At 49.9% G+C, this 71,223-nt stretch overlaps 1 protein-coding gene across 1 annotated transcript; it reads left to right on the top strand.

Moving 5' to 3' along the window:
- Nucleotides 1-21,054: 21,054 nt before the first annotated feature.
- Nucleotides 21,055-51,212, top strand: Hs1bp3 (HCLS1 binding protein 3). The gene is made up of 7 exons (XM_087907252.1): nt 21,055-21,124; nt 25,475-25,640; nt 29,413-29,620; nt 31,972-32,188; nt 43,228-43,382; nt 44,640-44,763; nt 49,059-51,212. The coding sequence occupies exons 1-7, from the start codon at nt 21,093-21,095 to the stop codon at nt 49,312-49,314; spliced, it is 1,158 nt and encodes a 385-aa protein (XP_087763378.1). The 5' UTR covers nt 21,055-21,092; the 3' UTR covers nt 49,315-51,212.
- The last annotated feature ends 20,011 nt before the right edge of the window (nt 51,213-71,223 follow it).

Genomic DNA, 71,223 nt, shown 5'->3' with positions numbered 1-71,223 from the left:
TTCTGTGCTGGTGCCAAATGAGTGTCTGGGTGAACGTGAGTATAAGTGTGCTTTCCAATCTGTAAGAGACTTGTATGGCATTCCCCGACTTCTCTGTTGTTCTGTAGAGGCTGTGTTCAATATCAGCAACCCTTCTTCCCTCTATGACAAAGCCTGAGATCTTTCTCTGGGAGGCTACTTAGCTCTTAGCCAGTGGCCCAGTGACAGCTCCAACAGAATACCAGGAGATCAACCAGGTTTGGAGCCTCTCTCTCTCTCTCTCTCTCTCTCTCTCTCTCTCTCTCTGTGTGTGTGTGTGTGTGTGTGTGTGTGTGTTTGTGAGTGTGTGTGTGTGTGTGTGTGTGTTATGCTGCTTTTATTATGATCTTAACATACTCTCTTAACATCTTCCAACCATACCAAGAACCGGGACAGGTGGTATAATATGGAGCATAGGGCAAGTGTGTGACAAAAACCAGTGCAGTGATGGGATGGTGGTCCCCACTTTATGGGTAGAGGTACAGAAGTGTGTCACTGCAGGGGAACCATCTTAGGGTCTGTAGGATGATGTTTTGGGCCCTTGTTCATCTTCAGACTGACTCATTGCTCTATCTATCTATCTATCCATCCATCCATCCATCTATCTCTCTATCTATTTATCTATTGAAAGAGCTGACCTTAAAACATGTGTTACATATAAATTTTCCCCCCAATATAATTGATAAGCCCAGGTCATATACCACCTCTGGACTAGCAACAGTTGTGGACACCATCAGACGCTGATGTCACGAATCAAACAGGAAGCCATTTCGTGCTACTTTTGGAATGAAAGTCTGAGTTGGATGAGTGTCCTTTGAGAATGGAGGGGAGAAAAGAGGTGGTAGGCAGGCAAGTCTCCTTTCCCCTGTGCACACCCACCCATGTGAGCCGTGCTGTGCAGCCTGGGTGACTCCTCTCCTTGGGCTCATGCAATTTCCACCTGAGAGGATCTCCTATCCATAAAGACATTTTGGTCTGTGGCTCTGCGTCCATCAACAGTGCCATCTCTGCAAAATGCTTGTCTTTGTTTGCTCATTGACTGGCTGGCTACAGGGTTCCATGCTCATACCTCACAATGTCTCCTTTAGTTTTAAGGATCAAGGCAGGCCAAGAACCACTGACGTATTTAATTTGCTGGTTGATCCTATCTCTTATGGTGGAAGAGAGGTGCTGTGTCCTTACTCTATCCACGAGAGAGAGGTGTGTGGGCCAGGGGACCACAATCTCAGGGGCTGATATTGCAGACCTGTTGGAAGATCATCAGAACTGATGCTGGTGTCCTCTGACAGCAGAAGAACGGGCTTGTCAAGAACACTCGGTGAGGTGAAATGCCTGGACCTGAAGTCTACACCCTCTTTCACTAGTGCTGTGAACTTTGCAAGGTTTCTTTGTTGTGGCTCCAGAATTTTAAAAAGAATGTAGTAAAATACATGAAATTTCTATTGTCATTTGAGGTGTACAGTTTAGTGGGTATGAGTTACATCATGGTGTGGTGGAGCACTGGCCAGGCACACGTAAGGTCCTACATTTGGTCCCCAACACCAAAGTAAAAAAAAAAAACCATAATATTCTTTGCCTAGAGAAGGGTAGAGACTCCAAATGGATACGACTAGAAATGGGATTAAGTTGCTTCAGGATGTTAGCTGGTGTGTGTGTGTGTGTGTGTGTGTGTGTGTGTGTGTGTGTGTGTGTACATGTGTGTGTGCATGTGTGTGTAGTTGCTATGTACATATGTTCACATGTGGGGGGGTGTGCATGCACACAGTGCCTGTATTTTCCTCTATTGCTCTCTGCCTTATCCCCTTCAAACAGGATCTCTCATGAACCTGAAGGTCAGCATCTTTGCTAGGTAGGCTGACTAGTGAGCTCCCGGGATCTGCCTGTCTCCTCCTTCCAATTCTGGGGTCACAATCACACAAGGCCATGCCTGGCTTTTTATGTGGGTGCTGAGGATTTGAACTCAGGTTCTCGTGTCTTACCCATTGAGCCAGCTCCCCAGTTGGGTATTAACTTTTATAGCCTTGAATTCTGGGCCATGTGAATAAATATTACAGACAACAAAAAAGGATTTGCCCATTCTAAACATTAAATGTAAGCAGAATCATGTGGTGTTTGTCACTTGGTGCTGGCTTTTTCCCTCGTGTGGCTGACCCACATTTCCATTGTATGTACAGTTCACGTTTGGTTTACTTGTTTTTCTATTGACGGACAGGTCTGTATATTTTGGCAACAGTGAGTAATGCCTGTAACATGAGGGCCGGCTTGTTGGGGTTTCTATCCCACCCGGTACCCCACAGCTGGCAAATCCCAAAGAAAATCACACACAGGACTCCATAAGATTATAAAGCTGATTGGCCCAGTAGGTCAGGCTTCTTATTAGTCCTTGTAACTTATATTAACCCATTATCATTATCTATGTTAGCCACATGGCTCAGTACCTTTTCCAGCGGGGCAGCTTACATCTTTCCTCTCCGGTGGTCTGGGCAGAACTGTGGAGGGAGCTTCCTGTGGCCCAGAATACTCCCAGTCTCTTTGCTCCACCCCTACTTCCTGTCTGGCTTTCCCACCTATACTGCCTGCCTGGCCAATCAGCATTTTATTAAAGTATGATTGACAGAATACAGACAATTCTCCCACACCAAATGCCACAACAAACCCTGGCATGCAAGTGTCATTGAGCAAGTTTCCCCGCTTCTCCATTGAGAACTATATGAAGCAGCACAAACTAAACCTCCAGTGTGGTGACAAGTGCAGGTGCAGGAAAGACCCAACAGATGTCGGCTGTTACTATCCCAGGAGCCACATGAGTCCTCCAGGGAGAGGATTTGATTTTAGTTCTTGTAATTTTTCAGTTCACTTGCCAATAAAACCAGAAAAACCTCTATTTCTGCCCTCTCTACACTAACGGTTTTCATAGATAAAACATGTTTTCTTCCTTTTTCCTCCCTTTTCTTTACCTCTTTCCTTTTCTGTTTGAAATGAAGTAGGTCTAATGTTTGGTTTCATCTCCCCCCCCATGATTAGTGTTCTGTGATAGGAAGGAGAGAGGCACCTCAGGAAACTGGAGCCATCCAGTGGGCATGGGATTGGGTGATGCAGTCAGCGGTGGCCACATGAAAACGAGTTTGTGCAGCGAAACCGACATGCTTATGGAATAAGCCATAGTTGCTGCTTTGGCCATGATGCCTGTCTTAGAGTTTCTGTTGCTATGAAGAGATATCATGACCACGGCAACTCTTACAGAGAAAACATTTCATTATAGTGGCTTATCCTTCGGAGGGCCAGTCATTTATCATCATGGTGAAACATGGCGGTGTGCAGGCAGGCATGGTGTTGGTTTCGTCTTACCCAGAAGGCAACAGAAAGTGGACTGTCTCACTGGGCGTGGGTTGAGCATATATGAGACCTCAAAGCCTGCCTTCACAGTGACACTTACTCCAACAAGACCACGCCTACTCCCACAAGGTCACATGTCCTAACAGTGCCACTGCCCTTGGATGCCATTTGCTTTCAAACCACCACACATACGATATACAATGAGGTATTGAGGGACTGAGATGTATCCTGCCAGTTTACTCACGAATGGTGTGTGAAAATAAGAACTCTGAATTTAATCTCCTTTGTTTAGCTTTTTCCTGACCATTATTTATAACAACTTGTAACCAACATTCTAAACAAAGAAAAACATCCATAATTTATTTTTGGGGAATGTGGGCATAGTTTTCCAGGCTACTTCCTGCTGATTGGAGGCACTGGTAATCTTATGGGGACCTAAAGAAAATTTAGAATTATGGAATATTCTGTGAGGCTTGACCGTGTCAGCCAGCAGTCTTGAGGCTGTTCTGGATGTAGGACTCAGACATCTGGGCCATCCACTCCTACAGGAGATTTCTCAGCGGGTCTTCCTTGACCAAACATGATTTTTCTTAACCCATATGAATGAATCCACAGCCTCTCATTTCCTGTGGAAACAAAAACAGAACTTCTTCTCCAAAGTAACATATCTTTTGACTTAAATTTTGAAGTCAAGGCATTTTCAAAATATATTTCAAGGATTGATCCAGCAGTATTTTTAATCAAAAGTCTTTTAGCAGCTGTTGCTCCTTCCTCAGCCATCAAACATTTCAAAGACAACACAATAAATAGCATGCAGTATCCAGACTTTCTGTGTATTTTCCATTTTTACATGGCTTTATTTTAAAAACTCTGTTTTTTTTCTTTTTCTTATTAATTTTTGTTGTTTTTTTTTTGATGCAGAGTTTCTTTGTGTATCTTTGGCTGTCTTGAAACACACTCTGTAGACCAGGATGTCCTTGAACTCAGAGAGTTCTGCCCGCCTACGCCTCCCGAGTGCTGGGATTAAAGGTGTGTGCCACCACACCCAACTCACACTCTCTCTCTCTCTCTCTCTCTCTCTCTCTCTCTCTCTCTTTCTCTCAACTTTATTCTTTCTTTTCTCTCCCAAGCCTACATATATTTTTAACACACTGTAAACTATTTAGAGCCTTTTTGTCTGAATCTATTTTTACTGTATATTTCTCTTTTTCAAACCACATGAGTCTTTAATTTGCTAACCAATATGGCTAGGATTAAAGCCATGGCTTTGACAGCTAGATCCACCCCATTTCTTAGCTTTCTGAGAGTCTAGCTTCATGGCAGAGGTACTGGCAGGAATCATGTTCATTACAAAAACTCTATGGAGTTTCAAGTTCCATGCCACCACCAAGAAGCATGCGGTCAGCTATTCATCTACACCATGTAAGTATTTTGTGGTGGGACCTCTTAAAGAGCTGCAAGGATTTTGAAGTTAAAGCTGAGTCAAGAAGTCTCTCTTAAATGAGACACGCTTGACTCTAGTAAACAGAGTCCACCTGAGAAATTGCTGCTACCAAGAAGCCATCCTTAATTCCGCTGTTTTGTGTCTAGAATTACTTCTCAAGTACTCTGGTTTTAAGTGAATGTAGTTGTCCACGTGGTGACATATGATGCCAAAAGTTACAAAATTCCCACACTAGTTCAGAATTACGTATAATAAAGGGTTATTTATTTAAGGGTAGATTCACAGATCACAGTCTTCTGCACAAACAGGGAACAGGAACCGAATCTAGCAGCACAAAGTGAGAGCTGGAAGCAAGAGAGAGCGAGTGCATTCTTTACAGCTGCATTTATAATAAGAGACCACGCCCATGTGAACTAGTATCTTAAAGGCTATGGGCTGAAGGAGCTCGCACATAAGATTTCACACACCCCCAGCCTCCTAACTTTGCACCAGTGAAGCTCAGATAATAATAGTATTTGTCTGGTCGGGTTTTCTTGTTGTTTGTTTGTTTGTTATGCTTGGTTGGGTTGCAGATGGGTTTTTTTTTATTATAAAGCAATGAGGTCATGCATGTAGGAGCCAATGTCTGTCTGGCTTATGGGCAGGCTGCTCTAACAGGCACCTAAAGGGAGACCCTCAGTCTCACCAGTGCAGTGGAGATGAGTATGCTGGTTCAGTCACCCAAGTTGTAAAGATACTTGTGGTCTCCAAGCTCCTGGACCTGGTTCATGTGTAGGAATGTCATGTTGGTCTAGTTCAGCTTTCTGGACTTGGGCCATTCAGACTCCACACACATAGCCTAGGATGCGCTCACATGGGCTTAGAGAAGGGACAGGAAACAGCATTTCTTGGAAAACATAAGATAGATGTTTCTGTTTCTGGTCTCCCACTGGGCTCCTCCACTGGCAGGTGTGTCCAAAGGAGAGGGAAAAGGCTATGCTCTGGAAACAAATACATTTCCGAGGATGTGATCAAAGCTCTCCTGATGAAATCAGAAGGGCATTTAAGTGTGTCCTTGCTGCTTTCTCACAGGTTATGACTCTTGTCTGTGTCCCATACATATGGAGGAGGTAAGTGATCACACTGGTCCAAGCAAGGAGCAGCTATGGACCATTAATAGTGTCTCCACCACCTCCAGACCAAGATTGGTATCAGTGAACATGACACTTGCTGAAGCCTTCGGGTGATACCCTGGCAGCACGGCAAGGGCCATAGAGAATATGGTGTTGCTATAGTTCTGTGGAGAGGGGGCTTCTAGGGAAAAAGGGGGGGCTTCCTTTACTAATAAAGAACAGGCAGAATTGAACCAGTTTGGCATAGAGAAGAACAGATCCAGGTAAAGTATCCCCTCAGCTGTCCCTGTCTCATGAACAGGCTTCTCAATCCATGGAGGCTCTGACTTACCCTGTGTTCAAACAACCTGGCTGCAAACACTCGTGCCTCACTGAAGATTTCATACCTGTTGGGGCTGGAAAGATGGAAAAACGCTCAGATCACTCTTAGGGGACTGTTCCAAGCACCCTTGTGGGTCTTCTCACAACCATCTACAACTCCAGCTCCAGGGAGATCTGATGCCTCGAGTCTCCATGGAAACCTGAACTCAGATGCGTGCACGCGCGCATGCACACACACACACACAATTAAAATAAGCTTTAAAAAATATTTCACAGCCAGCAGGTGACAGAAGCTGAAATCCTAGTTCAGGCCACTGCTCTAAAGAAAAGACTTTGTCCCCTTCTTTCTGCTACACCATGCTGCCTCCTGGAGGCCACAGTGGGCAAACCTAGTAAGGAAGGTTGGGAAAGAGAATAAAGTAAGAGACAATTGAGCCCCCCAACACACACACACATACACACACAAAGGCAGAAGTAAATGGAGGTGGTTCGTAAGTGAGGCACCTAAAAGACTGGAAACTGTAACTCATAATATTTTGGGAGGAGAAAACCAGACACACTGGTGTCTGTCAAGGATGCACTCTGCCAAGCCTTCTAGTCACCTGGTGTTCTATGCATAGCACAGAGTCTCTTCTGCATGTGTGCTCACTCTTAAGCCTTGAGAATAAGTTTCCATCATACCCAGCCTCTGAGACTTGTCCCAAAGTGCCAACTGCTTCTACCTCCTGAGCACCCATTTAACTCTCTCCTGCCAGCCCACCCAGGAGGGCTGGTCATGACTGTTGATCTCTGAACATCATTACTGCAGGGACAGCAGCTCTGCTGGCCAGTTCCTTCCAACCTCTACTATCCTCCCTCCTGTCCTTTAAAGGAGAGTTCCAGAAAGTGGGCTTGAGTTGTAATCATTCTATGCTTGCCCAAGATAAGGGCTGACACTAGACTTCAGTATAAACTACGAAGTCCCATTTGAGAGCCTCTGCATCCTTAAACTAAGCGTGCCAGTGAAAGTGTTAGACAGAGACATGTAAGCATTTCCTGAGCAGAGTAGATTCAAAGACAACTGTGCATTTCCTGACACCTAGCAACTACAAAAAAAGGCCACTACCCTTGTAGTCCATCTTGTCTGGTATGACAACAACGGTTACTTCTTTTCTATAATTAGAAAACCTTTGAGGCTGAGGCATTGGCAGCTACCAAATACGTGTCTTGTTAGTTTCTGAGCCCTAACCCTGCAGAGTACTCCAAATGGGAATTATAGCACAATACACAAGACAATGGCCAGGCCGAGTAGAGCATTCTTATTTTGTATTGCATTTCTCAAACATTCTGGCAAAGGTGCTTGTGCTTACCTCCCCACAGTGGGGTGGATTTCCTTCCTGGATATGTCTCTGGGAAAATTCCTCTTCTCTGGGATGGGAATGTGACCCACTGACTGGGCGTCCATTAGAGTCACAGGGTGTGGGCGCACCTGCAAGGTCTCACTCCCTCACAGAGGGGCTAGACTCCCACCTCTGCAAATCCACCCAGCTCAGGCTCTGCAGAACATCTGGGCCTCCTTGTACTGGCCATTGCTGTACACCTGCATGTGATTAGGACTCGGCAGACACCACAGCCCCACCAAAGTCAGCCCTGGTGACATATCCCTGTGGAAAAGACTCTCCCCAGATTGCTGAGTGCAGGTTCCAAGGATACGTGAGCACCACACATCTGTGATCGTAGCAGTCCCCATCCTCAGGGGAGCAGCAAGGACACCTTCACCCCAGCCTGCCTGGAAATCAACTGCACCAGGGCAGACTGTGCACAGCACAGCCAGGGAGGGAGCAGAAGTCCAGCTTGGCCTCCTCAATATCAGTCACTGAAGAGTCTTTTAAACCTGTTCACAACTGTGTTGGGGAAGTTGGATTCAATTTCAAATCCACAAATGCCCCTTCTCTTGTGAATGTGTAAGCCCCTGCACAGCCCGCTGGAATAGGCCTTGTGGACAATGAAAAACAGTGAAATTTAACCTAAGAATGTAATGAACAGTGCATGACAAGACTTTCCATGGAAGGGCCATAGAACTTCTACATTTATTGGACCTGCAGAACATTAGTTGAGAAGTAGATTTTCTCCCAAGAAAATTAATTTTTCATTTAATAATGAAGTTAAGAGCACAAAGAGAGTCTTGAGATTGACCTTTCGTAGGAGATAAACATGACCACAGAGACTTTCACTAACATACTACAGGAACGTTGCACCCAAACTGGGAAGGTGCTGCCATCCCTACCCGAAGGTGAGTCACACTATGGGGCTTCATATCCCTGAAGGTCGTATTGGTCACAGTCCTTTGGGAGGGCCAGGTCGCGTCACAACTGCATCTCTGTAGGAAGAAGTGAGTGGAGGAGAAGTGGGTGGAGGTTCTACATTCTGTCGGAAGAGGAGCTGAAACAGCCAAAGAGCTGCCTGGAGGACCAAGACAGAATGGCCTGGCATACTGGCTCTGAAATGTGTTGTTGGTCTCAAAGAAGACACTCAATTCTCTTCTTGCCTTGAGCCTTCAGAGGCCAAGCCCTGAGGCCTCCAGAGAAGGACCCAGCTTTCTGCAGTGGGATGGGTCCTCCTCAGCAGCCGCAAATTTAGCCCTCGCAACTACATTTTGAACAACTGTTCACTCCTTGCTTACTGACTCAAGAGACCAACTTCCAGTCTCACTGCAGCCTGGGATCTGGCCCTCCTAAGAACAGGGTTCCCAGCTAGTGGTGGCACAAGCCTCAAATCCCAGAACTCTGGAGACAAGGCAGTTGGATCTCTGTGGGTTCCAGCCCAGGCTAATCAGGATGTTTTTATGCAGAAGGTGTTTGGCCTGGTCACAAGGGGGGGGGGGGGACAACAAAACATTGGCTTCTTTCCAAAAGTAGTAAATTCCCTAACGTGTTCTCAAAATTAACAGACAACTGTAATTTTCATTAGCTTTTAAAAACTTTCTAGTACAACTGTTAGTGCCATTTTTATTCTCTACTGTGACATCAGAACAATCACTATTAAAATCATCATCTAAAACAGAGGAGAGAGGCTTCCTGTGCAGAATCCAGAGATCTGGACGGACGTCTCTGCCCAGTCACCATAGGAGGGTGAGACCCTATCGAGAGTAGCCGCCACTTGGCGATAAAAAAGAGAAAAAGGAAGGAAGGAAGGAAGGAAGGAAGGAAGGAAGGAAGGAAGGAAGGGATGAGGAAAGAAAGAAAGAAATGAAGGAAGGTAGGAGGAAAGAAAGAAAGAAAGAAAGAAAAGAAGGAAAGAAAGGAAGGAAGGAAGGAAGGAAGGAAGGAAGGAAGGAAGAAAAAGCTGAAATTGTTACCTTTTCTGGTTATAGCTATTCACAGCCGTACAAGTTCACATTGTAAAAGAAGAGAAGTCTTTGTCTTAAGAATAAATTACACATGAATTATTTTCTTGTTGGGAAGTTTTACAGAATGAAATGGACTCAGATAGGGTTCTTAAATAAATTAGCTGGGTCTAAATCTTCGTCTTTATTGTCTGTAGGGAGTGTAGTGGAAACACTAAGAAGGAAAATACCTATAAATCATCCTGGACCTTGGCATCCAGGACGAGGGCAGAACTAATGCCTCTCCTGTAGTGATATTTCAATACTATTTTAATAAATGTAGCTTGCCTGAAGATCTGAGAGTAAAACAGCCTCACTGGTCAGCCTTACAGACAAGGCAGGTAACACACACCTTTAATCCCAGTAGCCACACTAGTTGCCAGACAAACCGGACAATGCATACCTTTAATACCAGCCCTAGAGAGGATTATAAAACTGGAGGAAATGGCTCTCAATCTCAGTTTCATTCCAAGATTCCTAGAGGCTGGATCACCATTTTGGACTGAGGTCAAGGTAAGAGCCAGTGGCTGGCTGTTTTGCTTTTGGATCTTCAGGTTAAACCCTAGTATCTGTCTCCGAGGTTTTGTTGTTGTTTGTTTGTTTGTTTTGTTTTATTGATTTGTTGTTTGTTTGTTTGTTTTTTATTAACTGATCTTCACTCTCCCATAGCCTAAAGGAGAAAACGCAGCAGAAGTCAAAGTTGTCCTGGAAGCCCCCAGCAGGTGTAGCCCAGAGGATTTCTCTCTCCCAGTCACTGACAAGAGGTCCCAAAGGGTGGACAGGCAGCAAGAATTCAAACCAAACACTTCTGTAGAGCAGGGATTCTGGAGATGCGAGACAGGCTTGTACCCTGCTCATCCCACACAACTACCGGTCTAGGAGCAAGGATCAGGTCCAGGGTGTGGGTTTGGGTCTGAGAAAAGCATTTGTGTGTGGCTTCACTTCCCGTCGCTGTCACACTGCCAAAATGTAACAGCAACACGCACAGTGACAGGCACACTCAGGCCAGCACAGATTCCACAGCAAAGCATAAACACCCAGCGCCTCTTGGAGGGGCCTTTGCCTTCCTGGCCAAGGGGCTACAATCCCCTCAGAGCAGCCCCAGGACACTCAAGCCCTGACAGCCTCCTTTCTGCCTCTTAGGGCATCCCCTTGGCACACCTCAGCTGCCCCTGCTACCCAAGTGCAGCCATTGCCCAACTTCCTCCTGTACCACCCTCTAGATGCTTCTAAACCCGGCAAATCCTATCCTGCTCCGCACCCCTTGCCTCCATTTCACACACCGCCAAGAGGAAAATATTCTTTCTACTTCCCACATCATTCCTAATTGGAACTGATTTTTTTAAAGTCGGAATTAACATTTGCAGCACAGCACTTCTTTGGATAAAGTTTTCTTTTCAAAACCGAGACAGCACCACATCGGGATTGTTTAGGGGATGAGTGATTTTTCCCCCCCAGTGGTTCCTTACTTTTTTTAGATTCCCAGTGCACACCTCCAGAGAATCTGGGTACCACAGCCCTGCAGTGGTAGGGTAGAATTCAGACATCCTGTGGTGCCACACCTCCTCCAACTAAAAGAAGAATCCAATGCTAACCTTAACCCGTTTCTACTTGGATTTAGTGTCAATTACTGCAACATAAACACAGACTTCTTAAAGAGACAGCTGTTTGTATGGATGTTAGCAAATAAGCACGACTGTGACATCCAGTCGTTGCATTTGCACAAGACTTTTCGCACCTGCCCTCCCTAGCAAATGTGTGTGTGAGTGAAGGAGTGTGGAAATGTGAGTGTGAAGTGTGTGCTCCCCTCTGTTCTGGAGTAACCCATATGCACCATTCCTCTGGCCTGGTAGGGACTGCTCTTCCTCTGGGATCCTGAGTAGCAAGGTCCTCCCCAGAAGGCATGCTACCTACAGCGGCAGGCCTCCATCACCTTGTCCCTGTACTGCTTGAAGATCACTCCTAATGGTGCGAAGATCCAGACTCCCCAACCCAGTTCCTTAAGTCCACTTAAGGAACTTGGGGCTGCAGCGACTCCCACCCCATCCCCTCCACTACAGCTCTGAGCTCCCGGGATACACGCCAGCTCCTGAGTCCGCCGGGGTTGCTTCCCCAGCTCCTAGTCCCAGAGCCAGTGGCGGTTCTGCGGTAGCCTGGGGCGTGCGGACCTGGGCGCGGATCTCCCGGGGAACAGACTCTTTTTCTCTGTGAACGGGAAGAGCTCACCAGCAGCGCGCGCTCCTCGGCACCAGTGTCATCGCCGCTGCCATCCCTGGCCAGCCGGAAGTCCGGTCGTCTGCAGCTCCAGGCAGAATTTGCAGGAGGCGCACGGCTCCCGACGGTGGCTCTGCACCTTGTCTGTCACGTCCAACTCTTCCCAGCACGCGACTTCTAGGGGCTCGGTAGTCCGCGAGTGCAGTAGGTGAGATGTGCGGGCCACATCGGGGCACACGAATAGATGCAGCAGCGGAGGGAGAGTCGCACTGTCCGGGTCTGGCTCTGGAGACCTCCAGTGCAGCACGCGAAGCTCAGCATTCACTACCTCATAGGCGTCGAGGAGGCTGGATATATCGAATAGAAAGCTCTGGCCGTGCTCAACCGCCGATTCGATTCCTCTACTGGGAAGAACAGAAACAGAAAGAGCGGAGCAGAGTGTTCTCGGGTATCTGCAGCTATCGGTCAGCTTGGTTTGACTTTTCTGCCCTTGATACATAACATCTCAAGAAGGCCCACAGGAGCGGGCAGCAGTGGCTACATCTGGGCTCCAGAAGAAATGCTGTCAATCTGGTCCCGGGCAAAGGGATCATTCCTTGTCTCCTACACCTGATGTTTTGGTTCTTCAGCCGTCCACAGCAACCACAGATGCACACCTAATCGCTGAACCGTGGAGCCAGGAGCGAACCACCGCCCCCCAAAACCGAACCCTAAGGCCTCTTTAGTTCTGTTGCCTGCACCAGCGCCGTGTCTTTGCCTAAACGGTAAGTCAGACTTCTGGCCAAGTGGGCACAAGAAGGAGCGAGCTTTTCTAGGGTCTTGTTGTGTACGACAGTTGCCCCTTGCTCCTGGGCTGAGCGACCCTAGAGAGCTGTGAGCCTCTCTAACTGTGCGACTCTCATACCCGAAATACATTTTCCCCTTTAGTTTCTTCTTTTCTTCCAACCTACAAGACATCCTCACTGCCCACGGTTTCCCATGCCAATTGGACCCTGAGAATAGTCCAGAAACGAAACACAGCAGCACCGGGATACAGATCCCCTCCCCCCAGGTCACCCTGTCCCTTCAGCAGAAAGAAAATGAGGACCCAGATTAGCGATGGAGTCTCCCAAGTCCGCGCTGAGCTTTCGTTGTTGGTCGCCCTCTTCAACCTCATTCTTGGCTTCTCCTGGTGCTTACACAGCCACCAAAGGAAAAGGGAATGGCAATGGGATGCAACGAACCTGCATGGAAAGACTAGGGCGGTGATGGCTGCCACAGAGAGCGCTGCTTAGTCTTTAGCTCTAGTGTGATTTAGTTCTGAACATGGCCCTTTTTCTTTCGGATGGGCTCAGGAGAAAGGAAGGAAGGAAATGGTTTGCCTTTTTAGAGGGTCATATGGTTTCATTTTGCCCCATCAGAGGGACCAGGCAGAAACTCCCCCCACCTTCAGGATTTGTTCACCAGCCATGGACACCAGGCCTTCATGCCTTAAGTCTACAGTCTGGGTATTGTTCAAGCAACTCAGTTCTAAACAGAAGCTGGTGGTAGTAAGCTTCCCCCCCCCACCCCCCCGCCCAAAGAACTTTTGCTGGAGCCTCCACCTCACCCCGCTTCTCCAGGGAGGGAGGGAAGAAAGAAAGGTGACCCACGTCTGGATCTTACTGGTCAAGCAGAGCTCCACCAGAAGGACCTAGTTGGTTCTATAACACAGTACACTAAGCCAGCCCTAAGAAGTCTGATGATTCTGCGACCTTAGGGCCCTCCCTGGCTCTCACCTCCTGCAGCTTGAGAGCACTCTACTTAGGTCTGAAGTTTTTCCGGATTTTGTGTGGCGGGATTGGAGCTCCCCTGAATCAGTGCCGAGTTAGGTGACAGGACTTCTGAAGATGCGCGCTGGTCCTAAGGGCCATTTGAGCCCGGGATTTCTAGATACTGAAAAGAAAGCTGTCTGTGCAGGGCTACTGTGTGTGTTTCTGAGATGGGTGGTTACTGCACGGTGGCCTCTGCCTGTTTTCCCACGCTGGTGTCAATGGCCTGCAGACTGTCGGTGGCTGCTGCACTTTACCTTCCTGGCCTATTTGCCTTCTTTCTTTCCTGATTTCCAAGCTAGATCTTTGGCTGGGTAGAATTAAGGCCAAAATTGCTTGCATTTCCACCTAAAATTAGTTAAATTTTCCCTATCTGTCTGCTTGAATGACTTCAATGGAGATTAATAAAAATCCCGACGATACACAGCAACTGCCCCACAGTCCCGCCCACACCCTACCTTTGGAGGGTCCAGCACGGGGTAAAATAGGACATTTGAACTTCAGGCATCCATGTCCTCCCCACAAAACCGAGCCCTGGACTCTGGCCGCTGGGGCCTGGCTGCCACAGATCGCTGATGCCCATACTTACTTTCCACACACAAGCCACTCTCCACCCAACACGGACTGCCGGAAGTGTGTTCCTTGTTTGAAGGCAGGCCAATTTATTTTCATCGGATACCTGTTTCTCTACTCTGATTTCTTCTTGGCTCCTTCAATTTGTGTATCCTCCCTCTGGAGACAGGAACCTGTCACTGTTAATCCCTGTTCTTCAGGATCCCCACTCCTGTCCTTCTTTCTTCTCCAAGGGCTCCAGGCCCCAGACCACTCTAGACCCTTCCCCAAAGAAGCAGATCTTGAACTCTGCTCACCAGCTTGAGGGAGACCTGACAGTTCGACAGAGAGACTTTAACCTCCTCAGCCCTCGGAAGACAAGCCTTGCCTGGAGCCAGTCCAGGCTTAGAGAATCCGGATGCTCTGACTTCGAAGTTTCTGACACCTGAAGATGGGATTCATGGGACCATGGCTCTGAATCCAATGGAGCTGAAGCTTGCTCCCCCGAACTCCGTCTCTGGGCAGGAGCAGACACGATGTACTGTCGCAGAAGATACCTAAAGTACCTTGCGTCTATAAAGTCAGTGATTGTGTCCGCGCGACGGTGCCCCGTGGTTGCTGTGATCGGAGCTCCTCCCAGCCAGGCGCCAGTAAAGCAGGACATCATGAAGCCAGAGTCCGCAGCGAGGCGCACAACGCGGGGCCCGGGAACTTCGGTGAACTGCGGCGGCCTGCAGAATTGAAGGACGAGGGTCCGCCCGCCGCCGCCGCCCCCAGGACTGCAGGCTGGTTCTGCAGCCGCCTCTTGGAGCACAGCTGCAGCCTCCAGCCCGTCGCGGGGACCGCAGGCGCTCAGCAGCCAGAGACACAGCGCGGCGGCGGCGCTCAGGTCCATGGGCTCCGTGGGCCGGTCCGCCGCGCGACACGGGCTCCGTGGCTCCAGAAAGTCCCCTTTTGAACATAGTGTTTAATAACGGGGGAAGTGTGCGCAGCAAGCCGCTGCCCCACTTCTCTATCACTCCACCCCCGCCCTGCGCCCAGAACAGCGCCCCCTGCTAAATGCTCGACCCGACCCGCAGTTCTGAGCCTGTCGCGCACAATGCAGAGCAGGAGCCGCCTCCCCTCGCTGGTGCATCCTGTTTCAGTCCCTGCCAAGTGATGGCCACCGCTTTTGGCGGTGTAAGGTGTATGACCTCCCAGCCCTCAGGGACCCCTCTCCTCAACCCAAGACCTGAGTACTCTGCTTAACTGGATGGTGGGGCGTTGCGCGTACCCGCCCAGTTTCCTCCCCTCTCTTCTACCCTGAAAGACCCCTCTTTCTTGCTGTTTTTCCTATACTAGGGTGGCCAGACCCAAACCAAGGCAAGACTGGGCTCTACCGTCTGGGGGGCGAGCGATCACATCTCTTCAAGGTGGGGAGAGCAAAAGGCAACAGGCTACTGGTATGTTTGTGGGTAGCTGTGAGCCTGGAGGAAGCGCTCTGGTGCCACTAGAGTTATAGTACCCTTGGAGCATGGGTGGAAGAGGCTTCCACCTCTGCGCTATCAATAAGGGACGCCTGAGCATGCAGACACCCGGACTCTGATTTGGCTAGCTCTGTTTCTAAAGAGCGGGCTGCGCTGAGGAGGGAGGTCGCCAGTCTGTGTCAATTCAGTTCAGACAAATTCCAGAGAGAGAGTGTGTGTCCAGAAAATAGACAATAAACTGTCAGAAACACACCCACTCCCCTTTACTTTAAAATTGCATTGGATACCAAACTGAACATCTAAACCGGGCCTGTACAGGTCGAGGGCTATCTAAAAGCCGCTTGGGCAGTGGGGGCCCGCATGCAACACACACACACACACACACACACACACACACACACACACGGCCTCTTATTCTTCCCAAGCAGTTCTTCCTTCTTCTGGACCAGAGGGTCAGAGCTCAATCTGGTGCCTTGGGATGTTTGGGAGCTGGAAGGAACACCCTGGCCAGGGTCAATACTTGCAGGGTTAATACTTAAAGAATTACAGGAGAGATGGAAGGTCTAAGCTCAGTTTGTAGCGGGTATCTGTGCACCTGGACCAAGGTTTGTACTACCTTCCTCCTCCCAGCCTTTCTGCTGTAGCCCAGATGGCAGACAGCTGGGATGCCAACCTGCCTTTGGAGCCCAGGTTGGGGAACAGATGAAAAAGCCATAATAGTTATGGGTTCCTTCTTTGGGGTCCCCGAGGAAGTGACTCTGTTGGGACAGAGACTTCCTACTATAATTCTTTTCCCACCTACCCGCCCAGTCAGGGGTCTCTGCGCAGAGGAACACTGGGTCCTGGTGTCTCACTGTCCTCCTTTCTATTGTAGACCTGCAAGTCAGGACTGTGTGTTTCACATGTCAATTCCATGTTGGAACACACTGAGATCCCTGGGCTGCCATTGTCCTGGTTCCCGATCTGGCTTCACCCACTAACCAGAGACCTGAACTCAAGTCCTTGACCTTCTGGCTGCAAGAACCTCACCCTTCCTGGCTTTGCCTTTTGCCAGCTATAGTGAGACTGATTAACAATCACATGTCAACCTAGGGATAGTGAAGGATGGAGGAACCACAGCAGCAGGACCAGGAGTGTGTCCTCTGTGAGGCCGCACCATGACCTCTGACCTCCAATCAAGAGAGAGAGGGAGGGTAAAGGGAGAGTGGGTCCTGGCTTAGGTCTCCCTGGGGGAGATGGAGAGAGAGAGAGGTGACAGTAACCACCCCCCTCACAGCCCCGCAAAGGCATCTACTTGCCTCTTCCTTCTCTTCTCTGGCTCCTCTACCAGCCCCTAGGAAGGCTTAAGTCTCTCCCAGAAAGACCTGGGGCAGCAGGAGTAAAGATTCCAGCAGCTTCTGGCAACAGTACTCCCGTATGCCCAGGGCCAGTCTTCCTCAAACTGCAGGAATTTCCCATGTTTAACCTATAACTAAGCTGCCCGGGTTGCCCCAAGCAACAGCTCTGGCATTCACACTGGGGTCCTCAAATCTCAGGCCTCGGGCCTCTGGGCGTGGCCTGCTCTGTGGCCCAGACCACCCTGTGGAGGAGAGGGGGGAGATAATGAGAGAAGGTAGTTTCTTTCCCAGAGCCCTTCCTAGGAGAGCTTTTCAGTGCCTCCTAGGTGGGACAAACCGCAGAGGACTGGCGGATAGTGCCATCTGCTGGCAAGAGTATGTAACAGCGCCTGGCTGATTAAGCCGGGCCTCTGAACTACCCTTTTGGAAAGTATCCTTGGAGAAGAGATGACCACACTCAGTGAGGCCAAGAGAAAAACACTGAGGTATGGGGAAGGACCTGGCCTTCAAACCACCATTACTGTGGACTTCTTTTGTGACCCTGATAGAGATGACCTCTATCCACAATCCTTCAGGAGGCAAAGTGATTTTGACTTTTGAGCCAGCCTGAGCTGCATAATGAGACACTATCTCTTCAAATATGCCAAGTCTAATACCCTCTACCTCACTGAAAGGGGATAGGGTGTGATCTTGCTGAAGAAGGTGTGTCCCGGGGGATGGGCTTCCATCTCTCTCTCCCTCTGCCTGCTGTCTGCAGATCAGGAAGGAAAGCTCTCAGCCACTGCTCCAGCGCCATGCCTGTCTGCTTCCCGCCGCGATGGCAATAAACTCACCCTCTGAAACTGGAAGCAAGCTCCCAATTCAATGCTTTCTTTTATGAGTTAGCTTCGTCGTGGTGTCTCTTCGCAGCAACAGAACAGTAACCACGACAGCATCCAAAATTAAAAATCAACAAGGACTTTTGGAATCAAAGCTACCATTGTGTGATAATTTGGAATTCCATCCCTCCGACCTTGGTCACAGAACCCAGGGTTTCTGTTCTAGACACACAACGATGAAGGGAGCAGCACTGGTCAGTGTTTGTCAACTTGACACAAGCTACAGTCACCTGGGAAGGGGGACCTCAACTAGGGAGCTGCCTCCATAAAATTGCTGGCAAAGCCAGGTAGTGGTGGTGCACGCCTTTAATCCCAGCACTCGGGAGTTAGAGGCAGGATCTCTCTGAGTTTAAGGCCAGTCTGGTCTACAAAGTAAGTTCCAGGATAGCCAGGACTACACAGAGAAACCCTGTCTTGGGGGAAAAAAAAATAAAAAGATTTACTTGCACACACACACACACACACACACACACACATATATCCTGGTATCTTCAGAGACCAGAAGAAGGCATCAGATCCTCTGGAGCTAGAGTTGCAGACAATCGTGAACAACCTGATGTGGGTGGTTGGAATAGAACTCAGGTCCTCTGGGAGAGCAGCAGAGACTCCCCTATATATTCCAGAAGTAAGCCCCATGTCCCCTCTGAGCCACAAAGAAATGTGGAAGGTTTTGCTTTTCTGGCCCTCAAAGCAGTCAAAGCAGAAGGAAGGCTGTTGGTGGCGGCTTTTGATCCACAGCATCTGCCGTACACTCCATCTCTCTCAGTTGCTATGATCACTCTCAGCATTGCTGAGGTTCTGTTACACTCATTTCTTCAAGGAGAAAACCGGAACAAGAGCACTCACTTTCCATCACTCTGGTACTGCCTCCTCCTGGAAGAGCTCCCCGTACACCCCTCCCTACCCAGGCTTTTACTCAGGAGCTCTCCATCTCCAGGGTGTCCGCGTGCCCCCAGAGTCTGCATTCTTCTTGAAATCTCCTACTATCCCCATGTGGCCAGTGAACACCAGTGGGCAAAGCTGAATCTCCTTCTGCAGCCCCAGGCCTGAGCTGGGCCTGTAAGCACTGGCTGGGTGACTAGCTAGAGGGTGATCCCTCCAGTTCACCACATGAAGGTGAGCTGACGCATCAATGAAAGAACAGAGAAAATGAGCAGGTCCTAAGACAACCCATTCCATTAGAAACAAAGAGGATGCTTGGACAAGGCAGGCCAGAGTTCTGACATCCCCCTGCTGAGCTAAGAGTCCACAGCACTGGAGACCTAACTCCCCTCCAGGGGATGGGCACACGGAGTGGTCCACCCAGACAGCAGGGAGGAGTCTTGTGCAACATGATCCTTGTTACTACTGCCTGCCCCATGGAGCTGAGCAGGAAGCACACGGTACCAGATTTAGATCCCACATTCCAGGCACTGTACACAGCTATGCACCGGAGACTGTGGGACCCACGGAAGGCAAAAGTGAAATTGCTCTTGGAAGTCGGTCATCTTCACAGGAATCCTGTGGTACCCTTGGCAGGCATCAGGCAGGCTGAGATTCCAGAAGTGCACAGAAAAGCCCAGCACACTAGCTCACACAGTATTGGTTGCAAGCATGCTAGCAATCTGGGGTTTCTTGGGGAGTCCTCACTATGGTCTCTCAAGACAGCTCTTCAGGGCTCTCATGGGAGAGGGTCTCACCCAGATCCTTAGCTTTAATAGTCTCCTTTCCACCCACATCTGAGTCTTAAGTCCTTAGGTCCTGATCATTTATATCCAATGGTCTCCAAACCCCAGGTCCTGAAGTCTCTCTTGTCCAAAACAGACTCATCATTATACCACCTCAGCGTGCTTTCAAGTGTCGAGCCACAAAAGAGACCACTAGCCAGTCACTTGCAGGAGCTAAACCATAGCAGCATCTTTTTACAATCTCTCTCTCTCTCTCTCTCTCTCTCTCTCTCTCTCTCTCTCTCTCCCTCCCTCCCTCCCTCCCTCCCTCCCTCCCTCCCTCCCTCCCTCTCCCCCCAGGCTGACCTGACCTCAAGCTGACTGTGGAGAAGAGGATGACCTTGAACTTCTGGTTCTCCTTCCTTCACCTCCTGAGTGCTGGACTCACCACCATGGGTTTACATGGTACTGGGCAAGAAGCTCATGCCCTTGTACGGCAGGCAAGCACTCTAAAGACAGCCTCATCTCAGCCTATTCCAGCACCTTGACTCCTCTGTTCGTGTAAACCCCCATCTCCTGGGGTTCTCACACCTGTGCCCTATTCTGCAGCTCAGCAGCCTTCATGGTTTCCCCCACTCTGGAGTGCTACACAAGTCTGTCATCTTCACACTAATGCACAAGGACGTCCCTTGTACGCAGTTCTCTGATGACCAGAGTTGGTCTCCAGGACAGTGCAGCGTCCTAAGCTCAAACTCTGAGTACTTCCTGCCCTGGCCCCTGCGCCTCCTCTGCTCAGATCCCGCGGATCCCCTAGTCTCTGGAGCTCCCACACAATATCGGTCCCACTCTGGCTCAGTAGTTCTCGGTTCTCTAGGACCTGCTCCTTTACAAAGCCCTTTCCGACTCCACTTCTTTCTGCAATGGGCAGGAAGAAGAAGGGGATGGGAGGGAAGGGTGGGAAAAGGAGGGGAGGGTTTAGGATGGGACGAGGGGGTGTGCATTAAAACCTCTGTTCCTGCCTGTGCGATGGCTCAGTGAGTGAAAGCATTGTCTTTGCAAGCTTGGTGACCTAAGCTCAACCGCCACCCCGGAATCCATGGAGGGGGGCGGGGAGAAAACAAACTCCTTAAAGTTGTTGTTCCTTAACTTCATGAGTGCAGTGTTAATTAAACATACGGACGGGAGGAGGGGGTTGGGGGAGAGGAGAGAGAGACGGGAAGGGGAGAGGGGGAAAGGGAAGAGGGTGATTGGTTGCATAAGTGAAAACGACCCCAGGAGAGGAGAGAATGCTTTTGCAGTCTTTTGCAGCGAGCTTTAGGAGGGCGGTTTGAGGACTAGCGGCTGCAGTCCTATTGCCTTAGAGGCCTAAGCATGTACTGGGATTAAATGGCATCAGGTGCCAAGTTTACGAGGTGACTATGGGGCATCTGCGGAGGGCTGAAAAGCAAAGCACCCCACTGCCCCGTAGGACACGGAGGCTGCGAGGTGCAAGACTCGCCAGCAGGGGGCGGACTAGAGTCGGGGAGGTGGCGCAGAGCCCGAGTTGGGCGGGGCCGGAACACAACGACGCTAGTGACGCTCGGTCCCGTGATCGTCCACCCGCCCGCAGTCGACATGCAGTCCCCGGCGGTGCTTGTCACCTCTAGGTGAGCCAGACCCCCGACCCTTGCGTCCCGGGCACCCTAGCAACCTGGCAGTTTATTCCGGTGCACCCCACTACCCTGCGGGTGAGGTGGCGCGCCATCTAGTGTCCCTGGTTTTACAGACAAGGAAACTGAGGCCAAGCACTCATTCAAGACTCTAGAAGGGCCTGGGACTGGCACTGGCTGGGATAGGGAGCCATTCCCTGTCCTTGCGTACTTGGGGGTCATTTTTCCCAACCCTTTCAGTGCTAATTCTGTGTGTACCAGCCCGATGCTAAGCACCAGGGACGAGGTGACTCAAACAAACTGGTCGTGCAGGGGATACCCGCACCGGGGTGGCTAGTGCTGCGGGAGGAAGGGGCCAGTAAGTTCCAGTTGCCCTGGAATTTTACGTGGTGGGCGCCACCACGTAAAGCTGAGACCCCGGCCATTGGCGCTGGAGAGGGCTCAGGAGCTTCCGCATTAGGGTCAAGAGCAGTGCGCACCCACCCAGAGCCACACCTAAGGGACCCAGCTGGGAGAGAACTTGGGAAAGCTGGAAGGGGAGTGATCCTACTTGTTCCTCGGTTTTTAAGTAACTTTAAAATGGCGAACTTCAAGGATATCCGTATTCTCTGCCTTTGCTCTCCCTACACAAACTCTGGCCAAGACGCCAGCTTATTGTGTAAATGGACATAACACCCACAGGTTCAGCTATACTCCCAGCTCCCTGTCTCGAAATGTATAATTCTGTACATAACCCCTGATGTTGGAAGCTCTCTCCTTGGTTTGGTTAATGAGGCTTCGGGCCGCATCTGCGTTAGATCAGATATCCCTGTCGTCCTGTGAGTTCTTTCCTTTCACTGAGCCTCAGTTTCCCTTTCTGTAGATGGAGGTTCCACATAGACAAGTATAAGCATGGGAGCAGTACATGTCCCTGTGGGCCACACCAGGCAAAACCATGGCCGTGAACTTGGCGCCGGTGCCTAAGAAGGGTAGTGGTGGCTTCCCTCAGTGACTGGTGTTCCAGACAGAGAGTACTGCTGGTGGTGAGGGCAGAGGCCATTCTGATAGTCACAGTAGACCCAAGGAGCTTGCCTTCAAGTAATGCTAACACCTTTGCAATCGCTGAAGTGGCCTTGGACCCAGGATCAACTGACATTTCCAGCCTCCTCCTGCTGGACATCTCCAGGCCTTCATGCATGCATCCAACCAGCAGGTGTTTTCCCAGAGGCCTCTTCTGTGGCTGATACTGGTCCAGGTTTTTTTATTTGTTTGTTTGTTTGTTTTTGGGGGGGCGAGGTTCAAGACAGGGTGTCTCTGTCCTGGAACTAGCTCTTGTAGACCATGCTGGCCTCGAACTTACAGAGATCTGCCTGCCTCTGCCTCCCGAGTGCTGGGATTAGCAGCACTTGGTCCAGATTTTAGGATACGCTAATGAGGCTTTGGTGGGAACAGGTGGGCCATAGGAAAATCCAAGCTATGTCAAGGACAGTAAATGCTAAGGAAGAAGGCAAAAAGACAGGAGATCTTGGGATCGAGTTTCATACAGTGTGGTTGAAGGACATCTTTCTGAGAGAAGGCAGGTAAGCAGACACTTGAGAAGCCCCCTGAGGGAGAGAACTATGGAAAGGAAATCTTAACCCCTGCTCAGCCGAGAAGACTGCAAGAGCCACAGTCCGGAGGCCAGTGTCCTGAAGGAGAGGGAGCATTGAGAGTGGGAGGTGGCCCTGGAGAGCCAGCAATAGAGAAAGATAATGAGGTTTCTCGTTCTCAGTGTGATGGAAAAGCACAGACAGAGAGGCCCCATGACTAGGGGTACAGAGACCCTCTGGCTGCTGCACCCATGTTCTGCGGGCACTGCCTGGAATCCAGGTGGAGCTGGGGTGGAGCAACCCCACAGAGGGGAAGAGGGGCTGAGGCCTATTTAGGTTCTCTGTGCCTTCTGAATCCGGTTGTAGGGGAGGCGGGGGACGTGGAGATCGGTGGTTGGGCTACCATCCTGAGCTTACTGCCTCCTGGGACGGGGAGCAGGTAGGACAGGGGAATCGGCATTTGTTCAGACGGGTTCATTGTAGACCATGATTGACAGTCAAACGGAGGTGTTAGATAAGAGTCCGGGTCACAGGTAGGAATTGGGGTACCATTGGACTGGGGCGTCATGGAAGGCCTTGAGTCTGGCTGAGGCCTGTGGAAGGCAGTGTGAGCCAGATCATGGTAAGCCAGGGGCAATGGGACTCTAGGGACCTGTAGTCACATGGCAGTTGAACAGCTTGGTTTAGGACACAGGTGAGCCTACTGTGCTCCGGAACCATGCTGCCAACGACTTGCTTTTGCGATTTCTGGAGGAATTTTAAAAAAGAAGGGTGTGCCTGGCAGTGGTGGCACACACCTTTTTCCCAGCACTCTGGAGGCAGATCTCTGTAAATTCACGGCCAGCCTGGTACAGTGTTAGTTCTAGGGCTGTTACACAGAGAGCTCCTGTCTCAAGGGGAGAGAGAGAGAGAGAGAGAGAGAGAGGCGAAGTGGGTACCTTTCGGGGGGGTCCTGCTAAGGTATGCCACTAAGCGAGTTAGTGCAAGGGGTTTACTGGGGGCGAGGGATAGTGAAAGAATGAACGGCCGGCCGTCTTGAAGTGAGAACATGAGAAAGGCAGGCAGACAGCCAGAGAGAGAACCGACTAGAGAGGTGAGAGAAGCAAGGGAGCGAGCTGTGCCTGGCGGGCACTTTTAAAGGGTGCACACATCACATTGACAGAAAGGCACCTGGCGACAGGTGATGACGTAACTGCCCGCAGCGAGAGCTAACAATTCCAGGTGTACAGGAGCACACAGACCCTCGGCGGGAGCTAACAATTCCAGGTGTACAGGAGCACACAGACCCTCGGCGGGAGCTAACAATTCCAGGTGTACAGGAGCACACAGACCCTCGGCGGGAGCTAACAATTCCAGGTGTACAGGAGCACACAGACCCTCGGCGGGAGCTAACAATTCCAGGTGTACAGGAGCACACAGACCCTCGGCGGGAGCTAACAATTCCAGGTGTACAGGAGCACACAGACCCTCGGCGGGAACTAACAATTCCAGGTGTACAGGAGCACACAGACCCTCGGCGGGAACTAACAATTCCAGGTGTACAGGAGCACACAGACCCTCGGCGGGAACTAACAATTCCAGGTGTACAGGAGCACACCCAGACCCTCGGCGGGAACTAACAATTCCAGGTGTACAGGAACACACCCAGACCCTCGGCGGGAACTAACAATTCCAGGTGTACAGGAGCACACCCAGACCCTCGGCGGGAACTAACAATTCCAGGTGTACAGGAGCACACAGACCCTCGGCGGGAGCTAACAATTCCAGGTGTATAGGAACACACCCAGACCCTCGGCGGGAACTAACAATTCCAGGTGTACAGGAACACACCCAGACCCTCGGCGGGAACTAACAATTCCAGGTGTACAGGAGCATACCCAGACCCTCGGCGGGAACTAACAATTCCAGGTGTACAGGAACACACCCAGACCCTCGGCGGGAACTAACAATTCCAGGTGTACAGGAGCACACACAGACCCTCGGCGGGAACTAACAATTCCAGGTGTACAGGAACACACACAGACCCTCGGCGGGAACTAACAATTCCAGGTGTACAGGAGCACACCCAGACCGTGCAGGTGTTGTCTGTGACTGCTTGTGTCTGAAGGCAGAGATGAACAGATGCAAATGAAGTAGAATAACACGCAAACCTTAAGCTCTTTGAGATCTGCCCTTACCAACCTCAGGCTTGCTGGGTGGTGGTGGCTCAATGCCTTTCATCCCAGCACTCTGGAGGCAGAGGCAGGCAGATCTCCATGAGTTCGAGGCCAGCCTGGTCTACAAGCGCTAGTTCCAGGACAGGCACCAAAGCTACACAGAGAAACCCTATCGTGAAAAATAAAAACAAACAAACAGACCTCAGGCTTATGATTCAGATGCTTATGCTGTCCAGGGACCACATCTTGGGAACTCTATGTCTGGATGAGGTCTTGTTCCCAGGCTTCCTGCTCTGGCCTGAACTCAATGGTCAGGAGTTTTCAGGGAGGGACAGGGGAGTGTAATTGTGCCAATCAGGCAGAGTTGCCTGGACACGGGGCAGAGGAAGCACAAGTGGGCTTTTCTAATCCAGCTCAGCCCTAGGTGTGAAGGTAAGGAAACCAAGCCTGAGACGTAGCGATTCCTGTTGGCCAGTACGCTCAGCCGCTAGGGTCAGTACCACAGGGGACAGGGGTAGAATGCGGAGTTCAGTTCCTGGTATGGGTGGCTGACCAACCTGTGCCTCACTGGCCCAGCCTGCCGGCTTGAACCTGATCTTGACCTGCCTTCCTTCGCTTTACAGGCAAGTCCAGAATGTCCACACGGGCCTTGACCTGACCGTGCCCCAGCACCAGGAAGTGCGGGGCAAGATGATGTCTGGCCACGTGGAATACCAGATCCTGGTGGTGACCCGCCTGGCTGTGTTCAAGTCTGCCAAGCACCGGCCCGAAGATGTTGTCCAGTTCTTGGTGAGCAGAGGGCCCTAGCCATGATCCTCTGAGGGTGCCCAGGCAGGGTGTCTGCTCCTCAGGGTCCAGAAGCATCAGCATGCTGACACTTCCCTACACAACGCGTGCCTAGGGTCTAGAGCGCTAGGCTGTGCGATGACTGGGACATCAGAGTAGACCCATACTGGGAGTCCTCAGGAAGGCAGACTTGTGAAGGACATAGATGTGATAGGCGCACAGGGGAGCAGCCTAATACACCTTGGAGAGAAGAGAAGATTCTGGAAACTTCCTGGAAGAGGTGAAGGCGGGACAGCGTTTTAAAGAATAGATGGTTTTACTGGGCAGTGGTGACACACGCCTTTAATTCCAGCACTCGAAGGCACAGGCAGGCGGATCTCTAGGAGTTCAAGGCCACCCTGGTCTACAGAGTGAGTTCCAGGACAGCCAGGGCTACACAGAAAATCTCTGTCTTGAGAGAGAAGTGGGGGGAGGGTGCTGAACAGCAGAGGAGGAGTGAAAGGTGTCCCAGAAGGAAGGCAAAGGAGCTGGGAAGGGGCTGAGAATTTGGAGCCTCTGAGCGGTTGATTATGGTCTTGGGAGGGCACAAGGGTGGGTGACATGCAGGACACAGCTGGACCTACACTTGTCTCGCAGACAAATCATTTTAAGCAGAGACGTGACAGTCCCATCTGCCTTTAACCAGAGAGTCTAGTAACAGCAAGGCATGGGGACCAGGAGACCAGGACCCTGGTTCTGGGGACAACACAGAAAGCCACCAGGCTGGAAGTCTGCAGGAGCAGTAGATGGGGCGAGGAGAGCGTGAGGCACTTCCAGTGTGCAGCTTCTATTCGCAAAGGTCAGCAACACTGATGGAGAGCAGATTCGAGACAGTGGTGAGTGCAGAATCCACCCATTGGGTCGACTCAGGAGGCCCAGCATAGAAGTGGGCCGGGCCTGAGACATCAGCTTGGAAGTCTTGTCAAGAGCTAGGAGTGGATAGCAGGGAGAAGACCCAAGGAAGAAATCCTGGAGACACCAGCGAGTCAGCAGCAGTTGAGTCTGGCATCAGGGCAGAAAAGTGAGGCTGGGTGACCAAAGTCACAGAAGTTAAGGGAACAGAGAACTTCAAAAAAGGAATGATGTGTTTCCACCTTTATTTACCTTTCGGTCCAGACCTGGAGAGCAGGAAAGATAGGATCTAAGGTTAAGGTGAGGGGAGCCAGGAGGGAGAAGCCTGCTGCAAGTTGGTTCCATAACTCCAGGCATGTGAAACGAAAGGAAAATGATGAGTGTGCAGCTCCGTCACAGCAAGGGACCAAATTTATAAGGATTATGTAAGGGGGCTGAAGAAGAGAGGCTCAGGGGTTAAGAGCACTGGTTGCTCTTCCAGAGAACCCGGGTTCAATTCCAGCACCCATGGGGCAGCTCACAACTGTCTGTGACTCCAGTTCCAGGGGATCCAGCACCCTCCCACAGGCATACACACAGGCAAGCCATCAATGCACATGAAAGAAAAAAAGATAGTGTAAGTCACAAATATTTCCTTAAGGGACATTCCACAACAGTGCTGTTTTTCATCTGATTGCTCCTTAGACCAACTCCTAGGGACACAGGTGGAACACTAGCCAATAGTTCTGAATCTGCCATGTTCTGAGAGTGCATCCGCTCTGGGGAGCTGTTTGCAGCTCCTAATAATCTGCCCTGACTTCAGATTACCTGAGTTCAGTGCACCCACGCATTCAGAACCGAGCAGACAGAAAGGGAAAGAGTGATGCTGGGGCCTTACGGAGAGGCAGCATCTTGGGGACACTTGGGGTTCCAGTGCAGCCTGCTGTGTCCTGTACGGAGGACCGAACGTTAGGGCAGGGTGAATGAAAGGTCACCTGGGACACTTTCACATGCCACACTAGCGCTGCTTTGCCCTAAACATTGATGCACACACCCCGTGGAAAGCATGCTGGGGTGCGTACAAAGCGTGGGCATGCGCATACACGCTGGTGTGGCGCTTCGCAGATCTTGACTACCTAAGAGGGCAAAGGAAAACTCATTTGCCGTGGTATCCAAGGGTGTAGCCCAGAGTTATGCCCCCAGGTCTGAAACCCCCCTGGGATTTTATGAGTTAGCTAAAAGAATTCGTATTTCATTTACGTTCCTTAGAAGGATATATACTTTTTTAATAAAAGCAAGCATTTAATTGTTAGCCATGGCATAAAACCAGCCCTCCCCCCCTTCGCGAGGGCACTGTATCTGAGACCTGGAAGCCTCAGATAAAGTATGACTGTGCCCGTGAACCCTGATTGCGCAGTCAGTGTACACTTACCAGAGGACCGTGCGATAGCATTGCTGTCGGTCCGGTGTGGATCCAGTGCTCCGCAATGCTTGCCACACACAGTCACCGGGTATTTTGGTGTTCATGCTTTAGCTCCCTGTCGCTCTTGTCACATTTGCTGGCAGCTGCTTGATGTTCTGCCTAGAACACGAGTGGGTGAGGGAGCCGTGGACGGTGCCAGAGCCCCTGGGACTTACAGCTCACACTGCCTGTTTTGTGGGTCTGTAGCCAGAGCCTGCAGGGAGCAGTTAGGCCAGCAGGGGGTGCTCACTCCCCACTGTGGCTTGGCTGCCACTGCCAGAGCCTCAGAACTCAGGAATTCAGGTGGGAAACTGAGAAGCTGGTGCCCTGGGGATCCTCTTTCCTCTTTCCTCGAGAGTTCTTCCTGGAAAAGTTCCAGAGCCAGTTAGGAAATATAGGCAACAGCTTCCTATCCCAGGGGACTCCCCGTTTGGAGGGTTCTGAAGCTCCCTCATTGCCACCATCTTTGCACAGCCAGCTCCTGGTTGGCTTGATATGGGGTGGTATGCTGGTTAACGAGCTGTGGGCCACACCCTTCCAGAGTCTCAGTGATGGGACCACCCTCAGTCCAGTCACGCACCAGTGTACATACTTACGACGGTACCGCCAGGTCTGGGGGTGCGGGTCTCCATGTCTCCTTCCTCAACGGTGCCACATACGTCCTGTGGAGATGGGTCTAGCCTCCAGGGAAGCACCAACGAGTCCGGGACTGAGGAAACCCAGGGCGTTGGTAAAGGCCAGGGCATAAGGCACGTGACTTTTGTCCGAGCTCATATGGATTGTACAGATCCCAGCACAAGCCCACAGGGCTGTGGCTACTCCCTGCATGAAGCTCAGAGCCAGCTAGAGAGTTCTGTGTCAGTAAGTGCATATAACAAGAGTATTTGAAAAAGCAGCGATCGCTAAGCTGTGGGAGGGGGTGAAGGTGGTTATAACCGACTGCGTCGGTTAGCCTGTGATCTGCAGTAAGCCAGGTGCTGCCTTTGGAGACTCAAGGAACACCCATGCCTCAGGGACTCCTGCTTGGCAGTTCTCGGCTCTGCCCCATGTCTGGACAGGCCCCACCAGAAGGCCAGTTCAAGTCAGAGGATGATCAAGATGTGCTGTCGCAAGATGACCCTTCCCCTGCCAGGTGCCGAACTCGCTCTGGGCCTGTTCAGATAGAACAGAATAGGTGTAGTCCATGGTCATTTGCAGGACACATAGGTCCCTGTAAAGGGCTGTACACAAAACCTGAAGCAGTACCGTAGGCCTCTCCACTCCTGCATCCTTCCTTTGGGACTTTAGACCTCCCTGGGGACCAGAGAGTGAGGCTGGGGGGCAACAGCCGCATAGCTCAGTAGGGCATAGGCGGGCCTGCTCCAGGCACATATCTGGTCAGGGTGAGGAAGTTTCTTACCCTTGGCTCTTTTCTCAGAAAACCACATACTCCTCTCATTCCAGGTCTCCAAAAAATACAGCGAGATCGAGGAGTTTTACCAGAAACTGAGCAATCATTACCCAGCAGCCAGCTTGCCCCCGCTGCCTAGGAAGGTCCTGTTTGTTGGGGAGTCTGACATTCGGGAAAGGAGAGCCATGTTTGATGAAATTCTGCGCTGTGTCTCCAAGGATGCCCAGTTGGCCGGCAGCCCAGAGCTGCTAGAATTCCTAGGTACCTGAGGCTTTGTCCCGTGTCCCTGAGGTCTCTGCAGCCCAAAACCCCCCCCACACACACCACTGTGACCTAGTGGGCGGCCCATTGCCACCCTCCATGGCCTGCAAGCTTTAGCAAAGCTCTTGGGCCTCAGTGACCTCCTGGGCTGGATGGTAAGCAGGAGCCCCAGCCCTCAAGGAACTAACCACTGGATGCCAGCAGGTATTCATAGAGGGACTTCGCCATGGCCTTATATATCTCCCTTCACTTAGACACTTGCATGTACACATCCCTCTGCCTTCTGCCAATCAAACCTGGCATCCAGAGAACACTGTGCCTCCCCATCCAACCTGCTGACTGGGTCCCTTGTGGATATCACAATCAGCCCATACCCCACATAGAGAGTATGGGTGTGACCTGGCACTCCTATAGCCAACTCCAAGGACCTCAAACTTGTATTTATAGTATTAGGATGCCCTCCTCCCCATTCCCTCTTTCATCAGTGTTCTCAATAAAAGAAGTAATTTACTGGAGATTGGGGGTGTGTGAACTAACACACACGAGATGCTTCAAACAGAGCCTGTTATCCAGGGGGTGGTATTTTAATACTGCACTCCTGTCTACTTACATCCCCCTGAGTGAGCATCTGCCCTTCATCCCTGGATGATGGGGCCAGGCCACACCTACGTATGGTGCCTATCTCTTTCTCCTCACCACCTCCCTTTTCCCGACAGTCTTTTAACTTTGCTCTTTTCTGATCTCATGGATCTCCAGATCTACAGTTCTATGGGACGTAATTCCCATAAGCCAAATGTGAAAGAAGAACCCTTTTTAGGATTTTTAACTACTGAGTGATGTTTGTTCGTTTAAGACAGAGCTTAACTATGTAGTCCTGTTGTCTTGAAACTCATTACATAGACCAGACTGGCCTCGAAATCACAGAGATCCACCTGCCTCTGCCTCCTCAGTGCTGGGATTAAAGGCATGAGCCACCACTGCCTGGCTGAGTGATTTTTTTTTTTAAGTAGGTTTCAAAAAGTGGCTACCCAGTCACTGCTTGTGTGGAAACGAACAAACAGTCCAAACCTACGCTTCTCAAACTGTCCATGGGGCAGGGAGGGGGCACTATCTGTTTATTCCCAGCTTTCACAGACAGATATGCTCACCGATACTGCGTGTGCAGATGCTGCAGTGACGCCAAGCCTCTGTTTCTGGGGGCTTGCTTCCCCTTTCTGAACTGAACTTACCACAAACTCCTGCCTCTCATGCTTTGAGAACTGATGTCAGCCCAGTTGTCCTGGGATGGTCGCGGTTTGTTCTGGAATCTCCCACATGCTCACCGCACTCGTTCAGGTAGAAGTCTGATCACGCAGCTCCTGGAGTTGTCTGCCTATGGTTAGGTCAGCAGAGTCCCTGGCGGGGACTTACTATAGCAAAGCATTGAGAAAGAGACAGTCCCGCCCAAGCCTCATTGTACACTGGCTGGTGTGCTTCACCAGCGGGTTTGCTGGGCACCGGCCTGGCTTTTCTGTGGTAGAGCTGAGTCTGAGTTTTGTGGCATGCTGTCCTCTGGCACGGCACAGCTGCTGCTCTCTCGGAGTCTTAGCAGCTGTGATCACTACCCTGTATGTGAAGCACAAAAGATGGGTCTGTTTACTTTTTTCCCTCCTGGATGTTGGAGGCACTCCGAAGGCTCCACCTCTCCCCAGGTGACAGATAAGACAGATGGAGGGACAGACTGACTGACTGATAGGTAAGTGGATGGATGGATGGGTGGATGGACGGACGGACGGACAGATAGGATGTATGGACTGATATATGGATGGGTGGGCAAGTGGATGGATAGACAGGGTAAATGGAGGGAGGAAGGAAGGGAGGGGTGGATGGATGGACAGGATAGATGTAGGGATGGACAGATAGACAAGCTGTTAGGAAGGAAGGAGTCCTCTCCCCCCCCCTTTTTAACATGGTATAGCTGTTTATAAGACGCTCCTGTAAGTAACCCCAGTTAAACTGAGCACATCAAGCTAGACATGGGTGGACTCTTCCCTTTGTTCTGCAGGTGGTCCTCTATCTGGGATGAACAGAGAGTGGTCCATGTCTCCCTGGGCAAAGTTCACACAACACTGGGCCACAGAAATTCTGACTCCTACCTTCAGCCTATTCTGACATCCCCACGGCTAGGCCGCACCAGCCTCCCCTGGTGCCAGCATCGCTGAGGGGGTAGCACAGAGCCTGGCCCTCTCCCAGACTCTCGGAATTGGGGTCCCAGGAAGTTTCAGGAAGCCGTCAGAACCTGGCTTCAGAAGGTGGGTGTGGAGATATCTCCTTGAAAGTGGGCGTCAGGCTTCTCTTTTCCTCTCCCGTAGGAACCAGGTCTGCAGGGGCTGCGGGCCTTGCCACTAGAGATCCCTCCGTCCTGGGTGACGCGGCCAGCCAGCCAGGGGACAGCGATGAGGCTTTTGATTTCTTTGAGCAGCAGGATGACATGCAGCCGCCCACACTGGGCCTGAGTAACAAGGATGTGGAGAAGTCCTTGGAGGAAGAGGAGGAGGAAGAGGCGCTCGACCCCCTGGGCATCATGCGGTAGGTCTCCACTGCTTCCCAGGTCCTGGGCTCAAAGAGACCTGGGCCATAGGACTTTGATCTGGTGTGCTCAAGAGAGTTCACGCTGCTCCACCTAAGGGTTACACCTACCATCCCTCGTCAGGTCCCCCATTTGTGACTAACTACGCAGAAAGCCCCATGGTAGCTCAGTAGTACAGCCTGCTGGACCCAGCAATCTGGCACTGGGTCCTGGGTTCTCCTCGCTGATGAGTGCCAATGTGACTTGTTTGCCCCTGAGTGTGCTTCTCCGTCTGTAAGGCAGGGTTTCCTTCAGCTCCTCCAGGACTGTTGGACACCTATGACTCTGTGGTTGTAAGTCACCTGTGACAGTGACTAGACAAGGTCCCCTTGACATGCACACACATGGTCCATAGGAGACGGAGAGGCAAACCAGCTAGGCACCCCTTTTGCTTCACGCCTCTCTGATGCGTCCAGCCAATCAGTGAGTCGCTCCTGAGCCCTGGCTACAAGGACCACTCTGTGCTGGAAATGGGGTCAGGGCACAGGCTGGAGGAGGAGATGCACAGCCAGACATCTCTTGCCACAGCCCCCACCTCCAGTGGATGTGGGCTGAGAACACAATGGCTTCCCTAATGGAAACCAGCTACTCAGCCATCCCAGAATACTCTTTCCCCTTCTTGGCTCAAGCGAAGAGCAGCTAATAGACTAATATTTTCTGTGCTGAGCATAACGCTATGTGCTTCGCATGCTGCGTCTCAGCTGTTCCTTCCTTTGCAAACAACAGCCCAAGGTGAAGAATGGCGCTGCCTTGGCACTGAGTTTGAGCACTTGCCGCTGGGGCCTGAATTCCAGCTCCATCCTTCAGTCGCCAAGGCTCCCTGGCTATCTGCCTCTTTCTCCAGTTTTCCTCAGTAAAAATGGGCTCTCAACAGTACCTACTGCGTGGAGCACTGGGGGAGATTATCTAGGATGCATGCGTAGGTGTTCGCGTTAGCTGTCATCATAAGGTCCGCTCCAGCAGTTTAGACCACGGCCCGGGGCACCCTTCACGCTGTGACAGATGGGTCTTGGGAATTCCTATGCCATCCTCAGGATACAGACAGGGGAGGGTGCCTGAAACTAGAGCCCCTGAAGTATTAGACAAAGGCATGTTCAGTGTGGTGACATACAAGATGAGGTCCCCAGCATACCACCCTTTCGGCATGGACTGTCCTCCCCAAGTGTGACATGTGGAACATGGACTGCAAGGTTGTGAGCCCACCACAGAGGAGATGAGGCGTCACATTGGGCAGAGGTCCCCAGTAGTCTCCAGCCAGTGTGTATATTGTGAGGAGGAGGGGTCTGGTCCACAAGGGACAGGCAGTAAGGATACCAGGGTGACATGGGGAGAACTCTATAATACCCACTTCTTAGAGGCCTCACCCAGACCTTGGACCCTGCCTGGGCTTTATTTTGTTAAGAATGGGGCATTGTCTGAACTCACGCCATCTGCCGTTCTAAGTAACCAGGAGCCGTGCCAAGCTGAAATGGACTTCTGAGGCTGCACCAGCCTTTGGCTGAACAACATAGTTAGCAAAGTGGCTCCTTTTTTGGGTAGGAAAATGCTCTTGGGGTTGGCAAGTGCTGCCTTGAATTTCTTAGTCTATTGGCAGAGTTGAGGGGCGGGTGTTAGGCGGGCAACAGCGAGCCTGGGACCACCTGGAGGGAGCTCTGTGCCCTTGGGGGGTAAGGGCCGCTGGATTCTGGGAAAGCAGCACCTGGAGGACTCCCCTTCCTGCCAGATTTTCTCTTAAGGTCCCATGTGACACCCGTTGGTATTATCGGCTCTGTCAGGAATAATAAGCGAGGTTTCTCGCGAGCTTTCTCAGTGCCAGGAACTGAGCTAATTGGCGTTTGCATGGAGGAGCTCGTGGTACCTGTGAGACAGCACTTCTGAAATTGGCTGTGACCTGCAGTCAGTGTGTGGTAAATTAGGACACACGTGTATGTGCTTCATATGAGACCTAGCGAGGCTTGAGAACGTAGGAAACCTCGCTAAGCGCACTCTGTGCCGATGGCTCCTTCATTTGTGAAAAGATCCAGAACATTCGAAACTGCTTTCTGGGACTATTGCTGGCACCCGTAGGAGACAGATCCCTGTGAGGCTGACTTTGTTTTCTGTGGTGGACACTGGAGTCCAGAGTCAGGTGTCTTGAGCTCATCCAAACAGCCCCAGATGGCAGAACGAGGGGGTGAAGCACTAGTGATCATCTTTTGGCAATGTTGCAGAGCTAGGGAGGGTTTTTACGCATGGAGAAGTCAAGACTCCTCAGAGCAGGGACTTGGCCAAAGCCTGGTGTTCTAGTTTGGTTTCTACTTCTGTGATAAAGACCATGCCCAAAAGCAACTCGGGGAAGAAAGGACAAGGTTTCCTTGGCTTCAACTCCCAGGTCCCAGTCACTGAGGGAAGCGAGACAGGAGCTGCAACAGAGGCCATGAAGGGATGCTGCATCTGCCGGGCTTGCTCAGTTTGCTGTCTTCTACATCCCAGGCCCACCTCCCAAAGGGGGACTGCCCCCTGAGGACGGGGCTCTCCCACATCCGACATTATTCAAGAAAATGCACTATATGCATCCCCGAGGGCAATCTGATAGAGGCATTGTCTCAACTGAGGTCCCTCTTCTCAAGTAACTCTAGTTTGTGTCAAGTTGACATGGATGGATGGATGGATGGATGGATGGATGGATGGATGGATGGATGGGTGGGTGGATGATGGACAGATGGAAGGAAGGATAGGTGGGTGGATGGATGGACAGATGGATGGATGAAGTAAATAAGTAAGTTAGTAACCAGTGCACTTCGTATATGACACAGCAGTGACTTGAAGAGTCGAGTTTCCCACTCCTGGACAGAAGGGCTGCCCACTAGAGGCCTATAGTCTGAGTTCCTTTGCTCCTCTGCACACACAGCACGCCTGGCTCCCAAGCTCAGATCCCCAGCTCTCAGGACGTTTCTGGAGCAGCCTTCCTTGTGCTCAACCTCAGGCGCTCCCTGCTGTGGCCACAGGGAGGCGCTCAGGCTCCATTTCAGGACTGTCTGCTGGGGTGGGAGAGATTGGCACAAAGCGGGAGCCTGACTGGCCTGGCTTTTCTTTGTCTCTCTAACCAGCCTCCGACTAGGGAAAGTCAGCCTTGGTACACTGTTGGAAAGCAGAGAAAAGCCCACACCCTAGCTCATTCAGACAGCATCACTCCTTGTCTTTTCTGAGTTTTTTTTCCCCTGACTCTGGCCCGAGCCCTCTGGACTCTAGCATAGTGTACATACTGGTTCTCACTCTGCTTTTCCAATTAACATTCTGTCCCAGGCCTTTCTCTGTCATGCATACTTTTCGTATTTAACTCTATTTTAGCGTCTTTGTGGCTCTGAGAAAACTGTGCCTTGCGCTAGAGACATATTTCATCCTCACTCTAAAACAAACAAACAAACAAACAAAACCCTGGTCATTGGGAGAGATTGGAAAATTGGAAACGGAGGCAAAAGGTAAAAGCCCTTTCCCCAGAACAGGTATTTCTGACCTTCTCATCTCCTTAACAGTGGGATTGTTTCAGATCTGCGATTCTGCAGTTGGGTGTTTTCCGCAGCTTTGCTAGGGCTCTCTCTAGACCAATGCTTTATTTCCCTCAGACTCTGAGCCGGCCCCTCAGGCCCAGGCACTGGAAGTGTGGCACCATCAGGTCCCGGCTTTTGCTTGAAGGAGGAGTAACTCGAGGAACTCCTGGGTAAAGAGTCCTCATTCCGTTGAACTGTTCATCTAAGTAATGGCGTCAGAGCCAGGTCCCTGAAGGTTCTGCTGGGGGCTCTGGCTGAGAAAGGCTCCATGGGGCCCACACAGTGACCCTGTTAGGCCTCTCTTCTCTGTCATCCGGCCCATCAAAGCACCACTCTGCCTGCCACTTCTTTTCCAGCTTGCTTCCTAGTGACAGAGGACACAGCTGGCTCCTGCCCCTGCCTGTCTGTGAGGCTGGCCTCTCAGACCATCAAAAGGGAGGGCCCAGGACTCAAGTGAAGACCTTTTTTTCCTTGGAGACTGTTTTATCATTATTTTTCCATAGATTTTGCTTTGTTTTCTGTGAAGTAACTGCTTGTGTTGAGTATGAAAATAATTCTTGACTTTTTGTATTTGAATCAAATTTCTGCTCTGGGATGACCTTTCCATTTTTTAATGTCTGAAGAATGAACCCCTGCTTCTGGATTTCCTCACCCAGCATATAGAATCCATGGCAGGAGCTGGGGGGATGGGGTAGTTTCAGTCTTGCTGCCCTCCAGTAACCCTGGAATGTCCTTCCTTGGGTGCCTCTTGCTAAACAAATAGCACGAACTTGGGGATTGAGCCAGGAGGCCCAGGCCTCTGTTGGCTAAGCCTTTACATCAGAGCACAGTTAGGACCTGTGTTTCTGCCTGGAGCCAGGTGGGGATACAGTTTCCCAGGCGCCCTGGGCCCTTGCATGGAGCCCTTGTCAGTGAGCCCTCTTCTGTGAGTCATGGTCACTCACTCTGCAGCAGCCCAGGCACCAACGTATGCCGAAGTCTGAGAGGTGCTCCTACACAGTGCAGAGGGGTGGGGTACCCCCCTCCATAATGCCTCTCTTCCTAATCCTCCTGCTCCTCTTGACTCCCTCTGCTGCCTACCCCCCACTAAACAGGTTCTCTGAGAGCAGTGGAGACCCCCCCCTCCAGTAGTACCTCCATGGTTCCAGGCCTAGCTCACCCCGAAGTAGTGAGGAGGGCAGAGTCAGAACTTTCAGCCCAGGGGCACAGCTGTCCTCACTACTGTATTTCCATGCCGGTCCTTCCTGCTCCTGGCCCAGCCTCAGTCCAGGGACTCCAGGGACCGTGGCTAGCACAGTGGTTTTTACCCTTTCTATTTCAGTAGCAAAGGCTGCTTTTCAAGAGAAAAACTTCACACAGACTCAGAATGTAAAAAACAGACCCGACTAGAATTGCCTTCATTCAAAGAGACACGGGAACTAGATCTTTGTCCCCTAAAGTGACCCTAGATAGCTTTGGAAAAGGTTGGGGCCTCTTATAAGCACACAGTTTGAAAGCTGGAACTCCAAGATGTATGATCACCCCCAAAATAGGGTTCAGCATTCAAATCCTACCTTTGAAGCTGGCCACAGGCAGTTTGCTGAACTCCGAGCTGTGACTTCTTCAGTTGCGAAACAATTAGGGTTTCAGGAGCAAAGGGGCCTCCAGTGGTGTGGAGGGAAGGCTCTCTAGCCGTCAAGGGGCCTCCAGTGGTGTGGAGGGAAGACTCTCTAGCCTTCAGGCAGCTTTCACCTTTCCCGCCAAAGCCCCTAAAAGTCTAGGCCCAAGAGTCAAAAGGAAGAAAGGAAAGTTATTTGTAAAATGTGGCAACTAGTTTGTCTTCTTCCCAAGGCCTGTGTGTCTTGGAACTGTGGAAGGCTGTGTGCCTACCTCTTTTTGTTATGCAAATCTCAGCACCAGGTGATAGTTTATGTGCAGGCCCGGCTTGTACCTCCTGTCAGGAGCACCTGTACACCTGGAGGTGGTGGGCTTGCCTCCCACAGCTCTGCCCCTGTGGAGAAAGAGTGTGCTAGGCTGAGCTCTTGCTGGAGCAAAGGCTCACCTGATCCCTTCCGGATCGAGTCATGTGAGGGGCCGTGTCTACCATCCTTCTATTCAAGGCTGCCCCCAACATCAGCCATCCATAGCATGGTAGTCCATGTCCGGTAGGAGGTTGGACTCGGTGTTCAGGGTAATAGAGTTGAGGAACGTTTGTAGGAAACCAGGGCATCCTGAGAGTAGGAGCTTCTGTGACCTGATGGGTTGCGGCGGCTGGGTGGAGGGTGTTTTAGGACTCTTCATATCCAGCTGAGACCTCTACCTATGCCAGGTCTGGACTTCTCCAGGTTTTTGTTTGCTTGGTTGCTTGCTTATTTTTTGAGTCATGGTTTCTGTGTGCGGCCCTGGTTGTCCTGGAACTCGCTCTGTAGACCAGGCTGGCCTCGAACTCAGAGCTCTGTCTTCCTGCCTCTGCCTCCCAAGTGCTGGAACTAGCATCATGCACCAGCACTGCCTGGCTGACTTCTCTGTTTTTATCTGCTTGAATGACGCAGGTGACGGACAGTCTTCAACGGTGGCAGCCCACTTCCTCAGTCATGCCAGTGGCTAGAACAGTGCGGGATGCTGATGGGGACGGAGGAGGAGGAGACTCCTCAGATAAGAGGAAACAAAGACTGCTTGTTCATTCTGCAGTAGCCAGGGTGGATCTGATCACCAGCACCTGCATTTGCCAGGCAGGACATGAGAAGCCTCTCATTAGACAGAAGGGCTGGCAGGGTTGGATTGTCACTGGGGTCTGTCAGCATGGGCATATAAAAGCAAGATGTCCTAGGTCTTAGGGAATCCATTAAGGGTGTGTGTTTGACTTGTTTTCTGTGACTGGTCCCACTAAATTGGAAGTGAAGGTGACAGTTAGACAGCCTGGCAGGTATTGATCACGCTTGGCCACTGGGGACTGGCTGTCGTGGAGGCTGTTTGCTGGTTCGGCTTCCTGGGCTGTTGGCTGCAGGCTCTGGTCAGAGTATCTGTGTGAAGCGGCCCTTGTCTTCTTGTGCATGTTCTGTCTCTCGGAATAACTGCAGCGTGAGCAGGGCAAAGGATGGTCCCCTGCGGGCGACACCACTTGGTATCCTGGTGGTCCATGGTGGGGACGAGACAGAGAAAATGAAATGGTGTCACCCATAATGTAAGAAGAGGGACTCACTGCCGAGGTACTGGTCCCTGGGATAGGGGTTGTCTCTGGGAAACCTGGAGAGTTAGGCTGTTGCTTTTGTGAGGATGACATTGGGCTCCATAGCAGTGAGGGCTCTCCGGGGTGATTCTTCACCCCAAGCCTATGTCCTTGTTAAGTTCATAAGCCAAACATCACGAAACAGCATTAAACCCCTGGCCCTGTCCGGTGCTAGCTGCATACAGACTACAGAGAGTTTCCGCAGATCTCCCTACTAATTCCCATTTACCAAATAAAGAAAATGGGCTCAAAGACAGTGCTACTGACCCAGGTGTGCCAAGTTGTCTCACCCCTCCCTGCACTTCCTGAGGCCTCCGCCTGTCACAGCTGCTGACCCCTGCTCATCTTCTACCCAGTCCCTCCCTGACACTCTCGTCTATTCCGTGAGGCTGCCCACCCTCAGGGTAGATACCTCTCCTGGCAGTTGCTGCTCTATGGAAGCCCCATACGGAGCTGCTGCAGGTCAAGCAGGCCAGGGATGGAGTTCAGAAAGTCTTTACTGGACTGGGGAGATGGCTCAAATAATCCCAGAACCCACATAAAGAAGCCTGAAGTGCAAGGACATGTTTATAATCCTGGGGGTGGGGTGGCGGAGACAGGCAGATCCCTGGGCTTCACTGGCCAGCTCGCCTGGCTTATTTGCTGAGCTCCGGGCCAGCTAGAGATCCTGATTCAAAAACCACCGTGGACAGAGCCAGGGAAGTGACAGCTGGACTTCTCTTTGGGCCTCTGCTCACATGCATGGGCATGCACACACGTGCACCTGCACACACAGAAAAGGTTGTTTGGTGGCACCCTAAGATTGTTCTGCAGTTGGAACAAACAGCCAAATTTAAGGTGAAGATATGAAAAATTCTTTATGGTAAAGCAGAAAAGTCGCATCATTGAAAAAAAAAAATGTTGCCATATTTGGTTGTGTCATCGCCCTGGCTTTGAAGGTGGTCTGTCTGGGCTGTGGGCTCCAGCCTTCTGTCCAGACCCAGGCGGGCTGGCTATGTCTGGAGACCCTCTCTGCTACTCCCTTGCTTGCCAGACCAGGGCAGCTGGTGCCCATCACTGGTTGCTGTGGGAGGTGGATGACTCTGGAATGGCTCCACACGGCCTCTGGGTGGCCAGAGGGGAGGCTGCTCCCATGTGTCAATCACTGTCACCAGAAGTGCCTGAGCCACAGGGAGGGAGACACTTCTTGGCCTAGCAGAGCTCTGGAGCTGTCAGCAGCAGCTGCCGCATCTCCCTGCGCATGCTACATGCCTGCCTCGGAACATGGCCCGGCTGTGCATCTGTCTCCTGTCAGGCACGCAGCAGGAGAACCGGAGTCTGCACACCAGCATGAACATGCTTACACATGCCTGCAGGGGTCCCTCCCTACCTCACACAGCCGGCGCAGGGCGAGATGCCTCTTTAGGTAGCCCTTGGGATCTGCACGGGTCTACCAGGAAGTCAGGGGCTGCCGACCCTGCCCAGTCCCTGGTGATGAAAAGAGAATGTATCTCGTATGGGTCAGAAGCTTTGCCTCCTGTCAGTGCTGAGGGCGAACTGAGTGTCTGTGGACAGCTGGGTGGAGGTATTGGCCTAAGGAAGCACTGGAGGAACACTCAGGGCTCCATCGACTCAAATCCCAGATGAAGTGATTGACCCCATCCGTCTATCCCTTAGGTTACAGATCTTTTAATGGTGTCATATAGCTAGCTACCTCTGGCCTTATGCCGGCCTCGCCTGCCATTTCTGCCGCTTTGTTCCTCAGGCCGGACCATGGTCTATGAGCAGAGTTCCATGAGGAACTGCTTTCCCCTCCTCCTCTCCTCACCATCTCCTAGAGCAGTATATGTTCCTGGTTAGGCAGAATGACACTATGACCAACATCAACTTGGGGAGGGAAGGGTTTATTTCATCTTACAACTTGTGGTCCATCCATCATCCAGACAAACCAGGGCAGGAACTCAAGGCAGGCACCTGGAGGCGGGAACTGATGGGGAGGCTGTAGAGGAGTGTACTGCTGCCATAGACTCAAGCTTACTCTCTGTGACTTGTTCATCCTGCTTTCTTATACAACCTAGGACCACCTGCCTCGCGGTGGTACCTCCCACAGTGAGCTGAACCCTCCCGTGTCAGTCTTCAATTAAGAAGATGCCCGATGGATTGACCTACCAGTCAACTTGATGGAGGCATTTTCTCCACTAAAATTCCTTCTTCCCAGATGACCCTACCTTGTGTCCAATTGGCATAAAAACCTGCCAGCACATATATCTACCTCCAGACGGTGGAAATAGTCAGCTCAGAGTCCCTGGCCTTGCAGCACCCAAAGACCTGCTACGATTTTTGGCAATGGCCAGCGTCTGTGCAGTTTGCCAACATGAGCTCAGAGATGACCTCACTGCAGTGGAACTGGCTGCCAGGCATTCAGGCGAAAGCAATCCCAGTTTCCAGTAAAAAAGAAAAAAAAGGAAAGAAAAGAAAGAAGGGAAAAAAAAAACCTTGCTGTTTGCAGGAATCTTAAAACGGCTAATGTGGGCAGCAGCCCCCAGGCATGAGGTCAACTTGTTAAAATAAAACCAAGTTTCTGGTGTGGAGGCAGTGTCACAAGGCAACCCAGATCATGTGATCTAGCTCCATGAAGGTTGCCTTATCCACCTGGATCAAGAACTAAAACCGTGGCATACCCCAGAAGCCTCCCGATGACCCCCAGTTTCCGGCTGCAAGCATCCCAGGGCAAGAACTCATCAGTTAGTGAACAGATGTAGCAGAGCCAAGCTGGGTTGCTGCCAGAGGAACTTCACAGAGGAGTAGGCTGCCCTGGGGACCCGCAGCGTTGGCCAGAAGGGCAGCAGGTGCACTACAGGGAGGGCATGTGTGGGAAACAAAGCCTTAGGCCGGGTGGTGGTTACTATTGTCGGCTCTTGACAAGATCTAGAATTAACTAGAAGACAAGCCTCTGGGCTTACCTATAAAGGATTTTTCTTGATTGGATTAACTGAGGTTAGAAAATGGACCCTAAATATGGGCAGCATCATTCTATGGCCTGGTGTCCCAGACTTTATAAAAGGGGCAAAGCTGAGCACCGACATTTATCTCTCTTGGCTTCCTGGCTATGACTACAGTGTGATCAGCCAGGTCATACTCCTGTTACCCTGATTTTGCCACCATGGTGGACTGTACCCTCAAACCATAAATCCAAATAATCCCTGCCTTCCTGGAGTTGTTTTGTGTTGTGTTGTGTTGTGTTGTGTTGTGTTGTTGTTAGGTATTTTGTGTAGATGGAGACTGTGCTTTTGTTTCCCGGCCACCCAGACCCGAATAATCACACAGAAACCATATTAATGACACCACTGTTTGGTTGATGGCGCAAGCATGTTTCTAGGTAGCTCTTAATCTTAAATTAAGCCATTTCTATTAGTCTGTGAATTACCACGTGTCCGTGGCATTACCTCACATCTTGCTTCCCTGAAAACACCCGACCCTGCATTCTTTTTCCCTGTATTCCGTTTAGTTTTCCCATCTAGCTATATTCTGCCATGCCATGGGCCAAAGCAGCTTCTTTATTTATTAACTGATGATAATAAAACATATTCACAGCATACAGCGGGGAAAATCCCACTTCAATTTTGTTATGGAAAGAAGAAAAGTCACTAACAGGCCTCTTCTTGGCCCTGTGCCTTGAACTTTGAGCCACAGGCCACATCTGCCCCGTGTCCAAGTGCCTGAGAAGGGCAGCTTTCTGAGCTCAGGCCCCAGGAGGCACCTCACAGGTACCCTCACCTTGAGAAGAGAAGCATGTTATCAGGCCCGCGGTCACGTGATAGCATGACACCTGAGTAGACCGTCTGAGTTAGGGACTGTTCTGACCATCAGTGTCTAATCCAGATAGCCCCTTGCTTCTCCCTACCCTTCCCAGTGCCCATCCCACCCGAGCATAGATTGTGTCTGCTTTAAGCTCTCCGCGTCCCTCCACTCTATTGTCAAATTATAGCCAAGCTTGTTCCTGGCACATGCTCACACCATCTTCTGTCTGTCACCCTCCTCTTGTCTGTTTGACCACTTGGGTCAAGAGGACCTGTGAGTTGGAGATTTGAGGATCACTGAGGTTGCTCCCCCTGCTAAGACTGCTCTGGCTGGACTGTCCCAGACCTTCCTGTGGTCCTCACCTGATTCTCTCTTCTATGACCCTTGGCATCCAGACAGTCCCAGCCGAGCTGGGAACCTGCGGGTGACCAATGGGCCACCTGTGCTCTCATGAGACTCCTTACCTTTGTTTCATTTCCAGCTCCAAGAAGCCCAAGAAACACCCAGAAGTGGCCATGAGGCCTAAACCTGCACCTCGGCTCACCATCTTTGATGAGGAGGTGGACCCTGACGCAGGGCTCTTCAGCCCAGGCAATAAAGCGTCCCCCCAGAGACCTCTGGAGACCACACAGGACTGTAAGTACTGTTGTTGTTCCTGCTGTTGGCCTAGAGTGTGTTGACTGCTTATGTCCCAGAGCAAGTGGTTCTCATCTTTGTCCTGTTTAGATGGAATACAGATTAGGTATGTAGAGATTTTATGCTGGCCAATTAGAACCAGTGTCCCACAGGCTGGAACATTTTGGCATTATACACTTACCACTTACCATGAATGTCCTATACAGGGAGAGAATGACTTTTTTTTTTTTTTTTTGGTTGCTTAAAGACATAGTTTCCTGGTTACCCTCTGTAGCCACATGGGCACTGGAACTGTTTAATGGAAAGAGGATGCTGGCCCACCTTGGGTGTGCATACTATTCTGTACAATGTTTAGTTTGAATGACTGCATGCCACCCCCATAGACTCTACTGCAAGGCATGGTGCGGGGTTCAGAGGGAGGGCTCAGTAGCTTTGGGACTCCTCCACCTGTCTCTCTGAACCTTGCTCATGCCTGCCCAGGTTCTCCTCCACAGGGAGAGAATCGATGGTAACTTTCTGATTCATCCCATGCCTGGTGAGCATCCACCAAGGGAAGGTCAAGCTCGGATCCCTAACCTTAAATCTCAGAGTCCACAGGGAGCTGGGGATACATAGATAGCATCACCCGAAAATGTAGCACAGCCACAAATCATTTTCAGGGCTGAGCAGAAACATGGGTTTCCATAGGACAGCAGGCATCCTGGGAGGGAGTGCAGTGGTGGACCCCAAAAGGCCAGGGGTCCTAGCTAGCTCCACTGGGGAAAGATAAGCTTTCAAGTAGAGACATGATTGACACTCCCAAAGTACTGCCATGAGCGGCTCAGGTGGGAGAGGTTGAGAAGACCTGGGCTTACCGAAGGTGGTCCTATCAAGGTGATCCTATCAACACTTAGTGTCTGTTGCCCCTGTTCCCCATTCATGACCTTAGCAAGATCTGTGGCTGGTGGCTGCCCCTCAGCACCTGCTCATTTGTACCTGTGGGCAAGCTCAGAGGTCCAGTCCTGCTGGAACTTTGCAGGGGGGTCTGGTGCAATATCCTGAGGAGCCACTTACCCCAACAGTGAGCAGCCCTGGAGGACTGGAACCTCACATCTTACAGAGCCGAAAGAACCTCACCCTCCTGTTCTACGGGGTCTCCCACCTCTCTGCTTCTGTTGCTCACTCACTTGGGTGCAATAGGAGGCTTAGCAGGCCTGCTGTCTGGTAGCCGAGGATAGACCAGCCCTTCTTTTTACCCTCTGCTCCTTCTTCCCACAGCCCTGAAGCTGTTTGATGACCCTGACCTTGGTGGCGCTGTCTCCCTGGGTGACCCTTTACTGCTGCCAACTGCGCGCCAGAGTGGAGGTCCCACACCCAGGGACACCTCCGAGGAGCTGTTCAGGTACTGTGGTCCCCAGAGACTTCAGTAGCTCTTACCCAAGTGTGAGAGTGGTTTCCTAGCTTCAGCCCACAAGCGAGGGATCCAGGCCTGGCCAAGTCCTGCAGCCATGAGTGGCTAAAAGGGAGCGAGGATTTGCTGGGGGAGGCTGCTGTCAGCAACCAGGGCAGCCCCACTGGTTCCCCAGAGAGTTACCTTCCTTTCCTTTTCACACGTCCATTTTGATAGCTCCTTTCAGGGAATAGCATAACTAAACTATCTAATTCATGAGCAAGTGTAATGGGCATAAGTGGCTTGGGGAACAAATAAAACTGACCCTTCGTGTTCAGAGAGAACAGTGACCAGTCCTCCAGAAGGGTCCTGTCAGAGGGCAGGGAACGTCAGGGTTAATTTATTACCTGAAGGTTGATGTCAGATGTGAAAGAAATACTGTCTGTTTCCTTAGAGCTTGCTGTGTGTTCAGAGTTGTAGGAGGTTTGCCTCACCACAGGTAATTTTATTCACCCTTCACACGGCCCCTACGATGAGACCTGTTCTCCGCACTTACAGAAAACAGTGTAGGAAATATCACTTGCCCAAGGCAACCTCGGTCACCACCTTTCAGCGCCAGTGGAAGCCCTGAGTCCTTGGAGAAGAAGGGCTGGGAGACCTGACTTCCTGCCTCAGGCTGTGGGGTCTCCCTGACTTCTTGCGCTACACCGTGCTTCCACAGTGGTATCCTTACCTCCCAATCCATGCCCCCAGAAAGCAGCGAGTGCTTGGTCATATGCATGAAGCCGAGCAGCCTCTTTCCAGGAGCAGTGTAGATAACGCAAAGCCTGTGGTCCTTGGAGGCTGACATCTGTACCCCTCGTTAGCAGCCCCGGGCTATTACACAGCCCTCTAAGTGCCTGCCAAGCCTGAGTCACCTTGATGGCGTCTTGTATTTACACCTCTCAGAGGCCCCTGGCATCTGTTCACTAGCTCATTGTTCATCGTGTGTGCAGGCTCCTGACATCCTGCTGCCTGGGAGGAGCCAGGATCATAGTTATCCCATTAGGGAGGAAACTGAGGCATGGGGTAGTCTGGTGACTGGGTATATGCTAGAGGGGGCAGCCCTACCTACCATAAACCTTTACTTTTCTCTCCATCCCACATTCACTGTTCTGTGGGTGTCTCAAGGCGATTTCCACAGGATGCCGTGGCCAGCTGACATCCGCGTTAAGCAGGCTTATGCACAAGCAAACACTGTCACGCAGCATTTCATGGCCTTATTGGTCCCTGGGACCCTTCCTTTTCATTATGCCTCACAGTCTTGCACAGCCCCCTGGGAATCACGGCTCGGAGAATGTGGGCTTTGCATCCCTGCCTCCATTAACAGACATCTGGTGGTGAAGAATTGGCTTCTTGAGAGCAGCAGCCAGAATTTATTATTCTTTGTGCCTACCTTGTTCCTGTTGAGGCAGTCATTGGACTCCCTTTGATGGGGGGGGCTTCCACTCCTCGCTCTCTTAGCCACTTACCTAAGCTTCAGTTCTCCCAAGGCTGCAATGTCGGAGCTGGTGAATGAACCAAGCAGAGTTCGAGAAACCTGTATCCCAGGTCTCAAAGTTGATCTGTAGCTGAGTTCTGCCCTTCGTGGGGGCTTGGGAGGGAGGAGAGAGCTACGGCTCCGGGGCACAGAACACTTCAGGACATCATACCACCTGGGTCTGGAAGAGAGAGGAACTGAACCTCATGTTAGTTAGACGTGATCTGAGGGGTCTGTGTAACCATCCATACGCTAAGCGTGGCGATGCTGGCTGTACTGTGGCTGGCCACCCAGGGCACCCCTCCCAACCTTAGCAGACCCTGCTGTGATTTGTTCCAGAGAGTCGTGGCTATGCTTAAAATAGGTCTCAGGCCTTTAGCTGCTGTCCGGCTTTCCAAAGAACTCTGAATATAGTTCTGCCCTTTTGAGCATCTTGTGGGCACCCTTGATGTCCTCTCGAGGACGTAAGGAAGCCAACTCGGGACCCAGTGAGTCAAGACACAATGGCTGCCTGGAGAAAGCTGAAACACATTGCACCAGAGACTGGCAGGAGCAGCCTTCCTGTGGACACCTCCCTACATCTCCCTACGTGCCTGCTCTCTCTGGAAACTGGCCCACCCGCTCCCTCTGTGCCTAGACTTTTTGCTCACTTCTCTGCCCCCCCATAAGCAGGCTCTGAAAGTCACGATCACCCCAGAAAGCAGGCAGGGCAACCCAGAGCTCCCAAGCCACTGGTTCCTGACAGGCAGTTAGTTCTCCACACTGCTCTGTGCTCACTTGGGACTCTTTCAGGCCTTGTAGGACCAGGACATTGTTCAGACCAAATGCTCCTCTGTCCACTCCTGTCCCCTCCCCCACCTCAGTCCTTACTGGGGTACTCTTGTTCCTCTGCAAGGTCACACTGCCCAGGGCAGACAGCCTCCAGCATACTGTTCTCAATCCTTTTGTTCTCAGCCTTTGCTCTCTGGCAAAGGATCCTGCCAAGTCATGTCAGGGCCATCTTTCTTCCTCCTTTGCATAGGAACCCTTCCCCATCTTCTCTAACCATCAGTGACTGCTTCTGGGTCCCTGTCATTATCCAGATCCTTTCCGGTCAGGAGTCGGGGTGCTCTGCGGGAGCTCTACTATAGCTACTCTCTGCTCTGTTTAACATTCCGTGACTGTCAGTCCAAGTCAGTGTGTGCAGTATGCCCTTAGATTTGCAAAGCACTTCTAGGGTTGTTTTATTTGGTCCTTACAAGGATCCCCGTGAGGTCAGAGGAGCATGAACCACCCCCTCCTTTATAGGTGGGCAGACTGAGAGAGAGGCCACCTGCTGAGGCGCTGCCTGATAAGAAGTAGACGCCAACCCTCTCAGATCTGCTGTGCAACCCTAATGCTCCCCTCCCTTCCTAGAGATGAGGAACCAGAACGTGGAGAAGCCAAGTGGCCTCCCAGGTCCTCTGCTTTCCACGGCTGTGCTGAACTCACTTAGCCTGGCATGATTGAAGGGCACCTGTAGAGATAACTCTCAGCACAGGGGACAGCCCCTCCCTGAAACTGGAGAAGGGACCTCTATGCAGGAGTTCCCAAGAAGGCGATCACCCTCTAGAAAGCCAGCCTCCTATGGGTCACCCTCATGGAATCCAAGCCGCAGTCAAACGGGGTTTGTATCTGCTCCCACTATTTTGAGAGCGCATCAGACAAACTGAAGAGTGCGGAAGTGCCTGGCCTGCTGTGTCTATCACAGCGCTGAGTGGGCTCACGGGGTGGAGTGGGTCGAGGGAGGTTTGTGTTGCACATCTGGTTTCGAGATGGCGTTCCCCCTCTGGGAACTTACAACACGAGTTCCCCCAGGCTAAGGACAGGTGAGCAGTGGGCCGTCTGACTGGCTGTTCAGTACCCAGGCATGCTCTCCTCCTTGCCAATCACTACTGAAGCCGCAGTCCTGCCAGCCAGTGGGCCATCTGAGGGCTGTGCCATCACCCAATCTTTTTGAATATTTTTATTACATTACTTTGTGTGTATGACTGTTTTGCCTGCATTTCTGTCTCTGCACCACGTGTACCATGCTCTCAGAGGTCAGAAGAGGGATTGGACTCCCTTAGACGGGAGTTACAGGTAGTTGTGAACCACCTGGGTGCTGAGTCGTTACTCCAGACTCACATGACCCAATCCTGATGAGTCCTGGCTGAGTCCACTCCAGCCTCGCAAGGCTCTCTAGAACCCGGGTGACTCACAGAGCTATACCTCAGCCAGCAGACCCTGTGCCGCAGCAGCTCAGCGTCCGTGTTTACTGCTTCTCTGGGTGGAGTTGACTCAGCTTCATGGTGCACCTCCCAGGTCAGAGAACAAGGTTGTGACTCACCACAACTACGACCTAGTGCCCTCTCAGTGAGCCACCCAGCCTCTCAGACTCTAACTCCTGTCTATAAAATAGACACATATATATCCTTCCTGGAAGTAAGGATTTGAGAGAGTACAAATGATTCTCAACTGCTAAGTGAAGGTCAGGAGTCTGTACCAGACAGCAGACAGTTATTTCTAAAGGGCTGGGTACCCTGAAGACACCAGCAGGCCTGAAGTCACCACCAAGGGTCTGCCTCTACCCTGGCTGCTGTGGAGGTGGAGGGTCAGAAAGACCTGCCCTTGAGCTTCTCAGTGCTGGGTGGATGGTCCAGTGAGCAATACCTTGACATGAGGCGAGCTGGGAGCTATCCCATGCCTAAGTGAGGATGGTGTTGCTCCAGGCTCTTATTCCTTTCATGGACATAGTTATATTCCAGGACTGCTCTCTTTGGTTTCCTAGAGTTGAAGAGGACTTGGACCAGATTCTGAACCTAGGATCTGAACCTAAACCCAAGCCCCAGACTAAGCCCAAGCCTCTAGTTCCAGCGAAGCCAGCACTGCCCAGGAAACCAACTGTGCCCCCCTCTGTGGGTCCATCAGAAACTGGTCCTGGACCACAGAAGCAGCAACAGATCCAAGCTATGGATGAAATGGACATCTTGCAGTATATCCAAGACCATGACACACTTGCCCAAACCTCCCCCAGTCTCTTTTAACTTACCCCTTCCAACCTGTACTGCGCCTGCAGCTGCACACCCTCCCGGGGAAGAGGCCTGTATGTGAATGTGTGGATTCTACCTGCAATACAAGGACTACCAATGGAAGTGGAAGCCTGCACCCTTGGTCCCAGTACCACACTGCTCCTTTTCCTCCTGGGCTATGGGATGAACAAGGACTCTACAGAAGGAGACTGGGGAGCATCATAGGAATCAAGCTGCATCATCCCAGCCCAGCTGATTGTAAAGAAGAGAATTGGTGTGAGCTTGCCTTGCTCAACAAGGGCCTGACCTCTAAGGTGAAATGAGATCAGAGGACAACGTCCACCAGGGAAGGGACATCTTCTACATACATGTATCCACTGTCTCTGCCAGCTCAGTACAGGAAGGAAGTCTTACCAAACCTAGGTTGGGCTAACGGGAGTACCTGTGACAGGCCGCTCTGGAATCTCTACTTGGCTGCTGAGGCCCCAAGGCATGATCAGAGTGGAAAGCCCAGTTGTCCAAACTGTCCTAACCCAAGTCCCTTCAGCATCTCTTTGTACTTTCAATTCTAATAGGAAAACTTAGGCCCTGCCTTGCCTCTCTAGGGCATGGAGGGCTTCCAGGACCCCAGGTCTTCCGTTCCCTTTCCCAGGAAGGGCCTGGCTAGCCCATGGCCCCTTTCATGCACCCGTTAACCAAGTGGTCATAGCATCTCCCAGAGCTTGACCCACGGGGTGTGAGGCACTGATGCTCCTCCTCTAAGGCCTCTCTGCCCTCGGAATCTGAACTTGTTAGCTTTTCTCCAGTGGAGCCACCAGCTAAGGAGAAGGAGCTGTGCCCCAGGACAGCCCTATGCCTTCCAGTAAATGGTGTCTCCTGGAGCAAAGAATGTTGGAGTATATTCTTTGCGTTAGGAACTAGGTTTTTTTCCTGGTTGGTTTTTTTATGAAACACATGTTTTTTTAACAAAATGCAGCCTTTTTGTTCCTTGGCTCAGTTGAACTTCCCAGAGGCATTAGACGGGCCCGGCTGGGTCCAAGAGTCACTGTAAGGAGCCCCCAAGTGGCACCGCCCAATTGTCTGCTTCTGTCAGTGTCTGCGGTCCCCAGCTCACTTACCTTGTAGTAAGACCTACAGGAGCAGGCTGGGAGTACCAGGTCTGACCTGTCTTGCGTCTTACCATGTCCCTTGTCAACTGCCTAGTTCTGAGCAGGGCCATCTGCCCAGGCTGAGTGGGAGGGCATAGATGGTTCTAGGCTGAGGACCAGAGTAACCCTCTGCCTTGCCAGATTGAGGGTCTCCGCAGAGCCTAGAACTGATCTAGATAGCCCCCACTCCAACTCTACTTCCCTTTCACCAGCAGGCCTTCACCCCTCCCATCTCTTCATGCCCAGAACCCTGTGACCAAAAGCCCCCTCAATCCCTCCTCACTGACAGCAAAGGAAGCTTCAGTAGGTGGGAAGAGGCCACGTGGCCCAGTCCTCTGCAGAGCCAGTCAACTGTATCCTTGGACTCTTCTCCCTCTACATCATTCCTCTGTGCCTTGGCTACGAGCTGTCTACCTCTCTTTCACACACACACACACACACACACACACACACACACACACACACACCTTGCACCCACTCTGGGGGATAGATGACATAGGAGAAGTGGGTGTGTAGGAATTTGGATGACCACGGGCCAACTCCCAGCTGGCATCCCTAACAGGACCTAACCTACCATTCTCCAGTGTGGTTTTGCCCACCAGGAGGGATTTGTCTGCCGTGGAGCTCTTGGGATACCCTGGCATGGGTGTTCTGCTCCGCAGATAGCAGTTTCCCGTCATGACTTGTTTTGATCGCAGGTCTGTGACCTGCATAGCATAACATCTCCCAGTTACCCAGTAAAGTCTGTATGTGACAAAGCCAGAATTTTAGTGTTCTTTTTTTTTTCCATGCCTGGGCTGACGGGAGAGAGGTGGTGGTGGTAGAAGTGGTGGTGGAGGTGGTGGTGGTCTCTCTGTCTGTCTGTCTGTCTGTCTGTCTGTCTGTCTGTCTCTCTCTCTCTCTCTCTCTCTCTGTGTGTGTGTGTGTGTGTGTGTGTGTGTGTGTGTGTGTCTGTAACTAGGATTGTCCTTTGTAACCAGGGAAGGTATGTCTGCTGACTCTGCTCCAGCCCTCCTATCTGTCTTAGCTACAGCCAGGAAGAAGGAATCATTCTAGTCCTTCCCACTGTGTAAACTGAGGCAGAGGGCCTAGAGGGCCAGGCCCACTGGAGCCTCTGGCCAGTAATCACTCAACCAAGCCCTTTGTAGAAGGAAAACCCCTTCTTTCCAGATCCTCATCTTGGGTACCACATGGGGCTGGAATTGTCATGATTTCAGACGTGTCTTGCCTGATGGATGGACACAGGCCTGGCCTTGCACCCCAACACCCTAAGGTACTGCTTTGCTTTGGGTTCTGCAGCAAACAGCTCTGCAGGTTTTCTCAGGCATGTGCCAAGAGTAGCCTGCACCACCCCATAGCCTTTCCACCCCCTCCACTTTGATTTGAATCCTTAGTCAGGATCAAATTGGAATCAGGGGTCCAGAGGAGGAAGCAGCCGGCTGTTCTGAGGACTCAGACTCAGGAAACTTCCAAATATCTCCATGCAGGAGAAGCTGAAGGCTGAACAGCGGCATGTGTTTGTTGTGAAGGCTGTTATGGGCCCCGTGGGCAGGATGTGTTGCCGCTGGCTGCATCCGCTGCTCCCTTCCTCCCATCATTGTTCTTCGTAGAACATCGTGAACTTGAGACCGTTCTGGAAAGTCCCAGTTCTAGGACTAATCCTGGCCAGGCTTGCATCCTGGGCTCTGCTGGAGAGTGCCCACCTACTGCCTACCATTTCTCCGGCTCTGCTCATCCCCGTGTGCTCAAGGATCCGCTGAGACCAGAACCCTTGCATCAGAGGCTAACCACAGCCAAGCTTTGCTCCTCTGTAGAGCCTGTGGTTTCTGTTCCCAGCGGTTACCTGGGCTTTGTGTCCACGAACTGCCACGGATTTGATGCCCAGTGTCAAGCTGGCGTGGTCGGGCTCACTCACCACCCAGATGTCCAGATCCCGAGAAAGAGGACCGCAGAGAGACCAGTGTATCTCCTGCCTGGATGGCAGACTCTTCCCAGTGCAGCTGTGTGTCCACACAGGCCGATGGCTGCTCAGAGAAGACCGGATGCACAGAGCCCCTTGGGGTGGCTGAGTTCTCAGTTCCAGCCTTAGATGCCCCAAGGACTGTCAGCTGATGTTTGGAGCCACCACCATCCCACTCTATACCCTAAGGACCTTTGATTGGAGAAGGGTGACCAGGGACTGGCAGAGAAGTGGCATGAACAGCCAGCAGTTCTCCCTTGGTGAGGATGGGGCCAAGGTAGCTTCTGAATGTTCATCCCTCCAGATGTACAATAGATCCCTCTAGATGTAGAATAACTCTTACTCTACAGTGCTGGACTCATGTGACCAAAAGGTCTTATCCGTGCTTGAAGCTTCAGGAGCTGATCGTGGAGGGACCTCTGCCCAAGGCAAGCTGCCTACTGAGTGGCCAGGCAGGGTGATCAGAGGCCTGTGGGTTAGCCCCAGCAAGCCTGTCGTCAGCACTGGCCATTGAATACATGCTGGGCATTGTGCAGTGCATAAACACAATGTGCAAACATGAGTCCCTGCCCTACTTGCTGACCCTTGGTTCTTATTTCCCTGGCTCTGGCTGCTGGGGAGGGGCTAGAGATCACACCTCTCAGGTCATACTTGGGATAAAGCTGCAGCCTCTAGCAAAGAAGTCATGAGCTTAGCAAATGGCTCAGTGAGTGGACTTTCCCTCTTGATAACGTTCCTCCGAAACTCCGGATGCCTCTCTGCCAACTTAACAAGTAGCAGTCTCTGGTCACTTCTTTCGGTAAAGCTGGATTCGCGAGATTCCTACAACCAAGCTGGCCCAGTCTTGTCCAATTCCCCATCTCCAGACGGTGTTCAGTGGGTGCCTATAGTGTGCAGAACTGTGATCCCTAAAACACAGGGCATCAGGTGTCCTAGGGGAACAGAATAGAAGCAGGTCAGTCCTGTTGCTGGAGGACAACTTGTAGCAGTAGTGCTGGGAAAGGGAGCACGAGCCATCGGGAGCAAGACAAGACCCAGAGCATACAGTGTGAGCAGGGAGGTGGAGGCAGGAGTTGGGCGGGCACACCTCTGGGGCTCAGCAGACAGGAGAAAGAACAGGCCGTGCAGATCGTGAACCTTCCTTGATGACCTACTGTGTGCAGGCCCTGCTCCAGGCCCGGAAATGGACCTGAAGATGGAAAATGAGTTGTTCAAGTGGCTCCTCCCAGAGGCCGTCTAGTTTCAGTTCTGTTCTTTAAGCTCCTGCCCATACATCAAATACCACTAAAATGTCCTCTCTTGCCTCTTGCCGGAATATATAGTGTTGTGTGTAACCTGGTCCCGGCTTTTGGTCTCTGAATGGTTGTCTGCAATCATCCCTTACGAAGTGGATCTAAACAAAACAACTTCCTTAGCAGTTCTGGAAGTTAGATAGACAACGCTCGGGTGTTGATAGTCTCCAAGGACCAGCTCCTACCTCTCCCTGGCTCCTGAGCAACCCTGGGCATGCCCCGGTGTATAGCTTCGTCACTCCGATCTCTACCCCCATCTTCATGTGACATGTGCCTGTGTGTCTCTTGTCTTCTTCACACAGTGGTCTCTCCCACATCTCTGTGCCCTAATTCCCCTCTGGAAGAACTCTAGCCATGAGACTATGTTGCCTAATGTAGCAATGACACACTTCATTCTCTCTTAATCATGTTTCTAACCTCTTTCCCATAAAAGCCATCCACACAGCTTCCAGAACAGTGTTCTCAACCTTCGTAACGCTGCGGCCCTTTAATCGAGTTCCTCATGCCGTGGTGACCCCCAACCATAAAATTATTTTTGTTGTTATTTCATACATGTTATCATAATGTCAATATCTAATGTGCAGGATATCCGATATGCGACCCCACAGGTTGAGGATCACTGTTCTCGGTGGACTTGGAATTTGAGGAGACCCTCCTTCAACCCATTATATCTGCTTCCTGCTGTGAACATTTGGCATTCACAAGTGTTTCCAGGCCAATCGTATACCTGCCCCTTTGTCCTGTAACACTGGGTTCTGGTACTGAATAAGGGTTTTTGCTGAACCCGAAGTTTGGCATCTATTCTTTGTGTGTTGTGCCCAACTAAGCTTCAGCGACCCTCAAGGATGTCTTTGCTAATGGTGGAGACAGCGACATGCCTGCCTTCCTTCCTACAGGGCAGGAGATGCCAAGGGAAGCCTGAAGCCTTCCCTGCCATCCCGAACATTGTCTATGTGTGGCTCTGCATGGCCCAGCCTTCCCAGGCAGCTGGCTCCTGGGCATCTCCCCGTGATCCTCTCTCTCACTCAGGATGACTCTGAGGATGTCAGCACAGGCTCTAAGGAAGCCATAGAGGCTCGGGCCTAGCCGGGCATGAAGGCTCTGTGCTACTCCCTCAGAACTGTCTGGCCCGCACTGGCTTTCTGCCTCTGGGCGCAGGCTCTCCGTATCTCCTCATGCATGCTTCTCTGTTCATTTTTGGTTTAATGGCCACTTTGTTGACTTCCTCGGACAAGTGCTCTAGATCCCAGAGGGCTATGTTTTTAGATTAGAAAGCAGGACGGCAGATTTATTGTGCACCTCTTTCCCTGGCATCCACAGCTGTAGAGAAGCTGAGCAGCCCCCCCCCCAAAATAACCTTGCTTCCTGCCCCAGCCTGGTGTACGACTCTAGTGAACTTCTTTCTGTTTATCTGAGTGGTCCTAGGATTCGAACCCAGGCCTTCTGGACTGTGACATCCCTAAGAGGGAGGACCAGATATTATATAGAATGGGAAGCTGTGGGGATGCTGTAGAGCACAGGTATGAGTAAGAGGAGGCTCTCATCTCATCAGATGTCACTTTGTGCCTGTCACTGAGCTTCCCTGAGCCTAACTGTTGGTCTGCAGGCTGGGTAGTGACATGCTTCCCCTGCTTTACTGTGAATCGGGGACCTTGGAAGATGGCAGCACGGAGTCATCTGATCCACTGAGGCCAAGGGTTGTGTTGTTTGGGTGTGGGCCATGGAGGACGTGGGAAGGAGGTAGATGGAACAGACTGGACACCAGCCATGCTGATGAGACTCACGAATAACAGCAGGGCGGTGGGGGCAGGGGACCTCATCCCAAGTCACTTTACAGTGTAGACAAAGGAGTTTTCCCAGCACCATGGTGATGAGGAAATAAACACTTCTTCCTCTCTCTCCCAGCCTCTGACCTTTTGTTCAGAGCTACAGGCTGGGTGTCTTGGAGGGAGGCTGTGGACAGAGGCAACTGCCTGCATGTCTTCCCCATCCTCCCCCAAGCTTCTCCTCCACGCCTTGCTCCCACTGAGTAGCCAAGCGACCATCCCCCTTCTTCTAGAAGCCACACACAAACACTTAGGCATGGACGTTCACGGCAGTGTTGTGCCCAGCAGTTTCCTGTCCACGGGAAACAACCCAAATACCTACGGGTTAATGAGTGAGTAAACCAGGGTCCATCCATATGTGGTATGACACCGTTCAGCACAGAAAGGAAGAGCTGCCGGTGGCTATGGCAGGGTGGACCTCCAAAACACGCTAAGTCAAAGAAGCCAGACCCAGAATGCACTGCAGGAGCCCGTTTGTGTGGAATTCTGGAGAGGGTAAACTGTCGTGTGGGCAGAAAGCAAATGGTAGTGGTTGGGGGACGGAGGGGGGCTGGAGAGCCAGCTCCCAGCGTCCATGAGGAAACATTTACATTTCGGGAGTGGGGAAATGGTCTAAAGTGCGCGTGCGCGAGGGAGCGAGCCTGTGACCATTCTCTGGGATTCGCCAGACTGCTCAGTTTCAATGAGGAGCTTTTATGAAAGCATTTAAACCCCGTCTCAGCAAAGCTGTTCACGGAGGAACCACGATCCCAAACCAATTCCATCCCGGCAGATGCAAGCAATTGTGCACCTTGGTATTTACCCAGGGGAGTTGAAAGATTGGAGTCCACACACTAACCCACTGTTCACGGCTGCAGCTTTACTCCTAATTGCTCAAACCTGGAAGCAATCAGGCTATTCTTCTGTGGGTGCATAGATGAAGAATGGAACCCAGACAGTGGAATATAGTCAGTACGGTGAAGAGATGCTCTAGGAAGCCTTGAAAGATTGGGGAAGAACCGACATTATGATTCATAACAGCAAAATTACAGTTATGAAGTAACAACAAAATTTCATGCTTGGGAGTCACCACAATATGAGGAACTGTATTAAAGGATGACAGTGTTAGGAAGGTTGAGAATGCTGCTCTAGGGGATACATACATGCTTTTGGACAAACATATAGAATCCACACTGAAAATGAGCCTAATAAAATCTAGACTTTCTGTAGGATCACTGGAGCAGAGTATCCACAGTGGGGGAGTTGTGCATTTGGTGGGGCAGGAGAATTTGGGAGCTTTGTACACCCCTGCCTGTTAGTTTTCTGTAAACCTAAAACTGCTCTGAACACACATTCTATCTAAAAACGGGGCTAGAGAAATGATTCAGACAGCAAAGGGCTTGTGTTCAGATCCCTGGCCCCCATAGAAAAACCAGGTGTGGTAGCGTGTACCTAGTTCTCAACCCTGGAGAGGCAGGGACAGGCAGCTCCCTAGCAGCTCCCAGGCCAGGAAGCCTAGGCAACTTGATGAATTCCAGGTTTAGCGAGAGATGGCTGTCTCAAATACTAAGGTGGAGGATGATTGAGGAAGACATCCAGCATTGGCCAGGGGCCTCCAGATGCACACTCAAAGCAGACACACACACCTGCATGGCACACTCACAGTGGGCACGCACACACCTGCATGGCACACTCACAGAGGACACACACACCTGCATGGCACACTCACAGTGGGTGCACACACACCTGCATGGCACACTCACGGCGGGCACACACACCTGCATCCTGCATGGCACACTCACAGTGGGTGCACACACACCTGCATGGCACACTCACGGCGGGCACACACACCTGCATGGCACACTCACAGTGGGTGCACACACACCTGCATGGCACTCACGGCGGGCACACACACCTACATGGCACACTCACAATGGGTGCACACACACCTGCATGGCACACTCACAGTGGGTGCACACATACCTGCATGGCACACTCACAGTGGGCACACACACCTGCATGGCACACTCACAGTGGGTGCACACATACCTGCATGGCACACTCACAGTGGGTACACACACACCTGCATGGCACACTCACAGCGGGCACACACACCTGCATGGCACACTCACAGTGGGTGCACACACACCTGCATGGCACACTCACAGTGGGCACACACACACCTGCATGGCACACTCACAGTGGGCATGCACACACCTGCACGTATACACCCCTATAACTCACACACCAGTCTACCTGAAAACAAAAACTTAGAAAGCCACCACCAGGAGCAAGTCGCTTAACTCAGAAGACACCCACAACACCTAGATGTTAGCCCTACCTCCCTACACCCTGACCCTCCCTTGTGGTTCCCCTCATCTGAGATTCAGGTCAAGCTTCACCACATCTTCTTCATGGTGGTAAGAGTTTTTGCCCAGCAGATAATGGCGTGCAAGGAAGGATCTGGGAGCATCTGTGAAAGGAAACAGTCTTCTCTTAGATTCCCCTGGAGAAATATGGGGACAAAAATCCCCAGCGGGCTGGCTTTATCTCTGTGTGTGTGTGACTTCCAACTTCCTGTCAGTTGTCCAGTGTCAGGCAAGGGTTGGGGGAAAAGATGTCCAAGGTTCTCCCTGAGGTCCTCAGTAAATCCCAGGAGCCTGAGCAATGATGGGAGTGAAGCCTTCTGGAGCAGGCTGTGAAGCCTGGACCTGCTGAAGGTCTCCACGAAGCCTTTTGGGTTCAGGAAGTGTTGGGACTTTGCTTGTTAGCATCCAGGAAGGGCTGCTGTGTGACTTTTAAGAAGCAAAGAGGGCTAACTTCATCTCTGAGGACTTCATGCTGCTCACTGTTATGAGAACAGCAGAGGGTGGGGGGTGCCTGGTGAGTCCCCAGGCCTCCCCCTCCCAAGAGCAGTACTCATTCAGCTGCTGACAGTGACCAAGAAAAAGTGGGTGCTTCATTTGCTTTGTTTTGTTTTGTCTCATGGTTACAAGGGCCAAGCTAAGCCTAGCACATCATCTCCTGTCCCCTACTTTAAGTCTGAGACATTATTGTTGCCAATAAATAAGAGGCAGGCTCCTGCTGCTGCCCTGCCTAAAATCATTTCCCCACCACGGCATTTGGGCTGACTTTGAGGACACCCCTTAGACCTAGGGCTCAAGGGTCTTAAGTTTAAAGAACAAATGTGAGAGCCTGAATTCAAGAATAGGGTTCCCAGGTTCATGCGGGCGGCAGAACAGCAGAGTGAGCTTTGCAAAAATACCAAGGTACTGATAAAATCCCTACACAAGCTGCTCAGGCCCGCCCGTCTTCACCTGTCTGTCACACAGCTGTACCCCTTCCTGATCTGTTTCTTCTATGGATGTTTTTCTAATTCTTTCATTATTTATATTTTTTTTCTAGAAAAGCATCCTCCTCTTTAGATTTCAGAAATGCACATTCTTCTCCTATAGCTCTAAAATTATCTTTGTGCTATCAGTCCAGTTTTCCATCTGGGGTCTTTTGTTTATCTTTCTTTTGGCACTCATATTGATGAGGAATGAATGCCACTCACTGACTCACTGTTCTTTCTGTTTTAAATGTGTGTGTGTGTGTGTGTGTGTGTGTGTGTGTGTGTGTGTGTGTGTGTGTGTGATGCATGTGGTATTTGGACTTGTTAATATATGTGTGTGGACATGCTTGTGGGGGGGTCGGAGGTCAGATGTTCTCAATCATTCTCCATCTTTATTTTTTGAGTCAGGGTCTCACACAGACCCTAAATCACCGTTTCAGCTAGGATGGTTGGCCAGTGAACTCCAGGGGTTCTCTGGTCCCTACCCTCTACCCCGTCCAACACTGGGGTTAGAGGTGTATCCTGCTGTGCCCAGATTTATTACTTTCTTGGCAAGAAGTTTGCCAACTGAGCCTTTTTCCAGCCCTTCCACTGATCTTTTGTCTTGCCTTTAATCCCAGCATTTGGGAGCAGAGGGAGGCAGATCTCTGTGAGTTCAAGGCCAGCCTGATTTGCAAAGCGAGTTCCAAGACAGACAGAGTTATTACACAGTGTAACTGGAGGTTTCTCTGGCGCCAGCCAGTTTCCAAATAACCAGTCTGATGCTTACAAGGTTTTTGGCCAGTGGCTCAGGCTTCTTCCTGGCTAACTCTACATACACATTAGCCCATTTTTAATAAATCTGTATATCACCACGTGCCCTGTGGCTTACCAGTAATTCTTGGCATCTTACTCCTCAGATGGCTGCTGGTGTCTCTTTGCCTTCTTTCTCCCTTTCATTATGCTTGAATTTCCCACCTGGCTCTGTTCTGCCTGCCTACTGGCCAAATCAGCTTCCTTATTAACCAATGGCCATAAAACATGTTCACAGCATACAGAGGGGCATCCCACATCATCGCAGAGAAACCTTGTTTCGAAAAATGAAACAAAACAAAAATAAATAATAACTATAACAATAATAAGGCTGGTCTATCAAGTGAGTTCCAGGACAGCTAGAGCTACATAGTAAGACCCTGTATCAAATAAATAACTGAAATAAAAATTTAAAAAACAGATAGTTTGGGCTTTATATGTATATATTACTATTTTCTATTTTTATTTGCATTTATTTATTTGTATGTGTACCTATGAAGCACCTCGTCAGCACCCAGTATTTCATGCTTAATCCGTCAAAAGCAGAATTTGGGCCACCTCCTGTACATTTTATCATTTAGTGTGTCTCGTTTTGGTTGATTTTTTAACAACTATGAATTTAAAGTTTGTCTTCCTTGTTTAGACTATAAAAAGCTATTTAAAATGCTCATAGTGTTGTGTGTTTATGCCTGTTTCCCAGGTTCTAGCCTTAGTATTGCTATCTCTATGTAATTCATTTTAAATTTCATTGAATTGTACCTTGCTTGGAGAGAATATATAATTTCAACTTTATTGGCTCTATTTCCCAGATTTTGTATTCTAATTTATTCTGGATTACCTGACCCATCATCTCTGAGAGAGGATATTAATATATCTCACTGTGGTGATTTTGTCAAATGCTTCCGGGTGTTGTTTGATGCCAGTTCTGACTAAGGATGCACAGGGCAGACTCTGGCCTTGTCCCTGAGCAGGACTGAGAGAATCTGTCAATGTTTTGCCTTCCGTGTGCTTCTAGCAGGAAGCAGGAAGGTACTGAGCATGGCCCTAGGTTCCTTGTGGCTTTGTGCTCTAACCTAGCATATGGATCTTTACCCATTTGCTTCACAGAGGTGCTTGGTTCAGGTATAAAGCACTTCTGGCCTCCTCTAGGTGAAAGAGACATGATTTTAGGTTTTGGTTCTGTTTCTATGGCTTGCCAGTGGTGCTACCTGCCACGGGTCAGGTGCCCCAGAACTCCGTGATTCTGTGACAGACAGCCATCATTTCTTCTGCCAAGTCAGGCTGGAGGGTTTGGGGATTAACTTTTCCTATGCCAGGCATGTTAGGACATTGCTCTTCACAGCAAACCTGGCCTCTAAAAATATATCTAAAGGCTTCCCACATGCTACCCAGCACTTATGATATACCCCTGAGTTTGCATGTTCAGGATAGTGGGGAAGGGTCCAAGAGAATTCATGCCAACTGACTGGGAGGAAGGAACCACATGTATTAGGTGCAGAAATTCCTCAACATTTTTCATTGTAAACCTGGGATATTTTCTGAGAAAACGATGGGCAGAAGTGGGAGAGTGAGCAGGCGTGGGAGCCACTCTGAAGGCCACAGAGGGATAACAGCAAGAGGTAGAAGGATATTTGGTGACGTCTTGATGTCTCAATCTCTCTCTCTCTCTCTCTCTCTCTCTCTCTCTCTCACACACACACACACACACACACACACACACATGCACACACACACATGCGTGCACACACACCAGGCATACACTCAGGTCGGCAACAAGACCAGAAGTTCTAGCCTGAGCAATTAGGCAAGAAGAAGAAATCAAAGGCACCCAGTGGCTAAAGGAGTAGTCAAGGTGTTCTTTTTGCAGATGACATGATTTTACATGTAGATAGACACTCATAAAAATACTTACAGACAGAAAACTATGACAGCTAATAAATGAATTCAGCGAAGCCAAAGGATACGATAGGAACATACAAATCAGCCACATGTCTTTATATAATGTGGACAGAAAGTCAAGAAAGCCATCCCGTGCACATGGTGTCCACAAAATAAAATACTTGGAAGTGGATTTAACCAAGAAAGTTGAAGACTTCTACACTGAGGACCATATACCATCATTGATGGGGCTGGAAGAACGATTCAGCAGCTAAAGCCGGAGTTAAGATCCCAAGCACCCATGTGAATGCTGTGTGGGTGTGGTGATCCACCAATAATCCTAGCCTCGAAAGCAGAGATAAGGGATCCCCAGGGGAGCTGACTAGGAAAAAATAGCCTTATTGGAGACTCTGTTTCAAAGAGAGTAAGGTAGAGAATGATTGAGAAATAGTCCCAGCATAAATCTTGGACTTCCACATCACACACACACCACTCACACACAAACACCCATAGACATATGGATACCCATACACACATGCATGTAATGTAATTAATATGTGTAATATATCCACATAAAAGAAGAAGAAAGAACACTGATGAAAGTAAGGGGGAATGAGAAGACACTTGCACACTTGTTGTCATGGGTTGAAAGTCTTAACACTGGGGCTAGTGAGTTGGTCCAGCCGTTAAGTGCACTGTTGTTCTTGCAGTGGACCCAGGTTCAATTCCTTACACCCACAGTGGAGCTCAAGCCATCTCTAACTCTAGTCCCTGTGGCTCCTATTGCCCTCTTCTGGCCTCTGAGGGCAGTGCATGCACATGGGACACATACATACATTCAAGTTAAACACTTGCACACATAAAACAATTAAACAAATCTAAATTATTTTAAGGCTTAATTTTGTTAAGATGGCAATCACCCTCAATTTGATATATAGGACAATGTCATCCATATTTAAGTCTCAATGACCTTTTAAAGAAAAAGGAAACAGAATCGCTAATATTAAAATATATATGGGGCCAGGCGTGATTCCTCATGCCTGATCCCAGAATTTTAGAGGCTAAAGCATGAGACTCCTGAGTTCCAGGCCAGTCTGGCCTACAGAGTGAAATCTTGTCTCAAAGGAATAAAATACATAGAATTGTAAGGGACTCTGAGCAGTCAAAGCAGTCTTGAAAAAGAGCAGGCCTGCTATGTCCCGTCTTCAAAACTTGTTATGTAGGTAGACTAATGAAAACAATATTATGGTATCGGCACAAGGCTATGCATGCACATGCAGCATGGAATGGAGCTGAGGATGCAGATGTGAATTAGTACATCTAAGGAACTTGATTTTTTTTTCCTGGCTTTTTGAGGCAGCCCAGAGTGGTCACAAACTTGTTGTGTAGCCAAGCATGACCTCTTGCTTCTAGGTGCTGGGGTTGTGGGTGTGAAGCACCATGCATGGTTTATACATCGCCTGCTAGGCACACTCCGCTCTAAGGAGAAAAAAAAACATAAATTAAGCTTGATCAAATAGAGAAACCTTTGTGCATCAAAGTTCATCATTGAAAGCATGAAAAACAGCCCAGAAAAGGAAATAAAACAGTTGGTCATTTTTCTTTTCTGAGAGAGGATTTCTCTGTGTAGCCCTGGCTGTCCTGGGACTTGCTCTACAGACTATGCTGGCCTCAAACTCAGAGATCTGCCTGCCTCTGCCTCCTGAGTGCTGGGATTACAGGCATGCAGCACCATTGGTTTTGCAGTTCTTAAAATATTCTTCAAGACTTTGAAATAGAAATTATATGACCCAGTAATTTCACAAGTAAGTGTACAGGTGAGAAGACTAAAGACATGTTTGAATAAATGAAACATACAAAAAAATTTCATACAAAAAATTTTTATAACACTGTCTCTAATAAACTAAAAGTAGAAACAATCCAAATACCTATCTTGGGTGAGTGCCAATGATGGGCGAATAAAGACAATGTGGTAAAGCCATACAATAGAAAATTTCTGCCATGAAGTATGTGAAGTATAGCTAAAGTATGAATGAACTTTGGAAACACTAAGCTGAGTGAAAAAAAGCCATTCACAATGGTCACATGCTATAGAGCATTGCTTATGAATTGCATACAACACGAAAAAGTCAGAGACTGAGAGATGAGAGGATAAATCACCAGAGGCTAGGGGAGGGAGGAAGGAGAAGAGATTTCTTGTTGATATAAGCTTCCTTCTGCCATGACACAATGTTCTGGAAATGTGTGGTGGTGATGTTTGTGAGACATGGTGAATGTACCACTGAATTGGACACTTGGAAATGGCGAGAATGGTAAACTTCATGTTATGTGCATTTTATCAGCCTCCTCAAAAAAATAAAAATCCTAGAGTGTTATGGTTGCATGTCCCTTCCAGGGCGTCCCTTCCAGGGCTTCCCCGCCAAGCCAGGATGCTATGGGATAATGCATGATGGGAAGGAGGGGGGTGGCCTGGGAAATTTAGGACCTGGGGGAGTGGAGGATGGACACATGAAGTCTGTCACAGTCTTGCCAAGAAGCTTCTGCGGTCAGTGTTGAAATTCTGCTGAAGAGAGGCCGCTAGGAGCTGCAGGCCTCCCAGGTTTGAGCTCTCTCGTGTGTGCGCTCATTTCCTGTGACTAATGCGGGCTGGGGCTTGTCTGTCTTGGCTGCAGCTAGACTGAAGACAAGCTCTCCCCTGGTTTGGCAGGAAGCTTTTGAAGCTACTGCCAAGACATCTGCTTCATCTTTCTTGGCAACAACAGGCATCTTGAGAGGCAGACTCAGGGCTTGGAAGTAGTGAGAGCCATGCTTCTTTTTCCTTTTCTCTTGTGGTACTTTAAATGGAAGCTCCCTAGTCCCAGATTAGAGGGGTCACACATAAGAAGCCTGAGTTACAGCGAAATCAGCACTGGAGTACAGAAATGAGGGGGCTGGAGGTGGGGCTGGGGAGCTTGTAGACTTCTGGCTCAGACAAACTAGGTTTGATTTCCAACATGCCCCTGTCTTAATAACATATGAAGTCTCTGTAAAAAAAGGAAAACATCTTCTTCAAGGGTTGGCCATTGGGATTCTGACAGAAAACACCCCAGAAACATGAAAAGAGTGGAGGGTGCTGAAAGGGATTGGGAAAAGCTCCCTGGGGCCACTAGAAGGGTGTCCTAGAGAGACCACCATAGTCAAGCCCTCTGTCCTTGTGTCTTCAACCTTATAATCTCCAGTCACCAGGAGCCTGGCATTGACTAACTGACTCTAAAACTAAGGCCTCCACACTCAGGGCCATTTGGTCAGACTTTAGATGCAGTTGCCGACTCAGAGACCCAGAAAAGTAGGACACAAGAATGTAGACCAAAGCCGACTGCCACTTCAGCTAAGGACCAAACACTTATGGTCGGTGACGTGTGGACAACCGACTCAATACCATTCATGGGCTTCCTGTGGGACAGAGGCAGCTCCTGCCTCCCTCTCTGAGGCGTTCCCATAAACGTAGTGAATTGTTATTTGATTTTTTTTAAACATTTGTCAGAGGAGTATGCGTGCCAATGTTGTATGAGTGTGTGTGTGTGTGTGTGTGTGTGTGTGTGTGTGTGTGCGTGTGAGAGAGAGACAGAGAGAGAGAGAGAGGGTCAGAGGACAACTTGCTAGAATGTTCTCTCCTTCCACTGTGTAGATTCTGAGAATTAAGGTCAGGCTTAAGAGCAAATTCTAAACTATCTCTCAGGCCCCCTGCATTAGTAAGACCAATGATAGTTTATTCCTATAAAGGAAATCTACTAGCTCCACTGACTTGTAACACCTCCTGAGGACAGGGGCCTTAGAAAGAGTTGTCTTCGGCTGTTTTCTGTTGCTATAACAAAGTACTTGAGGCCGGGTAGTTTATAAAGAATAGATGTTTATTTGGCTAATGGTTCTGGAGGCGCACGTGGTGTGTCACCTGCTAGGCATCTGGCCTTGAGGACACAGGGCATCACATGGTGAGACAGAGCAAGCGAGCCAGCTCAGGTTTCCTCCCTCTCCTCATAAAACCCTTAGGATCATCATGGTGGCTCCACCCTCACGACTTCACATGGAAGCTCCCAAAGGCTCCAGCTTCAAATATCATTTATTCATAAATAAATTTGAGGGATTGGATTTCCTTCCAGCATGTGTGTGTGTGTGTGTGTGTGTGTGTGTGTTAGAGGCCAATCTGAGTGTCATTCCTCAAGAGCCATCCACCTTGTTTTGGTTTTGGTTTTGACCCCGTGTCTCTCACTGTTGCAGAACTTGCTGACTGACCAGCAAGTCCCATTCTCTGCCTCTCCACTCCGGGATTACAGGAGCGCAGCACCTCGCCCAGCCTTTCTTAAAGTTCTGGGGATTGGACTCAGATCATCATGCTTATGCTAAAAGCATTTTACAAACTGTGCCTTCATGTGAACTCTGGGGAACACGTTCAAACCATAGCAGGCCTTTTGGGACAGAGCCCTCAGTTCCTATGGTGTGCTCATACTCCCAGATCTACACAAGCACACTGTGCCTCGGATGTCATTATCTCCTAGTAAGGATAAGGACATGCAGTGATTGTCTGAGAATGTTGCTCTGTGGGCTTGTGCAGCTTGGTCTAGTGGCTGAGCTGAAGTCTGAAGCAGCTTAGGATCACACCTGAGTTCCCATCAGCATCCCAGCCTTCTAAGTGGGTCAAATAGAATAAGTACCCTCTTATTCTCTCTCTCTTCCAAGACAGGGTTTGTGTGTGTAGCCCTGAGTGTCCTGAAACTCACTCTGTAGACCAGGTTGGTCTCAGACTCAGAGATTGGCCTGCCTCTGTATCCCAAGTGCAAGAATTAAAGGCATGCACCCCCACACCCAGCTCCCAGATACTTTTCAATAGCTTTATCAGGATATAATTTGCACACCATAAAGCACATCCATGTGAACTGGACAGCTCACTGGGTTTTATTACATTCACAGAGTGTACAACCACTACAACCAATTTTCAAATGTCCATCACCTCAGAAAGGAACCCCACGTCACGTGTGATAATTACAAATCTCTAATCCCAATGCTCGAAGTCAGGGGAACGAGACACATGAGTTGAGTCCAGCGTGGGCTACATGCCGAGAACTTGTCTCAAAAAGAAAGAGAAAAGGAAGGACTGGAGAGAACAAGGGAGCGAGAAGGGCGAGAGACTGATTCCAAACTACTTAGCTATCACGCTCCAACCCCCGTCTTCAAAGCTCAGACAGACAGTTTCCGTTTCTATTCCCCACTGGATATTTCCTGCCAACAGAATGGTGTTTATACGCGGCCTTTTGGTAATCCCAACTTCTTCCACATCACATACAGACTCAAGGTTCATCTATGCGAAGCATTATCCGTAAGTGCTTTATTGCTTTCTGTGACCAAATAGTATTCCTTCCTGTGGATGTCTTATGGTTTTTTTAATCCATTCTTCGATTGTTGGGTTGTTTCACTTATTGGCTCTTTGTTCGTTTGGTTTTGATTTTGGTTTTGGTCTTGGTTTGGTTTTGGTTTTAGTTTTGGTTTTTCAAGATGGGGAGAGGGTTTCCTCTGTCCTGGAACTCACTTTGTAGACTAGCATAGCCAGGAACTCTGCGATCCACCTGCCTCTCCCGTCTTTGTTCTGCAAGCCAAGCTCCTATCGGCTCAAAAATAATGCTGTTGGTGGGTTTTGTGTGTGTTTATGCTTTCAATTTTCATGTGCCTAGAAGTGGAATTGCTGGGGCATACAGCAACTTTATGTTGGATTTTGAAGGACTTGGCACACCATTTTCTGAAGTGCACCATGTGACATTCCTACCAAAGATTCCTAACTGTTCCCTCCTGGCACTCGATGCCGTCTTTTGATCTTAGCCACTCTCACTGAAGTGTGTCTCGTTGTGGCTTTGGTTGACATCTCCCTAACAGCTAATGATGCTGACTGTCTTCTCAGGTGAATGCTATTAGATACTTGCATGTCATCTTTGGAAAAACATCTGTTTAAATCTTGTGCCCATTTTTAATTGAATTATGTGTCTTTTTAATTGGAGTCATGGTGTTCCTTATGTATGTTAGATATAAATCCTGGATCAGGATGTGCAAATAGTTGAAAACCAAAAGACCTAACTTTGTATTACTTTTGTATGTACGTTCCCAATTTTTCATTTATTATTTTTGATAACTCATACATGTATATAATAGAATTTGGTCGTGCTCACCCTAAGTTAGCTTCAGTCACCCCTATTCCTCTTCCATTGAACTCATTCTCTTTCCCAACAGGTTCTTACTCCTATTTTCATGCCGTGTGTATGTGTGTGTGTGTGTGTGTGTGTGTCTTTAATTAAGGTTACTTGTATTAGCATGTATGGGGGCTTACTTACTTAAGCAAAGGCAACTTAGCAGTGATTGCAGCACCAAAGAAAGTTACTCTCTACCCCAAACAACCATTTACCGCCAATAGCCCCTAAGAAAGAAGCTGGACCTTATTGCCCTTCTCCCACAGATAGAAGGCTGATGGCCCAACCTTGTGTGGCTCTCATGCAGGCAACCACAACTGCTTTGGTTCTTGAGTGCGGGGCACAGGTCACCTCTGGAAAACAGCATCCCAGGGCACTATTTCCTATCCTCTAGCTGCCATATTCTTCCTGCCCCTCTTCTGCAGTGGTCCTTGAATTCTTGGAGGGGGTGATATTGTTGTCCCGTGTAGGGCTGAACACTCAAGAGTGACTTGCTCTCAGTCCAAAATGTCTTCAGTTTTGATACATTTATCCCATTATTCTTCACAAGCTTGTGCTGTTAGAATCATAGACTTTCCAGATTTTTCTTAAAGATTTCCAGTAAATCTTAAAGATTTGACATAAATTCACACTGAAACAATCATTGGATTTAAAAGAAACAAACAAGCAAAACAAGCAAACAAACAAACAAACAAACAAAAAACCCTACTGAATGAGAAGTTGGAAGAATTTGAAAGCCTAGCCAAGAAACTTTGCTTTTGTAAGTCCGGGTATTTCAAACATCTTTTCGTTATATTCTGCTTCATTTCAGAGATAATTTGATGGCACTTTAAAAACATCAGGTGAAACAAAATAGCACAAATAGAGAATTATGAGCTAGGCATAGTGGTTCATACCTGTAATCCCTAACACTCACTTGCTGGAGCAGGAAGATTGTCAGCTTAAGACCAGTCTTGGCTATATACCAGAACATGCTTCTGCAACAGCAAAGGATTCTGGACAAATCGAAAGTGTGCATCTAAGATAATCTGAAGCAGGAAGTACAATTACATACACAGAGATTCCACAGGACAACAGTGTAGAAACAAATCCATGACTTGCAGGAGCCATCCCTTTCTCTGGCTTGAACACCAGACACGCAACTTCTTCTCCCTGCCTCCTCTTCAAGCGAGCATACATTTGGATTTGCCCGCTGAAAGAGAACATGCATGCAAGGTCCCTGATAACCTGTCTATTCACGGCCCATGTCCAGGGATGTCTCTGATTACAGTCTTCTTTTCAAAAATGAAATAGGGGCTGGGGGGATATCTCGGTGGTAGAGCACGTGCCTAGCATGTGTGAGGGTCTGACTTTTCTTCCCAACACCAAAATATAATTAAAATTTGGCTTTAATTAAATAAAACCCAAAAATCTGAGCACCCTGCTTCCCTTATTGAAATTCCTAGGTACTTCTCAGCTGCTGCCGAGATAAAATGCAGTAGGATTTCATGTCTGTAACATGACTTTCTTGGTATTCCATGGTCTCCTGTCCCAAAAGAGTCATGGCCTCCACTCCACCTAGGGTCTCAGCTGGGTGACGGGTGCCTTCTCTTCAAAGTCCTCAGAGCCACGTTCTCTTACTTTATACATTTTGTCAAGTAGATGTGTGTTTTCCCAAAGGATGGCAAATGAGACACAGCAGACTGCAAAAAGTGGAAAAGAACAAAAGTGGAAAAGATTAGCAACAGGTGGAATATTGGGACTGACAGTCTGTTTGCAGCAGACTGCCACTTTAATTTTTAGCTACTGCATTTTTGTGTATGGGTGTTTTTCTTGTATGTCTGTGCACGTGTGCGTGCCCGATGCCTGCTGAGGAGTTAGGGACAGTTGAGGGCTGCCGTGCGGGTGCTGCACATTGAGCTGAGATCCTGTGGGAAAACAGCCAGTGCTCTAAACCACTGAGGTAGCTCTCCAGCCTCCAGACTGCACGTTTATAACGAGCAAATAAATGCTCGTGCTCAGCGAGTCAAGTCATCCCAGGCTTTCAGTGTCATCAAACCGCTCTCATCCAGTAGCCCTGAGAGCCGCATGTTCTGTGATGCAGTCAGGATGGGATCCTGCATCACGATAAAGCTTATGCTGAGCTATTTTATAATACTGCTAGCAGGCGTAAGGCAGCAGAGCTGTTTAGGGTAATGTGCTTACACAGTCATTCCTCATTGTCTGTGGGGTCACTTCCAGGATCTCTGGAATTCCAGTACAAGGATGCTTAAGTCCCTCCAAATGGCAGAGTACGGCACGTAACCTATGTATTTCTTCTTATATATTTTAGATTGCCTTTATGTTACTTATGAAAACTGATACATTGTAACTACCGTGTAACTAGTGCTTAATTGTCTGTATTGTTGGAGGAAAAATGACAAGAAAAAGCCTATACATACTCATTAAGTTCACGTTTCCCCCTAAACACAGTCAGTTTCTGGTTGATTACATTTGTGAACACAAAGAGCCAACTGTACACTGGTTGATGTGAACATTTTTTTTTTATTATTTTAGAGATTTGTTGTTGCTTCTCGTTTTTCATTGTTTTTATCAAACTATATATTTTTCTCTGCTCCTCTCCCTTCCTCTCCCCTCCCCTTCTACTCTCTCCCATGTAGATTAGATTCGTGTTTGTCTCTCTTAGGGTTCTCTCTGTTGTCTAGGTTCTCTGGGATTGTGAATTGTAGGCTGGTTTTTCTTTGCTTTATGTCTAAAAGCCACTTATGAGTGAGTACATATTGTATTTGTCTTTCTGGGTCTGGGTTACCTCTCTCAATATGATGTTTTCTAGATCCATCCATTTGCCTGCAAATTTCAAGATGTCATTTTTTTTTCTGCTGTGTGGTACTCCATTGTGTAAATGTACCACATTTTTCCTTATCTATACTTTGGTCGAGGGGTATTTAGGTTGTTTCCAGGTTCTGGTTATGACAAACAATGCTGCTATAAACACAGCTGAGCACATGTCCTTGTGATATGAATGAGCATCCTTTGGGTATATGGCCAAAGGTGGTGTTGCTGGATCTTGAGGTAGATTGTTTCCTAATTTTCTGAAAAATTGCCATACTGATATCCAAAAGGCTGTACCAGTTTGCACTCCCACCAGCAATGCAGGAGTGTTCCCTTTACCCCCATCCTCTCCAGCATAAGTTGTCATTAGTGTTTTTGATCTTGGTCATTCTTACAGGTGTAAGATGGAATCTCAGAGCTGTTCTGATTTGCATTTCTCTGGTGGTTAAAGATGTTGATCATTTCCTTAAGTGTCTTTTAGCATTTTAGATTCTTCCATTAAGAGTTCTCTGTTTAGGTCTATACCCCATTTTTTGTTAGATTATTTGCTCTTTTGATGTCTAGTTTCTTGAGTTCTTTGTATACCATTTGTACCCATTTGTAAGGAACTACATTTCTGTAAAATACAAGAGAAGCTGCTACACAGTGGTGGTGGCACACACCTTTAATCCCAGCACACAGAGGCAGAGGCA

Source organism: Myodes glareolus, chromosome 6, assembly GCF_982192425.1.
Source record: "Myodes glareolus chromosome 6, mMyoGla1.1, whole genome shotgun sequence".
In the NCBI taxonomy this organism is placed as follows: domain Eukaryota; kingdom Metazoa; phylum Chordata; class Mammalia; order Rodentia; family Cricetidae; genus Myodes; species Myodes glareolus.
Note: the sequence above shows the minus strand (reverse complement) of the source record. Positions and strands in the feature narration are given on the sequence as shown.

Coding starts and splice junctions, on each gene's coding strand:
- Hs1bp3 (XM_087907252.1), top strand. CDS start 21,093: ATGCAGTCCCCGGCGGTGCTTGTCACCTCTAG. Junction 21,125..25,474: donor GCGGTGCTTGTCACCTCTAG/GTGAGCCAGACC, acceptor TTCGCTTTACAG/GCAAGTCCAGAATGTCCACA. Junction 29,621..31,971: donor AGAGCTGCTAGAATTCCTAG/GTACCTGAGGCT, acceptor CCTCTCCCGTAG/GAACCAGGTCTGCAGGGGCT.